The sequence below is a fragment of the Cannabis sativa genome, chromosome 9 (genome assembly GCF_029168945.1).
Source record: "Cannabis sativa cultivar Pink pepper isolate KNU-18-1 chromosome 9, ASM2916894v1, whole genome shotgun sequence".
NCBI lineage: Eukaryota > Viridiplantae > Streptophyta > Magnoliopsida > Rosales > Cannabaceae > Cannabis > Cannabis sativa.
The window spans coordinates 9,067,252-9,122,235 of record NC_083609.1 but is presented as its reverse complement, the minus strand read 5'-3'; the positions used below and the strand labels follow the sequence as shown (position 1 = coordinate 9,122,235).

The window sequence follows — 54,984 nt, the reverse complement described above, 5'->3', positions numbered from 1 at the left end:
ATGATATTTTCCGCCCATTCCATTCTTGTTGCTGCCTACTTTGATTTGTTGCCTTATCATGTTGCATTGTTGGATATTATGGATGTTTCCCTTAGTCTCTCCTCACTAGTTTATACTTGCATTTTTCCACCATGCTTTGCATTTCTCATACGATTATTTCACATGTACTTTTAGCATCTAGAATTGGTTAGTGCATCTCCTTGAGGCGAAATCCTAGCTAGACTTGTCCCTTAGAGATGATTTAGGCCATCCTTGGACGTTTGAGCCTTTCTAACCTTCCCTATAAAATGAATTTTTCCCTAGTCACCCAAGTTTGAGCCGTTTAGCCTATTCTTGTTGTGCAACCCTATCATACATATCCCGTCAATCCTAATTTGCATTTCCACATATGTCCTAACTTAATTGCTCACTTGTCAAGAGCCAAGTTTCACATTAAGTTTGGGGTGAGTGCGGTGAGTGTAATTTGTGGCGAGCTAATTCAAGATTATACTTTTAGCCACATTGGGGACAATGTTGGGTTGTAAGTTTGGGGTGGGGGAATTAGCTCACAAGGTATATTAGTATGCATTTTTAATAACTTTCTCTTGCTATATATAAGTATAATGTAGTACTAAATTCCTTTTTAGTTTTAAAAAAAAAAAAATTCAGCAAAGAAAAAAAAAAAATAAGTACATATATATATTCTTGCAACTAAGTTTGGGGTGTTCCACCCATTTGAAGTAAAAAAAAAAATAAATAAAAAAAAGAGAATAAACATAGCAAGAGAAGTTAATTTTAATATCAAGTACTTGTGAGTATTGAATTAGGGGAGTGAGTTAAAAAAAAAAAAATATCATTAGGAAGAGGCTCGGTTTTTGACAAGTGAAGTGGTTAGGTGTTGAGCTAGCTAAAATACATCCTTTACCATACCCTAACCCAAGCCTGGCATTACAAGCCTAATAAAGTCCTATTGATCAGGGGGATAAGTTTAGACTACATTAGTGGAGAGGAGTGCACTAATCCAACTTATGGAGCTGAAATGAATAAAAAAAAAAAAAGTTTAAGGTAGTTGGAGAGGAGTGCAAAGTTTAGGTGGGATATACTTGTATAAATTGTTAATTAGGTGACTGTTGGGAAATATTAATGTTATCCAATGACAAAAAACGTTAAAGGGGCAGCATATAAAGTTATGGCAAGCAATTTCATTTTCCATTCAATTCCATTTTTTCTGAGAGCGTCAATGTTCGCTAGGCCAACTTGATTTTCTATGAAATCTCTCACTTGTCTTGTGTGTGAATCTTTGTGTAAAATGTGTTGTTGTGTTTTACTTTGTTTATTTTTTGTTGTCATTGCTCGAGGACGAGCAAGATTCTAAGTTTGGGGTGTTGATAACTCTAAGATTTAGAGTTATTATCATATCTTTAAGCTTGAATTTAATGTGAATTGTGGATCAATTAATGTTTATATTGTGTAATTGTGTCTAGTTTGTTGTGTCTTTGTAATAAATGGAAGTGTGTGTGTTAGTAAGTGTTAAATAGACTCATGTTATTGTTTTTATGTGTTTTAAGCAAAAAAAATACAAGAATAGGTATTTGAAAATTTTTGGGACAAGGGGAAAAAGGAGCAGGAAAATGATTATTGCTGACTGGCATTGCTGTAGCATTCATCGCGTAGCAATCTGTCAGCCCAGTAAGTTCATTTTGGCAGAATGTCCAGCTGGCTTTAATGAAAAGAAAAACGAGCTGAGGTGGCGGAATTTGGCTAGTGACTCAACAAACATGTGGAAAATGAAGGACAAGTGGGTGATGATTGGGATTTCCAATTAGGGTAAACTTTGGTACCCTAATTGGGGAACAAAAAGAGAAGGAGAGGATGAATTAAAAAAAGGTGGCTGCACTTGAATAGGGTACGAAATATACAGCAGAGAAAAGAAAGTTTCAGAGTACTAAGAAGGAAGAAGAGTACAAAGAAGAAGAAGATTGAGAAGAAGGAGAAGAAGGCAACATTCAAAGAAGGATTTGAGCTCAATACTCATCTCTCTTGCTCTCCACTTCGTTTTGTATCATTTTCTTCTCCTTAAGCTTCTCTTTAACTTCATGAACAATACATTTTCTGGTTTTGAGTTTTTAATTTCAGTTATGAACTAAACTTTTTGAGATTTGGGTGGTTATAAACCCTTGTATGGACTAGTGTTTTGACTTTGCAATGATGAAGTAATCTTGTCTTTGTTCAATTAGATGTGATGAAAAGTTGAATGAATGTTAATTTTTGGCCATTTTTAACATTTAGCAAGCTAGATCTTACTTGGAAAAGTAAGACCTAGTTGAACCCTTCTAATTGATGCATGATTTTTACCTTTACTTTTAGGTATTAATTAGTAGTGAAATAGGAATATTTTGCTACCATGTATAACTAAGGATTTGATGCTTTATTGGGCTATTTGTGATCTAAACTGATGTAGGAATGCATTGTGAGATTATGAATGGTTAGTTGCAAGTTTTGGAAAAAGCTTGCTGGTTTTTGTTGAAATTTGTTAACTCTGCCAGGATTGCTGAATCATTGCTGGGTCATTGCTGTATCAACTGGGACATACAAGTGGAAATTAATCACCCAAGTCTATTTTCCAACTCTGAAATTACTACCACTTTAATCACTTTTAGTTTCTTATTTGTAGTTTATTTAGTTTAAAAAATTAGTTCTCAAGTTTAGATTCAAGGCTATAAATTTTTCTTGTGAATTGATGTGTGATTTTATTTTATTTTTCTTTGAAATTCTTGGAATTGCTCTTAGTTGATTTAGCATTATTTAGTAAAAAGTCCCTGTGGAGACGAACTTTGATTTACTTATCATTGTATTACTTGTTTGTGATTGTGTACACTTGCGCAATTATAAAGCAATATAATTTTCACAACAGAATTCCTAAAACAAAAGAGGCGTCATTAATTTCTTTTATCTCAAAATGCTTAGATACATATATCTTGGTTTCGTACAATAAGATTATATCATTAATGGCAAACAATATTTCATTGACATGTAGACCCAAAAATATGTACTTACTCTAGTTACTCGCACTGAACTTATGATATGCACAATCATCAATAATATTCATCTCAAAACTAAATGAGACAATTACTTGATGAAGCTCGTGATATCATTGACGAGAAGCTGGCGTGAGTCCATAGATTGTTTTTTTTTTTAATTTACAAGCCATATTCTTTGGGTCACCTCACGCAAAGTTTTCTAGTTGCTCCATATAAATTGTCTCATCAATGTCACCATTAAAAATGTTATTTTATTGTCCATATGATGTAACACAAGATCAAAAGGAGAAATAAGTGCCATTATTATCCTAAAAGAGTATTTCGATAAAACTAAAGAGAAAGTCTCTTTATAATCAATGTCTTGTTTCTGAGTATAACATTTTGCTACAAGACTTGTCTTATATCTCACCACATTACTATTTTCATCCCTCTTGGTTTTAAATATCTATCTACAACCAATTGGTTTTACACCTAGTAATGGGACAACTTCCCAAACCTTATTGTCTTTCATAGACTTATTCTCTTCATTCATGACATCATTCCACTTTTGAGAGTCAGAACTTTTCATGGCCTGATGAAAGTTGATTGGATCCATCTTCCATCATTCCAAATATCATCCTCATGTTCTTGAAGAAATACAAAATAATCATTTGAAATAATATTTTTTCTTTCAATTATGGACCTCCTTCATGGCTCTAGTTCTTGAGGGTGTTGATTTTTTTTTTCTTCTAGAAGAATTACCTCATCATGATTTGGGAGTTGTTCAATATTGTCTTGTTGAGGTTTAAGATTCATTTCTTGATTAATGACAGGTGTGAAAGCCTGAACATTATCGAAAATGATAGTAGGAAATGAATTTAAATTCACTTTCCTCCACAAAAGCAATGCCTCTAACCTTATTTCTCCCCCAAATTCAACGTCCTTAAAAAATATTGCATTTCCCATCTCAAAAATATTTCTAAATGTGGGATCATCAAACTTATAGCCCATAGATCACTCAGATTAACCAATAAAGTAGTTGCTAACTATGTTAGAGTCTAATTTTTTTTTTCATGTGGCATATAAGACCTTGCCATAGCTGGACATCCTCAAATTAAGAAATTCTTTAGACTAGGCTTTCCACCTTAAATATCATAAGGTGTTTTTACAACTGCTTTAGCTGGTACTCTATTTAAAATGTAAGTTATTGTCTTTAATGCTTCTCCCCAGAGAGACTTAGGTTAGCTATAATGAGCAATCATCCTCCTTACCATATCCTTAAGAGTCCTATATTATTTTTTAGGAAAATCATTCATGCTAGGTGATCCAGACATGGTGTACTGTGGGATAGTACTACATTCCTCTAGGAATTTAGCAAACAGTCCTGGAAGTTGTTCACTTGAGCCGTCATATCTACCATAGTACTCACCACCATGATCAGATTTGACTTTTTTTAAACCTTTTGTTGAGTTGATTCTTAGCTCAGCTTTGTAAGCTTTGAACACATCCACAACAGAAATGTTTAATGAATGAGATGTTCCCATAACGTGAGTAATTGTCTATGAATGATGATATAAGATATTTTTGATCATTCCAAGATACCGTAGGGAATGACCCACAAATATCTGTATGAAATAATTTTAAGACCTTTGAAGCTCTATTAACACCTAATCTCTTAATTTTGGTTTGTTTTCCCTTGATACAATCTACACAGACATTAAAATCTTTAAAGTCACAAAACTCTAAAATGTCATCAGACACAAGACGTTCAATTCTACCTTCTGAGATATGACCTAAGTGTTTATGCCATAATGATGGTAAATTTTCTTTATTTAATTTGCATTTAGTACCTCGTGATTCCACATACAAGGTTTCATTATAGAATGCACTTGTTTCTAGTGAATAAAAATTATCATAAGCATTCAAATAACTAGCTCCAATAACATTTGAATTTAAAGAAAAATTAAATTAATTGTTTTCAAATGAACAACAATATCTAAATTTGTCCAACAAAAAAATAGAAACTAAATTCCCTCTAAAATACGGCACAACAAAAGTGTCTTTCAAATCCAAAAAAGAACCAGTTCCCATTAACAAACTAAAATGCCCAATTCTTCCTTTTCTACCTATTGTCCATCGCCCACAAAGATGGTTCTTTCACCATCACTTGGCTTTCGGTAGCTCAGGCAACCCTTCATAGAAACACTTATGTGAGTAGTAGCATCAGAATCTATCCACCAAGTGTTTCTAGGTACTGAAGGTAAATTGACCTCAAAACAGAACAAAGAAAGATTAATACATTTCTTTACATGTCATGCCTGATATTTGGCACAATCTTTCTTCACAAGTCCAAGTTAGCTACAAAAGAAACAACCCTTAGAATTCTATTGTTGTTTCTTTTGAACTATACCCTTAGCAGCTTCATTCTCAAATTTTCTTTTCTTTCCCTTATCCTTAGGGGCAGTAGCCAAGTCAGCACTTTCAATTTTGTCATTTTTCAACCTTTCTTCCTCTTGCACACAATGAGAAATGAGCTCCTTAAGAGTCTATTTCTCCTTTTGACAATTGTAACTAATTTAAAATTGGTTAAACTGTGGAAGAAACATTAACAAAACTATGAGTACAAGCACATCATCAGAAACCTCAATCTTAAGTGTCCTTAGTCTTTAGACAATATGATGCATTTTCATAATGTACTCCCTTATATTTCTTTGACCTTTATACTTCATGTTCATTAAAGAACCAAGAAGTGTTGTCATTTCAACCTTATCGTTTTTAGCAAAACGTTCCTTAATTTATTCGAGGAAATTCTTGGCCATAGTAACCCCTTCAGATTTTGTGACCCAAAAAGCTTCTAAAATGTTGTGTTTCATAATCATTAGACTCATGTAATTTGAACGATCACACATCTCAAATTCTGTTTTATCATCACTGGTACTTTTCCTAGTGAGAGGTGCAGGTTATTCATCCCTTAGTGCATAATCTAAATCCATACATCCCAGAACTATAAATAAGTTTATTTTTCAATCCTTGGAATTGGTCTCATTAAGCATAAGAATAGAATTATTATTAGTCGATATTGTGACAGTATTAGATGAAATAGCTAAATATAGAATAAATAAAATAAGTTCACATTACTATACATAATTAAAAAATTAGTTAATCACATCTCAAGACAACAAACACACATTAATATCAAGTTTTTAGACAATAATATTAACTGTAAGCAGTACATTTGGTGTAGCAATCAAACATTAACAATAATATTGTGCTCAAAAATAGATTAAACTTTGGACGAACGTATTGCTCATACAAAATATCTTATAATTGTCACATATTTATCGCCACAGGTGTGGATAAAATCTAGCAAAATAATCATTTACCATTGGATTAGTCAATATATGCATCAATTGTAAACACACAATCATCTTGATATTTTGAATAAATTAATCTACACAAAAGAGGTCACTTTGGTGACGTATTACTTCAATTAATTTATTTAAAATATTAGACATAAACTAACACCAAAATTTAAATTTAATTTTTTGAACTAAAATCTATAATATTAACGAAATAAACGGTATACATTCTGTTAAGAAGAAAATAAATACACTGATACTGTATATATATAATAAACTAAATAAAAATTAAATAAATTATATACAATAAGATGTATCATAAATATTAAATTTATTGAAGCCAAATTGTGAAAAATAGTATGAATTCAAAATTAAACCACACTAAAATAACTTTATGACAAATTAATATATGCCAAAGAAATCAATTAGTTGAATCAAATACATATATGGCCATTGACTTCCCTAAAAATTGAACTACATATTACAATGACATAAAATTCTGAATAATATATAGACAATAATCTATGAATAAATTACGACAATAACCAAATTATACGAGTGAAATATATATACACTGAATAATATTTGTAAGGACTCGATTGGTCAAAATTGAGTCAAAAAAAGAAAAAGTTATACAGTAGAACCTCTATCCAAGAATACACTTGGGACTAACAAAATTATATTCTAATTAAAAGGTTATAACTATATAGAGGTACACTAGGAAAAAAAAATTAAAACACCAAATATCAATGTAACAATAATAACATTATAATACTATATAATAATAGAATTATTTTTGAGTAAATATAATATTTATACATGTATTACAATTTAGAATAAAATTATTAATTCTACGTAAATAATTTTAAAAAATATATGTATATATTTTATTAATATGTAATTATTCTTATATAGAGGTATACTTTGTTAATACGGGACTTAAAAAATGTATAACTAATTACAATTTAGAGGTTATTCTTATTTATAATTGGCCCAATTTGGGACTTGATTTTTTTATAACAAATTAGAGGTTATTCTTAAATAGAGTCTTTTTAGATAGAGGTTCTACTGTACATAATAATATGTGATAAAGGAAGCCCAATCTTAGTCACTCTCTTTCTCTCTCTCTCATCAAAACACGAAAGAAAAACTCACAAGTACCACCTTCGGTGATCCTACTTCGGCCACCACTAAACTCACGCGCTGGAGCATTGGAATCCCCACCCAACGATGACCTCAACCCCAAGCAGCGCCGCCCCTTTCATAGCCATTAGCCCATGATCGCAAATCAAATTTTGGAGGTTCAAAATTTGAACGGATTTTTTGACCACTCTCAATGTCCGTTTGACGAGTCATCTTCACCTTTAGACTTAGCTCGTTAAGAAAAACAACCTATACTAAGACATTTTACTCATCCCGCTACTTTTTTTAGTGACGTTTTTGTAGCTCTGTCCCTTTTTGGCAACTTTTTGCCGATATCGTGTATTATTTTGATAAATAGTTGGTATGGGTGTGACCTACTAGTCGAGGTAGTTGTTTTGATATATGTCACTCATATTTTCGATGATGTTTATAGTATGTCAATTTCTACCGCCACACTACTACAATGTTAGCCTTTAGAGGCAGTTTTTTCAACCCCATTTATAAAAAGGGAAGCTAAAGGGTGTGAAAATACCCGCTATGTTCGAAATTGACATTTAGAGGCGGTTTTTTGATAAAAACCGTAGGTATAAAATTGCATTATACCATTTAGAGGCGGTTGGAAATTAATTTTTATTTTTTTTTTTCTGAATTACCCTATGCCGTCGGTTCCTTCATAGGAACCGACGGCATAGGTACACGAGATCAGGACACGTGTACCCTATGCCGTCGGTTCCTATGAAGGAACCGACGGCATAGGGTCGATCAGAGTATATACTCTTCGACCTTTCTTCTTCCTTCCCACTTCACTCAGCAACCAAACCAGAGAGCTTCGACCAAACCCAGAAAAACCCTCGCCGCAGCCCCCTTCTCCCCACCCTATCTCCCCCATTTCTTAACCTTTTTAGCCCATTTTTTTTTAAAATCCTCCATTTTCGATACTTAATAACATACACCTAAAAAGTTTTAATTTTTTAGCCTCTTTAAGTGTCATCCGAACCCAAATAGTAAACTTTGGGTGTGAAATCCGGCCACCCATTTTTGTTGAGAAATTGTTCAATCTCAACCTCGTTTAAGGTATAAATATTGCTTCTATTCTTATTGTATTATGTATATTGTTTTATTTTATGTTTTTGTAAATTATTATTTGAGTTTTTTTATTTTATTAGTAATATTATTGTGTTTTATGTGTATAGTGTCGGGATTTTTTACGGTGGTCGTCGGATTGCGGTTATTAGGTAATAATTTATACCACAATGTATAGTATATATATGTATTTGTATATTTTATTGAATATTTGTATATAATGTGTGTATATATTGTGTGTGTATATAGTGTGTGTATATTTTTTATGAAAATAAATTTTGTAATTGTATTTTATATATTTTTTGCAATATATATTTATTGTGAATAAAATGACATTGGAGGGATTTTATTAGTTTCAAAAAAAAAATTAGTTTAGAAATAAAAATTTTAAAATGGAATTAGTGTGTGATATAATTTTATTTTTTTGAGATAATAGTGTGAGATATAATTGATTATATATATGTATGTATAATTTAGTAACTAAGTAACTTGTTACAATTTTTTATAACTAGTTATAAGTTATGAAATAATTAATTTTGTAATTTCGTTGTATTTCTTTATATTATAGGGGTTCGGCATAATTTTGTGTGTAGCGTATTTGGGCTTGCAATTATAGGTATATACTTTTACTAACTTTTTCTTAATATATAATTAATTATCAATGCATGTTAGTTGAGTTTGAATATCTTAAATATTCATCCGTAGTGAAGTAGGTTCTGCGAATACATGTACTGCGGTCGGATGGGTGGATTAATTTTGTATTGTTTATCTGTTTTGTTTGTTATTTTAGGCACTTGTAAAATTTTTGGGAACGTCCAATTACAGTTGTTATGCTGCCGAAATTTCAGTAGAATTAGGATAAATCTTACTAAAACCATTCATAATACAGTTAATTATAACATAGTAATAAGAAGTTAGGTCACATAAAAAATAATAATATTCACATTTATGAAAACTTTTTAATTTTACCAACATTATAATCAACTAAACAACCTAATAACATGAACTAATGTAAAACGAAAATTTGAGTAATTTTTAGATTAATATGAATAAATTGTGTGAGAGACTTAGTTAGTTACATTGTGTAATTAGTAACTAGATATAATTAGTTACTAAATAAATTAACAAAATAAACATATAAAATCCTTCTTTTTTTATTTTTTTTTTCTTTCATTTGAGAGGTTCAATGTGGATTTTTATTTTTCAAAGAAAATAAAGAGCAAAAGTTAATTAAAAGGGGAAAATATTAGTTAATACCTTTATTGCTTTACCAAAAAATTTTCCCCTCAATTTTATTTATTAAAAATATTTAACATTTTAATAACATTCTAATCAACAAAACAACCTAATAATATGAACTAATCTAAAACGAGAATTTAAATAATTTATAAATTAATATGAATAAATTGTGAGAAACTTAGTTAGTTACATTGTGTAATTAGTAACTAGCTATAAGTAGTTACTAAATACTGAATTTTTTTGGATAGGATTTTTGTTATGGATAAATCATGGATGCGTGAGGAGAGAGACACACCGCGATTTCAAGTAGGGTTCGATGCATTTTTAGAGTTTGCCTTAAAGAATTCTACAAATCACGATCGTATTCATTGTCCGTGTGTAGATTGTTGTAATGTATCTAAAGGGAATATTACAATGATTAAGGACCATGTGTATTTACGAGGTTTCAATAGAAGTTATACTAATTGGTATTACCATGGCGAACATTTACCTAATGATCCATATCCATTAGGAAAGCGGGGGGTAGATGATATCGAGGGTAATGATTTCGATGATTATCCATTGGACTTGCTTAACGAAGCACAGGAGGAATTTCTTAATGATCCTGAGAAATTCGATAATTTTCTTAGTGATGCTGATAAACCTCTGTTCGATGGTTGTAAAAAACTAAGATTACCAACAATGGTAAAGTTTTACAACATAAAAGCAGAAAATAGAGTGAGCGATAAATGTTTTACTCAATTTTTAGCTGCTTTTAAAGATATCTTACCATTTGCCAACTGCTTTCCGGAATCTACTTATGAAGTGAAAAAAACGTTAAATTCTATAGGATTGAAGTATGAAAAAATTCATGCATGTCCGAACGATTGCATTTTATATCGTAAGGAATATGCAGACATGAATTATTGCCCGACTTGCGGTTTATCCCGCCATAAAGTAAACAAGAGTAAGGAGAATAGGAAACTTATCCCCCAAAAAGTGATGTGGTACATGCCTTTGATTTGGCATGAGACCAAGAGAGTGAAAGATGGAAAACTTAGACATCCTGCAGATTCCCAAGCTTGGAAAAAAGTAAACTACATAAATCCTGAATTCAAATCTGAATCAAGACACATTCGTCTCGGTACGTACGCGGATGGAGTAAATCCACATAGATCTCTAAGTAGTCGTCATAGTTCATGGCATGTCTTCCTAGTTATGTACAATCTTCCTCCCTGGTTAGTGATGAAGAGGAAATTTAACATGCTTTCTTTAATGATATCAGGCCCGCAACAACCTGGACATAATATCGATGTATATTTGGAACCATTGATTGACGATTTAATAGAATTGTATGAGAACGGGGTTCAGGTCTATGATGGTTTTAAAAAAGAATTTTTTAATCCGAAAGATGTGTTGTTGTGGACTGTCAGTGATTTCCCTGCTTATAGTAATTTATCAAGCTTAAGCACAAAAGGTTACGAAGGTTGTCCGATTTGTTGCACTAACACATCGGCTCGTTGCTTGGAAAATGGACACAAGATGTGTTATATGGGTCACAGACGGTACTTGCCTGCAAATCATCCTGATAGACGGAAGAAGAAAGCATTCGATGGTACTGAAGAGGGTGATATGGCTCCTTTGCCACTGTCTGGGGAACAAATTCTCCAACAAGTTCAACTTGTAGATTTTAAGTATGGAAAGACGCAAAAAAATAAAAAAACTAATGGTTGTTTTCAAAGAAAGTCAATCTTCTTTCGTCTTCCATATTGGAAAAGTCTACTAGTTCGACATTGTTTGGATGTCATGCATATTGAAAAAAATGTGTGTGAGAGTATTATTGGTACCTTACTTGATATTCCCGGCAAAACTAAGGACGGTCTAAATAGTCGTTTAGATCTCGTTGAAATGGGTATACGACAATCTCTCGGCACCCGAGAAGAAAGGTGAACGTTTATATTTGCCTCCACCGCTTGTTTCACTTTATCCAAAAAAGAGAAACAAACAGTTTGCAAATCACTTGCAAATATGAAAGTACCTGATGGTTACTCGTCTAACATCAAAAACTTGGTGAATGAGACTGAATTGAAACTAATGGGTCTGAAATCACATGATTGTCATGCGTTAATGCAACATCTACTTCCAATTGCCATTAGATCAGTCTTGCCAAAAAATGTTCGAGAGTGTTTGACACATGTTTGCATTTTCTTTAATAGGCTGTGCGGGAAGGAATTAGAATTGGATAAGTTAGATGCATTACATGAACATGTAGTCAAAACATTGTGCAACCTGGAAAAGTTTTTTCCGCCATCTTTTTTCGACATCATGATCCATTTAATGGTTCATCTAGTGAGAGAAGCAAGGCTGTGTGGGCCGGTGTGGGCGAGATGGATGTATCCATTTGAAAGAAATATGAAGGTACTTAAAAGTTATGTGCGTAACCACTATCGGCCAGAAGCATGTATGGTTGAGTGCTACATATCTGAAGAGGCTGTGGAATTTTGTTCAGAGTACATGGCTGGAGTTGAGGCAATAGGAATTAGCAAACCAAGAACTGACCCAGATGATGTTGATAGAGGATTAAGGGGCAAAGGGACAATGGTCACAGTGTCCAAGCTTGAACTAGATCAAGCTCAATTAGTCGTGATGAACAATAACGCAGAGGTTCAACCATATATAACGTAAGTACCTTTTGTTTGATTAACATTACTTAAGTCACGATGAACAACAACTTGATTTATCTTACTTGTTTTACAGTGACCATATGGAGCTGTTACAATCAATGGTTCCAAGAAATCAAAAAAATAAACAAAAATGGGTTGCAGACCAACATCGTCAAACTTTCATTGGGTGGTTAAGGAATACCATTATAGCAAAGTTGAACGAACCGAATCATGGAGTATCTGATGTGTTGAGTAAAACATTATAACCGAATCATTGGGTGGTTAAGGAATACCATTATAGCAAAGTTTATCGACACCAGAGAGGAGGTTCTTAGAGACTGAAGAGGATGAGGAGAATGCTGACTTATGTTACGATGACTTCATTGTTGGACAACCAATTCATGAGCAACTCATGGGAATTGATCGTAACATTGAGGAAGACGACGCTGAATACATTAGAAACGATATCAATGAGGGAATATGGGTCAATTGTGATTCAGGCAAACATAAACAAAAAAAGAAAAGAAAACGTGTCTAATTGGTAACTTGATATCTTCATTACTTTATATTGTGGTTGTGAATGGTCCTGAATACTTAACAATTTGTTTATGCTTTTAATATTTCATATACACTACTTGTTATATATGTAGCTAACTTTGATGTTTGTTTGTTAATGGTGTAGACATGGCGAACTCAGAATCAGGATCTGATTCGGGAGCAGAAAATGAGTGTCCAACCACAATACCTACACGAGGGCCGACGCAAATGAATGAAATATCCAAACTAATGGATCAGGGCAAAAGAGTGGCCCTCGAAGTTAATGATAAAGGTCAATACTGTGGAAAAAGCTACGCGAAGCTCGTATCCACTCTGGGAGTCAGATGTCGGCAGACAATAGGGTTGGCTTATAAAAATTGGAAAGAAGTCAACCAGACTCTGAAAAATAAAGTTTGGAAAGACATTCAGGTAAGCTATTATTTGTTAGAATTTTGATTTGTTTTTCTATTACTCCAAATGTTGACTCTAACCGTGTTTGTTTTCCTTCAAAATAGACGGGGTTCATTGTGCCGGACACCTTCAAACATGATTGTCTCATCCTAGCTGGGAAGTTAATGAAAGACTTCAAGAATAGGATGACAAAAGACATCATAATGCCCGCGTTGAAAGAGAATGATCTGGGACGACTGGCACAAGTCCCTGAAAAGCACCCGGAGATCGACGCTGCTGATTGGTGCAAATTTGTTGAAAGTAGACTAACTCCCGAATTTCTGGTACGCTAATTATATTAACACTAAGATAAACTCTTAAATACAAGTACATGTATCTAATGTATTTTTTTGGCATTGTAGGAATTGAGTAAGGTGCAACGTGAACGTTCCTCAAAAATTCAATCCAGACATCGAAGTGGTCGGAGTGGAATGGTGAACGTACGGGAAGCTGTGGTAAGTAACACTAAAAATTTAATGTGCTATAATGTGCTATACAATTTAATTGGTACTCATTTCATTGTTATAACGTTATGTAGAAAAAGGACCTCGAAGTTGCAGATCCTCCCCGCCACCGTGTTTGGATTAAATCTCGCACCAAGAGTAGAAAACTTGTCACTGATTACGACAAGGAAATTGCCGAGAAGATAGTAAGTATATATTAATCCTTAATTGAGTTCTACTCATGAGTTAGTGTATATAATTCATATACTAATTGCTTGAATATATGCGTGCATTAGGCTCAATTAGAGGAGAAGCTTAGTCAGGGACAAATTCAGGTCCAGGGCCAAAACGATATCCTCACGCAGGCGCTCGGGACACCGCAGCATCCCGGACGTGTCGAAATGGCTGCTGGGTATGCTATTACTTCAAATGTTATTTATTTAGTTACACAAATGAAATCGTTGCTAATTTGCATTTTATGATTTGTAGGTTCCCGACCGGGGCATCTCAACTGTTCGGCAGGAAGAAAAGGGAAGTGTCTGATGTTGTGGCTCGGCAAGCGAAGGAGATTGAACAATTAAAAGCCGAAGTCCAATCCCTTAAGCAGCAGAGGAACGCTGCCGAACAAGAGGAAGAAGGAGAGGTGGCTGGTGAGGCGTATGTTCCACAACCATACGCTCCTCAGGATGAGGTACAACCACAAATTATGCTGAGGAGTTCATTTCCCTCAACGACCAAGGTCTCCTATACAATTTTGATGACCATGCGGCCCTTAATCAGCAAGTACATCTCTGCTCTGACAACATCGACAATATTGTGGCCCGAGGGTATTTGTACGAGCATGTGGGTAAGATCAAAGTTCACTGCCAGGATTACGATGATTCACATGCTCGGATCATGGTTTCGGAAATCCTGCAAGAGGACGCTGAAATCCCAGTCCCACTTGAAGAGTTCAAATATGTTAGGGACGTGTACCAGATGTTCCTCCCTTGGCCTAAACACTTAATTTTAACAACCCAGGTAATTTCTCAACTGAAATTAATTATTAATGATTAGTGGAGTTTGAATATCTTCAATATTCATCCGTAGTGAAGTAGGTTCTGCGAATATATGTGCTGCGGTGGGATGGATGAACAAACTACTGTTATATATGTGTTATTTGTCGTTATACAGCCATGTTCAAAATTTTTGGGGTCATTCAATTACAACCGTTATGCTGCCGAAATTTCGGTAGAATTTAGATAAAATTTGATATATATATATATATTATGTTCTGTTTTGTTTAGGGTCCACTCGCTCAACCGCCCTCAAGACGTGATGCGTCAAAGGGGAAAGCTCCGATGCTTTCTCCACAAAGCCGTGGTGCACGGGAAGATGAGTTGTTCACGGAAGAGAAGATGGCGTTGATCCCTAATTCACTAAAATGGATGATTCATGAATTCCTAAGGCTCAAAGATAAACGTGATATAATCACAATTTCTGTCCCCCGAGGATTCATTGCACCGCGTACCCAGATCATTTTATCTGGAGAGGATTTGCAGCAGGTTGCTACGTGTGACTACATCGGCAACCAGGGAATGCTGTTTGGAATGATGTATACTCTTCTTTAATCTAATTAACCTTATATCAAATTATAGTTAAATTATTATAAGGCACTAACACTTTTTTTGGCAGGCACATATGGGAGAGCATCAACGGTCTGAGAAAAATTTTCAAGTTTTACGACCCAGAGCTTCTAACAGTGCATGGGATCAGCGATGAAGAACAGAGTCAGTCTTTTGACGATGCGGCAAGACGATTGGCTAATTGGTTATCATTAATGAACAGCAACCACCAAATGTTCTTTATTCCTTGGAATATCGGGTAAACTTTATTAAATTCTTTAGTGCTAATTGTTCATTTCTATATTATGTCTTCAAATTATTTTTATACTATCTTACTTATATTCCAATATAATTTTCTAGGATGCATTGGACGCTAGTGGTGGTTGCGCCAAAGAAAATTATCCATTTAAACCCTCTAAAAGGCCGCCCAATTCCCGAAGAAATAGAACAAATGATCGGAAGGTAATTATTTAATGACTTCTTATGTAACGAATTTAAATTAACTAACGAATTGAAATGCTAATATAATTTTCCCAAACAGGGCATTCATGTATATAGGGGACGCACATCAGTATCTTGGCCCGTGGCAAGGAATTGCACAAGCAAACTGTCCAAGACAACCTAAAAGCCAAGAATGCGGTTTTTATGTTTTGAAATATATGACTGACATCGTCGCACGTGCCAACCCCAACCGTTACATAGAAGATCAAAAAGCTGTAAGTTTTAATTATTGATCATAGTATATAAATTTTATAATAACAAATATATAATATACATATACATAAACTAATATAAATTTTTAATTTTTTTAACAGTTTGGGGGTAAGAAGCAATACGATCCAAAAACAGAAATTTTACCACTACAGCGAAAGTGGATCGAACAATTGATGGCGGTGATTCACGGTGACGATTGAGGTTCAAAGGTCGAAGAATTTTTCTTCATTATGTAATTTTTATAGATTAACTTGTAATTAGATTTATTAACTTATTAATATTTTAAACTAATTTTACATGTTTGTGTAATATTTAATTATTTTTATGAAATCAAATTATGTTTTTACCCAAATTTAATTACTATTTAATTTAAAATGTAATTAATATATAATTAAATTAAATAAATATGTAATTTAAAATATAAATAAATATGTAATTTAAATTAAATAAAATAATATATAATTAAATTAAAATAAAATAATATATAAATTAATAAATAAAATAATATATAAATTAATAAATATAAAATTAAAATAATATAATTAAATTAAAAAAAATGAAAAAAACTGAAATCTGAGGAGTTTTGGCGTCGGTTCCTACGCCACATATGGCGTCGGTTATTGGCTAGGAACCGACGCCATATATACCCCTATGGCGTCGGTTATTAGCTAATAACCGACGCCATAGGGGTATATATGGCGTCGGTTCAAATAAACCCTTTAGCGTCGCCCTGATAGGCGTCGGTAGCGAATTTCGCGAAAACCGACGCCTAAAGGGCTTAAAAACCGCCTCTAAAGGGTGTTTTTGTAGTAGTGCCACCAATAGTTAATGTGCAGTGCTTATGCGAGGTTTTAAAATTCCAAACTTTAAATATAATCATGTTATATGTTGTTGGACTCGGTTTTGAATGTAGAATGTAATGATGATAATTATTACCATTTAACGGTATAGGTGGGAGTGATATCTAAGATTGGACTAAACAATTGGAGCTCAAGACTTGAGAACTTAGGATCGTCTTCTTGGACAAAATTTAACGACTTGAGAGAGGTAGGGGCTCAAATTGGTTATTGGACTTGATTTTATATGTGTTGAATAACACTAGAGTACATATTCCATTTTTTATGATTTATAAATTGTTTGAAAAATTGAAAATTTAATCTGCATATTTTTTTGGAGTGTTCTGAGGTACTAAGTGCCAACTATATTTTTGTACAAATATTTATATAGGTTATAAGTTTTGGGTTTATTCAAAATACAACCGTTATGCTGTCAGATTTTAAAAAATAAAAGTAAATATGTTCTTTTGTTATTTTTATTTACCTGATTTTTGGTTATATTGATTAGAGCCATATTTACTATGTCTTGTGCATATTGTTGTTTCACGACCTAGACTCTATGTTATCATAGGTAGATAAGGTGTACACTCACCTGTAGGTGTGTAAGGTGTACACTCACCTGTAGGTGTAAGACCTAGAATTTGTACAGGAAGTGAGTTAAATTTGAGCCCCAACATTTTGGTGGTTCACGACTACCTAGTTTAGAATGTCATTTTTTATGATTGGTATTGAGAGCTAAGGGTCTAGTAGACAGTGTGACATGCATTTGAAGCTTGATTTTGTGATTATTTGTGGTCTCTCTATTTTATTTATATATTTTTATAATGGTGGTGAGATGTTTTATTTTTAAAATCTAATCATGCATGAATTTTTATTAAACCAATTGTCCTTTGATATTAGTTATTTTCTTATTGGGCTTTATAAGCTCACCCCCTATTTTCTCTCATTCTAGGAACTCGTTTTAATGCTAGTGGATGAAGATGGTACCGTTGTGGAAGAAATTCATTATTAGTTTAGTCTTATTTTATTTATCAAACTTTTCATTGAAAACTGATTTTGTAATTAAACTTGAATGGATGGTCTAGATGACCTAAATTAGCTATGTCGTAGTTAGAAATAAAGAATGATGGATGCTAGATATTATTTAGGTATTTTATTGATTCATTAAATCTATCTATTCGGTGACTACATAGTCGTGGGAATATTATTATTCCTTTATATTGATGAGTAGTCATAATTTTGTCACTAATGTTTTCTTATAGACATAGGAGTTAATCTTTTATTTTTAAATAAGTATTTTGTAATATAAATTAAAGGGTCATTTATAAGTATTTTCTTCTTATAACGATCTATGTGTGGCATTTGACCACTCAAGTTATGGATATATTATATATTTGTCACGGCCTAAGGCTCGGGTTGTACAGTATTAATTAACTTAAATTGACATATATATAAATCACAGATAAAGCCAAACAAAAATAATATCAACGCCGACAATGATCAAAATCTTAATATTCAAAAATCAAATACCTATTCTTAAAAAATCTATAAAAATTCGTAAAAATAAATCATCAAATCTTCAATTAATCCAGCAAAAGTGGATCTGATACCTCTTGCTATTAGGATTTATAAAATATTCAAGAAATACAAATAATCACAAATTTAAATATATTTCAAAAAGTGCTTCAATATCAAAATCCTAGAGTATACTTATAGAATCTTTGCTAAATTAAAGAAGAATAAGATGAATACAGATGAGCGGAAACACTAACTTGAAGTCATTTGTTAGAGATTGCACAAAGGTTATGATCTTCTAAGAATATACTTTTTCTTTAAAGTATTCTTTTTCATGCGAAAGGAGAGAATACAAAAACCTTAGTGTTTCTTGGGGACCACTACATAGTTATAGGCTAATTATAGAATAAGTTTAGGATATTTATAATTTGGCCCCTCAACAAATTATAAATTAATTTATAGTATCTATACAATATTCTGTGATACCTTTTTGATACATATAACATAATTAGTAACTTAATTTTATATCACACTTTATAATAACATATATATACACGTAAGTGCCAATAAATAAGATTTTTTTTTCCTTTTTGTTTTTTATTTAACAGAAAACACTATTTTTTGAAGAATTTAATCAATAGATTAGAGTTGAATATATCTACAGTTGGAAAATTATTAGAAGAGAAAATAAAAATAAATGGTTGAGCAATATTGAAGAGATGAGCATGGCATGCATGATATGGTGATGAATTAAGAAGCAGATGAATGTTGCATTGGTTGGGAGAGAAATAAAGGAACAAAATAACTAGTAGTTATATTCCTTGCTCTAGCTAATTCACTCCTTTGGGCACGTAATTGAGCCTATATAATAAAAGTGAGACGTGTAGTTAGTATATGTAGGCAGAGAGAGAAGAAGAGAGAGAGAGAGAGAGAGAGAGAGAGAGAGAGAGAGAGAGAGAGAGAGAGAGAGAGAGAGTCATATATAGAGAGAGAAAGCAGAGTTAGCTAGAAGTACCTCACGAGAGTGACGCAAATAGCATTTAATATACATAAACCTAAGAGAGAAGTATATATATATAGTTTTGGTTCTTATAAATAAGGATAAGCTCAAGTACTATATATATAGATAGATTATTAGTTGGTGTATAAGAATTGAACTGGCACACGAACAAAGACGCTCAAATATCCTCTCTCTCTCTGTCTAGTCTAATCCAAGAAAAAATAAATATGTCTCACATCGCTGTAGAGAGAAATAGAAGAAAACAGATGAATGAACATCTCAAAGTTTTACGTTCCTTAACCCCATGTTTCTATATCAAAAGGGTATCAATTATATTATATATATATATATGTGTGTTATGACTAATTTCTATGAATATGAACTATATATTGATTTATTTATTTGTATAAATATACAGGGAGACCAAGCATCAATAATAGGGGGCGTGATTGAATTCATCAAGGAGATGCATCAAGTTCTTCAATCTTTGGAGTCAAAGAAACGAAGAAAGAGTATGAGCCCTAGCCCTGGTCAAAGCCCTAGACCATTACTACTATTACACAACACAAGTAGTCCTAGTACTAATACTACTACTAATCTTGAGAGTCCTTTGGGAATAGAAATAAATAATAATAATACTAATAATAAGGAGCTTGGAGCATGTTGCAACTCTCTGACGGCAGATGTTGAAGCAAAGATCTCAGGATCCAACGTGCTCATGAAGATAATTTCACGGCGAATTCCAGGTCAAATCACCAATATAATAAGTGTATTGGAGAGGCTATCCTTTGAGGTTCTTCATCTCAATGTCAGTAGCATGGAAGACACTGTTTTATACTCCTTTGTCATAAAGGTATATATATATATCAATATATTAATTATACGTAGAAATTAGTTTGATTGTCTCAATTCACCACTGAACAAAACTGTATAGTAGTACATAATTATACTATGCTCCAGCTATAGGAGAAATTAATTAAATTAATCAATTCGATGCAACTGTCTTAAAATTATTGAAGATATCAGTAAGGTAATATTATATTATTATCTTCGAAGTCAGGTAAAATTATAGGGTAATTCGAACAGCCAGTATATATATCTATATATATATATATATATTTTTATATATATGCGTAACTCAGGGTTTAAGTTGATCAGTTTCGACAGTATATATCAAGTCAGTGGACACATATACGAGTTCGAAGATATAACACCGATACCACCATTGATAACTAATATTATATATGTGTGCGAATATTACTTAGTTTGTTTATGTAAGTAATATATAGTACACTAATTTAATATTCTATATATATATATATATGAGAATTTCTATTTTATTGTAAATTAAATTATATATATTAAGTTATAATGAAAAAGAAAAAATCTAGCTTCAAGATATACTGATATACCTCTATATAGTAATAATTTTATATGTGATCATCAAAGAAGCGAAGGTATAGTAGCAAGACTTTACGTTCATTTAAATATATTTACGACAAGAAAATGATCACTAAACTATTAATTAATTGCAAGTTAAATTTAAAAGATATGTACGAAGATATAAGAAATATTGGTGGCTTAGCTATATTCTCACATTTTGATGCACTAGCCAGCCAGCCATATATATAAATGTATGATATACGGTGCCTCATATATATGGATAATCAACAATATGATTCTATCAAAAAAAAAAGTACAATATGATTATGTTTCCCTAAACATGATGATAATTTATAATGTGTACGTATGTGTATATATATTTATATTCTTGATGTATATTCTTACTTACAGATAGGGCTGGAATGTCAATTGAGCATGGAAGAATTGGTGCTTGAAGTTCAACAAAGTATCCGTTCATCAGAATCTTCATACACCCTTTATACACAAATATAGTACTTAATTATTAATACGTTTTCACGTTTCATCATAGCCAGTTATAATATTATTCTAGCCTTTTCTTTCTTATTTCAAAAAATATATATATGATAAATGTTTAGGATTAAATGTACGATCTGCTGTTGAGATGTTACATTTACAATAAACATGTGTTACGCGGGTACTATAATTACATTTAAATTTTTAATTAGATTTACAAATGATTGTATTAGATGCATGTGATTTTTATAATATTGAAGCATATATTATAACCCTTAGCACACATGAAATTGTATATATAGCATCCATTATGTAAACTCTTTACATTACTGACATATACGTGCTGATAATTTACTAACCATTGCATGGCATGCATATCAAGTCTCAATAATATTTATTTTGTTTTGTTTATCTAAATGTAGCAAAGGCTTTGTTGTGCAAATAGGAGTGTGTACGTAATGGATCTGGTCGAATCTGATTTAGCTATGATCTGAACCGCTTTAATGATTCGCTTTGCTCTACTATATATTCAGATCGAGTCTGATCGAACCCCTTTTTATATATATATAGTGTTTTTTTTCCTAAATCATTTTTTTTAAAAAAATAACTAATAATAAAAATAATAATTTTGCTTTGAGTGACATACATATATAAGTGGTCGCATCTAAGTTCGAAATAATAATTTCAGTATATATACCATGTATAATATGCAAAATGAAAGTACGAAAGGCCTTAAGTTCCTGTTCCTTATGATCGACTACTTAGGATGGAAATATATGGGATTAATATATACTAACATGATATGATCAGTATCTGTAATATATATATCAAGTTAGAGAATGTGTTTTGAAAAGAAGATTATGTATCAAATAACAGAGAATGAGTACATTAAAGAGACAAAGAGCTTGTATTGATGAATTATTATTTTCTTCTCAAATATCAGCCATAATATCAATAAAACCAGAAAATCGCATACACCCATCAGTTTAAACTATTCTGTAGTGAAACCATTTGTGATACTTCAGAAGAGATCGAGTCGAGATATCTCACTTCTTAGATTAGGCATTTGGGATTCAATATTTTTTTATAATATATTGAAATTGGATCTAATCAAATCTGATCCAGAAAAAAAATGATGCAGGCCGGGCAGACCAAAATCCGATAAATATTCAAATAGTTTGAATCAGAGCTCCAACCTAATTCAAATAAATTTTTTTGTCATATTTATGTGCAAAGTAATTGTCTGAGTTGATAGATCGATCTGATGCATATAGTAAAAAAAGCTCTATTAAACATATGTTAATAATAAGAATACTTTTTTTTCCATCAAATTAAATAAAATAATCAGAATACTTTAAGAATATCACTACAAAAATTTTTATTATTACTCACAACAAAACTTGTGACTAATTATAAATTATCATTTTTATTTGTAGCTAAATGTATTAGTCACAAAAATTACAATTTGTTGTGACTAAATATATTTTTAGTCACAATACTTGTTGTGACTAAAACTTAATTAATGAGAACTTATAACTAAACACTATATTTTAGTTACAAGTAATATTTTGTTAGTCACAAAAAAAATATATTACGACTAAAAAGTTGTCACTAAAAGTAACAATTTTTATAATAAATCATAATTTATGTATATGGATTCTAGAATTTAATGCAAACATCAATATTAAACTTGTATTTTTCCACTATATATGTATATGAGTAATGATATCTACACATATATAAAATATGCATTAAATGTGAGACACAATTATATAGTAAGTTACTTTTAATGAGTGAAATTCATCTTAAATAAAAAAAACTAACTGCTTGAAGTGACTTGTGATATAAGTTGTTATACGTACACCTATTATTACTATATATATTATATATATATATATATATATTAGAATAGTCCTTGTTGAAGGAAGAAGTTAGTTGTTTTCTGTTTGTATCTTGTGGAGTTAATTTGTCCCATTCTATCTTTGGGTGATCTCCCTCTATTTATAGGTATTGCAGGATGACAGTTATTCCCTTAGGATCTTATCTTCATAATCGTTCATGAAACATGGACAATTCTCATATTTCATATTTATAACACATGGGATAAAAATAAATAACCGCTATAATGACTTTTATCTTTATTTATATGCAGTTATACTGACTACGCTTCTTCACCTCGGAACACAAATGATCATCTTTTGATGCTTTACTTTGAAGATAACTTTTCATATGTCTAAGTATGATCTTGGGAAGTTCTTCTCACGTCCTTCTTCTGTAATATTGAGGAGGACTGAGTATATCTACGTGAGATGTTGTCATCATGTGATTATTCCGAGTGGACTTATATTTTATGTATATCCCTTAGTCTTTCAACATACTCACGAGTATGTGGGTTAATAAGTTGCAAGCTCTTAAAGAACTCATAATTACCTACTCTTTCCAACTTACTGTCTCTCTATTGTATACTCTGTGTATCTCGAGATGGACCTTTTGCGTTGATTGTTCACCTCGCTGGTCTTACAAAATGGTAGTTGTTATTCATGGCTCGCCCTTATCTTTGAAAAAATGAGTTCAAATATTTCTACCAATTGTATTCCGAGGCTAGTTTATTGAATGTATTTACTTTTTTACAATCGGAGCTAGTTTATTTTTTAGCTTCTCCATACATGTCATAACCATATTGATTGTTCAAAATATGGATATAACAATATATATAGGTGTATTGTGTAATTTTTTTTAATTTAATTCATTACAATTTACAAATATTATTAATATTTACAGGAAAATTATTTAAAATGACTTATTTTTTATCTAATTTTCAAAAATAATTTGGTTAAGTTTCAATAACATGCATTTTTATTTGTTTGGGTATGTTTCAATACCTTTATTTAAAGTTCTCTCTCTCTCTCTCCCTCCTCTTTAAGTTACTCTCTTTCTCTCCTTCTTCTTTCTCTCTTTCTTATTTTCTCTCTTCTCTCAAATTTTAAAAATAATTTCTGATGGCGTCACTCGGATGAGCTAAAAATATCATTGCGATCTACTCTTCAATGTGAAAATTTTAAAATGTAGGAAGCATATGTTTTTTTTGGCTATTTTCAGAAAAGAAACCATTTGGTTACTAATATAGTGATTAGTTACTGTTTTATAATTTTGTTTTCAAATCTTTGTTAACATTCATTTTATTGAATTATAGAATAATCAGTATATAACAATGATGCTTGTTATATTACATGACAACTCATTTTTGAAAATATTTTTTTAAAGTTACCTAAATGTATTTTAAATTATAATCTATCATAATATAACTTAGAAATACTAACTAGTTACTAAAATATATACAAATAAATTTTTAAGAGAGTAACCAAAATATATCTCAAATTATATGATATATAAATAAAGTTCTTTATATAAAGGTAGCTAATTGATTTCTTACACAAAAGTTATTTTTAACAATGCAGGAAAATAAAAAGAAAGTGTCAGAAACATCAGATTTGGCTGACGTTGCATGCACTTCAGTAATAACAGTAACGTTATTATTGTAAATTAGATAAAAAAAATGTATATTATTATAAACTTTCCATATTTAAGTGCTCATTTTTTTTTAAGAAGCACATATTCCCTTATTTTTCTAGCCATTAGTTTCCTTCATTCAGGTATGGTGGCAGGGAATACGAAGTTCGAGTAGGCTTCATCGGTTTGAGAAGGTGAACGACAAATTCGAGTGATCGAAGATTCAAGTACTGAGTGAATATTCAAACGTCTATTCATGTGAGAACTTCTTGCACCTTTGGTTGACACCACCTTAGCATTAGTCAGTAAGGGAGGGAAGTGACTATTAGATAGGGACTTTGAAAGTTCATGTGAAGAGGTTAGTGGAAGAGATCATTTTTCCGGGGTTGGATTCACCGAAGTGGACGATAGGCAAGAGAAGACTCAGGAGTGGACCTGACAAGCATAAGATACATTCAATAGCCAAGCCGAAGAGTCTGCATACACTCCGAAGTACTAATAACTAAGTTGAAGAGAGAGAGCGGGGCAAGCCATAGATGAAAGTGAACTATTAAGAGATTGGGGTTTTTACAAAAATACTGGATTTTGAGTAAAAGTTTACGATTTTACTCTCACACTGAATTTTTTACAAAAATACTATCTTTTTTTAGAAAACAACCGTAAAGCAACAAGACAGAAAAATTTAAAACAACAGTAGAACAACTAAAAAACAACCGTGAACAACAATGAAAACTTAACACAGTATACAGTATAAAACTTACACAGTATTTTTGAAAAAAAAAATACAGTATTTTTGAAAAAAATTCCACCCCACAGTAAAAAAAAAAGTTAAAAAATTTTAGTATATGGTATAAAAATTCCTAAGAAATTTCACTCTCATCATCATGGGTGTATGATATATATACCCATGTAACAGTGATGTATAGTTTTAAATAATGAAATTTTTTTTGAGATAATGAAAATTTAAGTATTACCCTTTAAAGTCATATTTTAGTAGAACTCTTATTTATTTGGTATTTACAAAAAAAAAAAAAAAAAAAAAAAAAAGAAAGATTAATATTTTTTTTATCGCGTATATTGTAGTTATGTAGGATCACTCGTAAATTTTTAGAAAACTCCAAGTAGTTTACAGTTTAAAAAATATGGTTTTAACAGTTACTTACCACGCGTATAAAAAAAATAAATTTACATATAACAAAATATTTAAACTTTATTTTTAGCATTGTAAATTACTTAAAATTTTCTAAAAATTTATTAAAAAAATTAAACTAAAAAACTCATAAATATCGAAGTAGATAAAAGTCTAATGAAACACCAAGAATTCACTGTAGTCTAACCCATGAATAATTAATTTCAATTAAAAAACAAAAAAAAAAATACTATTTTCTTCTTTTGAAAATAAATATATTTGACAGCAAAACACCATATAGCCGCAATTTGCAGCCCCTATTGAAAAATTGGCCATCGGAACAATGACAGCAGCCCATAAAACATTACTTTCATAATTAACTCAATTGGGCCCTCTCCTATTCTGCAAAAAAGAAAAAAAAAAATTGGGCCCTCTCCCTCTCTCCAAAAACAAAAACAAAAAAAACGTTTTCGTAACTTTACTTCTTTCGCGTTTAATTATACAGTCCTTACCAACTTTCAAAAAAAAAAAAATACAGTCCTTACGAAAAAAAAAAAGGTTTAATAAATATAGTTAGATCTGGGTCCATATAGTTTGAATGTATAAACTAGTGTTACCATCTTAATAATAAAAGCTTATTTATAATATGTGGTATGCAGCTGTATTTCCAATGGCCTGCCTTTTATTTTATTTTTCTAACTTCTCTGATCACTTAGAAAAACCATGATGAATAATGATTAGACGAGCTCAAGATCAATGAACTTGAGATAAAGAGTCCCTACACATGAAGAAAAATAAACATTAAAAGGTGGATTTGTACAAGTGTTTTTGACTTTTAAGCCTAAATTAAACATAGTTTTTTAGCTTATTTGAATTGTGTTTTTTTTTTGTCTGATAAGCCATATTTATTAGGCTTTGGCTCTATATTAGTAATTTAGTATTGTGTAAAAATATATATATTTTCAACCAAAAAAAAAAAGAAAAGAAAGATATTTAGCTTAAAAACAAAGATTATATGGACATGAATTGCACATTATTAGTTATATATTTGTTTATCCTTATTATTTGTATGTTTTATCAATAATGTGAAAAACACGTGAACAAAAACAGTGCCAAAATTAGGGTTTGGAAGCACATATAGAAAAATCCTAAAACACAACTGTAACTAGGGCACATGAAAACATTATCCCATGTCTTACAAAAAACTATGTCTCTTTCCACTTCCAGCGAAAATAATTGCTTCATTAATAATATTTTTGGGGTTTTTTCATTTTTACACTTTAAAATAATTTTTTTTTTGTATTTTTACGAAATTTTACATAAAAACTCTTACTGCAACTAGCGTTCCAACCTAAATTGTAATAAAAAATCATATAGAAACTCCTATTGCAACTAACGCTGCAATCACTTTAGAAACCCAAACCGTAAATTTGAAAAAAAAAAATAGTATATGAGGTAATTCTCCTAATATCTATATATATATATTATATTATATTAACGTGACTATCTAATAAAAATAAGGGCCTTTTTTATTTTTACCCTTCAAAATAATTTTTTTTTTTTTTTGTATTTTTACGGAATTCTACATAGAAATCTCTATTGCAACTAGCGCTGCAACCTAAATTGTAACAAAAAAACGTATAAAAATCCCTATTGCAACTAGCGCTGCAAACACTTTAGAAACCCAAACCGTAAATTTGAAAAAAGAAAAAAAAAGTTACAAAAATAGTATATAGGGTAATTTTCCTTTAACGGTTATTAATTTTTTACATTAAAGTTTATCGCTAAATCACTCAATTAAAAAAATAATTAATTTTAAATATTTAAATTTAATTTATTTATATTAAAATATAACTTAAATAATTATTTAAAAGTATCAATAAAATTAGATAATATTTTTTTATATAAATCTTAATTTAAATTTAAATTAGACTTTAGTTCAATTAATTAATCATACTTTAATAAATTAATCATTGGTTGTTTTAATTAGTCTTTCCAAGAAATTCTGCAACCAACTTGAATCTATGATGACTAATGTCTGATTGGGCTCTAACACTAATTAATAATAAGTCAAAGATTCATTGGAAGAAATAAAAACTTTTGTGTACTTCAAAAGCTAATGGCGATTGGGTTTTTGTTCTTTCATCCACTTTAATCAAGCTCCTCTTGCAAAGCAAGCTTGGAGAATTCTAGATGATCCTTCTTCCCTGTTGACAAGAGTTCTTAAAGCCCGATACTATAAGAATGGTGACGTTCTTAAGGCTCAAAAAGGAATCTTACATTCCCTCACTTGGCAAAGTATTTGTGATAGTAAAGAGCTTTTGTTGAAAGGACTTCCGTGGAAAATTGAAACAGGGTAGAATGTTCGATGTGCTATTGACCCATGGTTGTCGAGAAATACTACTTTCACCCCCTTTTCCTAATGTGGTGATCCCCATTTTACGGTGGCTCATTATATCTTTACTGATAGACAGGTGGGACACAAGGATATTGAAATATCACTTTGGTAATATTGACATTAGTCTTATTCCTAGAGAGGATAAGCTTATCTGGCACCACTCAAACATGGGCTTGTACACTCTGAAATCGGGCTACCACTTAGCTGAGAGTTTGGAAGCTATGAATATTAATTCCTCGTCAACTTCACAATGCCAATGGTGGAATCGATTTTGGTCTTTAAAGTTACCCAAAAAAAGTCAAAATTTTTGCTTGGCGATTTATTAATGATGCTCTCCCTACTTCGGTCAGCCTGGTGCATAGGAAGATCACTACTTCAACTGCTTGTTCTCTTCGTGTGTGTGCTTGGGAATCAGTCGAACGTGCTATATTTTGATGTGATCGTGCTAAAGTTGTGTGGAAAAGGACTCATTTTCAAGTGTTCATGCCCAATATCAATAATCTGAAAGGCTATGATATATTTTCTCATATTGTTGCAATCCTTAATGATGTTGATTTAGAGAAGATTGTTTGCTTGATGTGGTGTATTTGGTCTGAAAGAAACAAAGAATTGCATGGAACTAAGCCAAAACCAGCAGAAATAATCTGTTGTTTCTCTGCTTCACTCCTGGATCAATATCATAAGGCTACCCAGCCTACTACAATTAGACACAACAATGCTTCTCAACCTTCAAGTACCCATACTGTTATGCACACGACTTCTCTGCCTTAGTCAAGATGGTAGCCACCTGATGTTGGATTTTATAAAATGAATCTTGGTACTGCTTTAGATGTTGTTGGTGCAATTATAGGGATAGGAGCTATTATTCGCAATCATGATGGTGAAGTTGTAGCAAGTTACTCTAAACCGATTCATGGCTGCTATTGCCCAAAGGAGATGGAGGCTGCTGCTATGTTTCATAATGTGCAATGGGCCATGACACATCAATTGACAATTCACTTCATAGAGACAGATTCTCTTTTAGTTGCCAATGCAGTTAACAATTTATCCTCTACGAGACTTGTAACTCATTTTCATGACTTAGTAGATGATATCTCCTATCTTTTATTCTTTTTCCTAGAGCAAAAGTATTTCATGTTAAAATGGATGCTAATAAAGCTGCCCATGGTTTAGCTAAATCTACTTTTTAATTGGATGAAGATATTATGGATTCCTACCTTTAGTGATAACAGTTTTTTCTAAAAAAAAAAAAAGATTGAATTTATATGTGTAAAAAATATTATTAAATTGTATTAGATTAATTTTTATTATTATTATTATTTAAATTAATAATTAGGTAATAACAACTCTAAGGAAACATGCACTACATGTTACTAATACTTAGTGTGTATATATATTGGAGGAAGTTTCAATAATTACATCAAATATGTGACCATAATAGTTACATTTACTTTTAGTCATTAGATCATTATTAAAGGTGTTGACCGAGGTTTTCGGCAACCAATTAAATAATATATAAGAAAGGCTGTAAGAAGTTTCATGCATGAGATTTTTACGTGGTTGGGGTATCAACGAGCCTTAGTCCACGAGTCTTTGTTATTAATGAGAGTATTTATTACAGATAATGTTCTTGGTGTGTTTCTCTCCTATTTTCTCTCCTTGATTACTTTGAACCCAGAATCCTCGACCCCCTTTTCAGTCTGTACGTGGGGTATTTATAGTATTTTTTTGGGGTGATCCCTAGGAATGGATCACTTGTCTTTCTGTGTTAGCTTCATAGGGGCACATATTCCCAGAAAATACAAAATAGGAAATACATGACCTATACCGTAGGTATCTTAGGAGTTAGGTGGATATAATCTTTTATTCCCTCTTGATTGATGTGATTCCTCATAAAGTAGCCGTCACTAGGCTTATTGATCATAGTGTAGTAGCCGAAAAAAGGGGGGTTACACCATCTGTCATGTCGTTTATAGAGACTTCAATACGTCTTCCCCCATGCGGCATTAAATGCGAGGTGATTGTTCAATAGGTTTCGGTACCTCTCGGAACTGCCTTGGCATATCTTCGGCCTCCGGGAGTATAAAGATACTCTTTATATCTCCTCCGGGAGATACCTTCCCTGAGACACTCCTCTTTTGTCTAAGACTTAGTTAATTTCCATAAGCGCTGATCCTTTTGGCTCCACGTGTCACCCTTATCTAGGTCCACGTGTTTTAGGCAAAATTAAGGACAACAAAAGGGTTGTGATTAATTTAAAAAATTTATTAAAAATAATTAATAAATTACTTGTAACCTAATACTAGCCTCATTTTATTTAGTTTCTTAAAATAATAAAAAAAAACATATTAATATTAATTTTTGAAAAGATTTTATTAAATATTTTAATTAAAAAATTATTTATTTTAAGTATATAATTAATTTAAGTTTAAAAATAAAAAAAAAAATTCTAATTAGTGAAATACTTTAATAGACTATAAGAAAATTTAATTATTACTGTAACCATTGAATACATATTATCTTATTTTAAAAAAATAAGGTACTAAACCAAAGGAATAATACTGTACGTACTTACCCCTTAATATATAAACGGTTAAAACTATTTTGAAAAATAATCGGAATCAATATTTGTAATATGTAGTTTACTAATTTTTTTTTGGAGATGAAATAGTAGTGATTTATCTTATTTACTTTATTAGGAAACGTAATCGGAATGCTTAAATTGACTAAATTGCCTTTTTAAGTTAAACTATATTATATGGTAGTTATTTTGTAAGACATATTTTAAAGGACAAAATTATCATTATATATTTAATATTAAAAAATAAAATAAAAATAATTAGAATCTATTACCATTAATGACATTCCTTATAAAATTGGTAGGAGAAGTTCTCTTTTTTTTTTTCTCTTTTATTTAATTGAGTTCTCCCTTTCCTAATTTTAATAATGTAAGTTAACAAATATAAAGGAATGATTATTACATGAATATAATCTGGTTTTAAACCCATCAAATGAAATTATTAATTTCTTCAAAATAACTAATGAATGTAAATAAAATTTTATAGTGGGAGAATGTTTTGTAAAATAACTTTTATGAAATTTTTTATTATTAAAATAAATTTACAAAAAAAATTATTAGCAACATAATTTTATATAGTCACATCAATGATAATAAATTACATATTGTGCCACCACCATAAATAACTATTATAATCACAAAAGACTAAAAATTTACACTCACGTAAAGTTAATTATGTGAGTTTGACAAATTTCACTAAAAAAAATACTTGGACTATTATTCATGTCATATACATCCATTATATGGAGTATCAAAATCTTGTGTAGGTCTATGAGTATCAACATTAATGGTGGAAAGTAAGAAAAGTCTACCCTCACTACTGTCACATTTTGTTTCACTTGTATGCTATATTAGATAGATTTTGGCATTTTCTCATCGTGTTTGTCTTCTTCTTTTTCAACGTACCAATGACACGAAAAATAATAAAAAAACTTTATAATAATAACATTTAAATAACATTAAAACAACAACAAAAAATAACATACGAATAACAAAAAATTAACAACAAATTAACAAGAGTAAAATATAAAATAACCGTATTTTTTATAAATAAAATCAAAAAAATCGTAAAAATATTTAAAATTTCGTAAAACCGTATTTTTGTAATTTTTTTTTGTTGTTTTTGTGTATTTGTAAAATGATCTCATTTTTTAAAGCTACTTATTATCTATAAGATACAATAAAATATTTCTGAAGAGCCAAACTTATTATAATTTGAGAAATGTTATTTGTACCTTATAAAATAATAATTACACTTTAATATATATATTTTTTTAAAAAAATTAAATTTAAAATAATTTTTAAAAATTACTCTTAATACTTTTTTAAATAAAAATTATTATATTCTTTTGTGTTAATTTCAGTACTTATTTAAATTTTATTTTTGAATGTAACTTTTTAAATTATGTATAATTTTTTAATGAAATTTCACATAATTTTTCATTTTAATTTTTTTGTTATAATATTTGAAATATAATTTATTTTTGTTTGATAGATATATTTTTTTTTAAGAATATGAATTGAAAGAAAATAATTGAAAAAAACTAATATAATTAAAAATATATATTTCATGTAAAATGAAAATTATTAAAATGGGATATATATTTATAATTTTTTGAAGTATAAATAATACTCTTCTTACAATTATATATGAAGGAAAAAAAAATAGAGTTTTACTTTTGTATCTATATAGATAGGGGCATTAATGTTTTTGGCATATGAAGAAATTAGTTTTTTTTTTTTTTTCAAATTTATTGAATATTTACTATGCCAAAGCAAAAGCTTAAAATATTCTGTTACAGGCATAAAAAAAATTAAACAAAACAAAGTATTTAACTCATGTACCTTAAATTATTTAAAATCTCTTAGACTCTAACTATATAAAATTAATTATATAGTTTGTTTATGTAATAGTATCGTGTAAATATTATGTAAAAAAAGCTGTGAAAAATATAATTATCTCTACCCAAAATAAAATAATAATAATAATAATAACGCATCCTAGTATAGATTAAACTCACTACACCAAAAATCAGGTTTAGTGACATTTTTATTAGTGGCATTTTTTTAAAAAATGTCACAATAATGATATTTTAATGACATTTGTTAAAAAATGTAACTATAATGAGAATAAATGACATTTTAATTAGTGACATTTTTTTTAAAGTGTAACTATTGATATATTTTAGTGACATTTTGTAAAAAGTGTCATTAATTGTCAATATTTAAATTTAGTGTAACATTTTTAAAAATGTAACAAGAATAAATTAATAGTGGCATTTATAAAAATGACACCAAATATTAGATTTAGTGACATTTTGAAGTGCCATCTAATTAAGTACTTTTAGTGACATTTCAAAAGTGTTACTAGTAAAAAAAATTAGTGGAATTTTTAATTTTAATTTATTTTTTGAAATTATATTATTATACAAATTTATTAAGAAAAAAGTTTAAATTTAATTAATTTTGTAGACGTAGATGAAAAATAACTTAATAAATATAAATATTGTATCATAATAAAAGCTTTTAAATAAATAAAATTGATTTTCATAACAAAAGAATTAAGATAAATAAAATTTATAAATAAAGTACCCATAATACTACTACTACTACTAATAATAATAATAATAAAATACCTACATCACTAAGCTTCTTCATCCATATCATTTGCATCAAATGACACGGATATATCAACAGTTATATCTGGAATATCTTTCCTAACCAAACTAATATCTTCACTGTCAACATCGAGAGATGCACCGCAAACTTCAGTTTGCAAATAAGACTCCACATTCTCGTTATGTGATTGGACGCTCATATTATAATAATCTCTAGGATTTATTTTTAAAGCAACATGCCATCCTTCGTGTTTGAGATCTTCCACATACATTACTTGTTCTGCTTGAGAAGCTAGTATAAATGGCTCATCTTCACGCATCAATTTTGTAAGGTTGACTCTTGTGCAATCTTTCTCTTTTTTAATACCACTACTCGAAATCCAATCACACTTAAATAACACAACACGATTCCCTGAACAATAATCTAGTTCGATAATATCTGTTAATATCCCAAAAAATGTAACATCTCCAAAAATAGGATTCGAATCTCTACTACTTGAAAAACTTTGAGTCTTGGCAGTCACAATAACTCCACTATTTTGAGTTTTTAATTTCTCTTCGATTTTTTTTATATGAAACCGAAAACCATTTATTAAATATCTTTTAAATCGATTGAAAATATTGTTTGGTCCTTTAGCCAGATAATATAGATCTTCAGAAAGTCGATTATCTTGATTATCATATAATTCTTCTGCCTAATTTGTCAAAAAAAAAAATTGTAATAAATAAATTAATACACTCAATATGTTTGTGAACTCCTTAAGTTAATACAAAAAATTAAGAATTGAAAATAAGCTTACCTTTGTCAGGCAAACCAAACAAAGGAAATGTCTCGCTATGAATCCGATCTAAGGTCATTACTCTTTGACGAGGATTTTGTTGTGCAATGATATTGCGATGATCCCTACAAAATTAATAAGCATTAGACATGCTTACTTAATGCTTCAATATTTTTTATTATTAGAGATATAATAAATAATACTTACTCAATAAATGAGTCTACGACATTACAATTAAATAATACATATCGATGTGCCTTAGTTTTGGTATCCTCGTCTAAAGTCTCAGAAACTATTTTTCCCAAATTTCGACCCGTCGTTTGGAAAATAGGCAGCCTTTCTCTATCTGGATTTGGATTACTATAATTTCTAGGCTTACGATTAATTTTTGTCTCTACACCTTCCATATATCGTGAGCAAAATGTCAAGCATTCATTAGCTAAATATCCTTCACTATACAACCTTCGGCTTACTTTTGTTTCGAACGTATGACTTCAACTTAGATAAGTACCCGCAATTATTCATATGAACATTAAAAGCAATATTGAAACTTTTCACAATTAAATAAAATAAAAATCAATATATATTACCTTTCAACAAAGGGTACATGCAACGATAAACCGATGGTCCACAATTCTCGCCTCATATGCTAAGTGTATCACCAAATGAACCATAATATCAAAAAATGACGGGGAAACAATTTTTCAAGATTACAAAGAGTAATTGATATTTGCCGCTCAAGTTGCATAAAATTCTTGTGGTCGAGCAACTTTTGAATACATCATTCGAAAATAGTTGCTTAAAGTAGTTATATGTTGACGAACATGCACACTTGACATTCCCCTCAATGCTAGCGTAATAATTGAGTCATAATAATATGAAAATCGTGACTCTGAGACCATGAATTTTTCGTTGATTTACATCAACACATCTTGAAATATTGGCAAGATATCCATCCGGAACCTTAACTGTCTTTAGAAATCGACAAAAGATAGTTTTTTCTTTTTTGGTTAATGTAAACAAGCAAGGTGTGGTATGATGCTTCTCTTAGATTCGTTCTCTTTTGGATGAAGTTCAGATCTGATACCCATAAACTTTAAATCAAGACGTGAATTCAAATTGTCTTTATTTTTTGTATCTAAACTCAATAATGTCCCAACTAAACTTTCACATACATTTTTTTCAATATGCATCACATCGAGATTGTGTCGTAATAAGTTATCCTTCCAGTCAGGCAATTCAAAAAATATACTCCTTTTCTTCCAACTATATGGCAACCGAGGATTAACAACCTGCCTTTCCAAATTTAATTTGGTAGCCTTCTAACTTATCTAGTATCATTGAACCACTTAATGGTATTGGAGCTAATCTTTTCTCTTTTGTACCGTCGAAAGACTTTCCATCATTTCTAAATGAGTGGTTATTTTCTAACCAACGACGATGACCCATATAACAATGTTTTTTGCTATGCTTCAACCACAAAGAATAAGTATTCGATGACAAGACTAGGTGCATATTTTCCTTAAGGCTCCATCCTGATAAGTTTGCATATGCTGGAAAATCACTAATAGTCCATAATAGTGATGCTCGTAACATAAAGTTTTTTCTTGTAGACGCATCAAAAGTTTCAACTCCAACTTCCCATAAAATTTTTAATTCTTCAATCAATGGCTCCAAATATATATCAATATTATTTCCGTGTGCTTCGGACCAGTATGAGCAAGGACATAATAAAGTTAGGTTGTTTCATACACAACCATGGAGGGAGATTATATGGTATCATAATAACTGGCCATGTACTGTGACTTACACTTAATGTCTTGAACGGATTCATTCCATCAGAAGCTAACCCAAGTCTAACATTTCGAGGATCTGCCGCAAAATCCTTATATTTGTGATCAAAAGTCATCCATGCTGGAGAATCTCTTGGATGTCTCATACAACCATCATTCACATAATCTTTTTGATGATGCCAAGTCATAAAATCAGATGTTTTTGATGACATAAATAATCTTTGTAATCTTGGTATTAATGGAAAGTGGCGCAAGACTTTTGCTTCACTCATATTTTTATTAAAAAGAAAAAAAAAAGGTAATATTATATTAATCTAAACAGCATATCTAAACTAAAAAAAAAACAGAAGAAAAAAGTGTTATAATTAATAGTGTACCTTGGTGTAGAGCATACTTGACATTCTGTGTCATTTACATGATCCTTTCTATACAACATGCAATCATTTTTACATGCATCAATTTTTTCATAATTAAGTCCAAGTGCGTTGATTAACTTTTTTGTCTCATAAAAAGAATCGGTAAGGTTTCACCTTTTGGTAAAGTGCTCTTTAAATAATTCAAGTACCTTGCCAAATGAATTATCACTCCATCCACACATACACTTAATATGAAATAATTCAATGACGAATGAGAGCTTTGTAAAACTTGTACAACCTGGGTAAAGTTCTGTCTCTACATCTTTTATCAAATCATAAAATTCTTTTGCCTTCGTATTTGGTTCGTCTTCCTCACCTTGACGATTATCATCATTTTCAATTTCACATTCATCATCTCTACTATTTTCTCCAAAAACATCATGTATAACTCCTTGCATATCAATAGTAGGAGTATCAACTAACAAGACTCTCAATGTTCTGTGGAGCATGTGAAGAAGTTTCACCGTGTAATATCCATTTAGTGTATCCCTCCATAAATCCATTGCATATCGATGATCAAATGCAATTGATCGAGTGACAGACTAATAAGACAACACTTAACACAAGGACATACAATTTTTCTTTCATGGCTTCCATTTTTAAATGCGAAATCAAGAAATAAATTAACTCCTTGTTGATATGAATCACTCAATCTAGATTGCTTCATCCAACTCTTATCCATAACTTTAGCTTTTGAAAATTTTTATCAATACCTATTTAAAATCCAAAAAATTAGTTTGTTTGGAAAAATAAAAAACAAACATATGTATATATACTAAGTCAAACATAAGTATTTTAAAAAGAATAAAAAAATCAAGTAATTTACACTTTGAATACTTATTCATAGTAACTTAAACCCATTCACTTTCATAATTAAGTCCAATATAATTATTAGACAATTCAATATAGATAATACTTATTCCTTTCAATAATTATTATGGCAAGTTTTTTTGAAAAAGTCAATATAAAATACACTTTAGAGCATTATCTGTTAAGCATCTATCCCGAATTTTCATAATCAACATTGTTGCCTAATATGTAAGATCAGTCTTCATTACTCTTTTTTTTTTAGATTAGTTAACAAATTGAGCTAAATGTACTAAAAATATCAGTTAGTAGCTCAGATTTGTAAATATCTTAATTAGTAGCTCAGATTTGTAAATGTACTTAAAATATCAATTAGCAGCTCGAATTTGTGATTTTGGAAAGTTACAATGTGGAAGTCAATGAAAATTTTAGCTTAAATTAAAAAAATTAACAAAAAAAATGTTTAGTAGCTTGGTAAATTAATTTTGTAAATTTGCACTATTAAATAACTATTGGTCTCAACTAATTTAATAAAAAAAAATCAAAAATAAGATTTTAAAGAATTTAGAGTAAATAAAACCCAAAATCATTAAACTAATAAAGAAAAAAGAGATTAAACCTGATGCGGATGATGGTGGGGAGGAATAAGTATTTTAGCGTTGTATAATTTGTTTATTTGGAAGAAATAATGCCACCTTTGTAAAGGTAAGATATGACTTCTCTCCACGCTGTTTTTAAATTTCTTTTCCCTTTAGTAGTAGTCTTTCAATCACTTTGGAATATTCTATATAAAAAAAAATCACTATTTAAGAAGTCATATATGCGTGGTGCGAGTATCACAGATATTCTTAAGTATATTCAGAGAAACAAATTAAATTATCATATTCTTAAGTATATTATAAATAGATAAAACAAAAAAACAAACTATTGTATTGGTAATACAATGCCGTTAATTCCATTATCTCTCAAATTCTTAAGCCTAAGCCACATTTCAAGACCAAGACTTTATTATCTCTCAAACTTCTGTATTTGTTTTACCCATTTATAATATACCAGTTAAATCCAATGCCGAGATAATTCCATTATTAAAAGCAATAATACTAAATAGTCATATAAACCATCAATATAACTCAATTCATAATAAAGACCCACATTCTTTTTTTTTTTTTTTTATGAAGGGGGTGTCCAAGGACACCGATTTATTAAAAGGCATAAAAAACCCAAGAGTCTAAACAGAGTAGAAAACGGAACAAGCTAAAAAACAGAGTGAACAACTCGAATACAAACGGAAAAAAACGAACAACAAAGAACGCAACAACTCAATTACATTACACTTGAGTATAGAGGTCCCGGATCCCATTCCCTTAATTCTTAGTATCATAAAATATATATGGAAGTTATAAGAAAATGCAATCTTGATACCATCAAATAATTCTTATTTTTCTTTTCCCCTTTTGACCGAAGACTCCAAAAGATACATATACACTTGTATGTTCTATATACAAGCTTTGTATATATTAGCTTACATGCATTCATTTAGTACTTCACCACTTATTTCCTTTAATTAGGGGGCATCAATCTAAATCAATCAAAAATAAATATAAATATATAAATACAAATCAAGTCATCTTTTTCCAAAAGATACAGAATTTTGTTTTTCATACAATGTAAACTTCAAACTTTTAATTCATTCAATGACAAAGGCATTATTGCGGTCTTGAAGTATCAGGAAAGAAAAAAAAAGATCATACTTACTTGTGGTCTTGGTGATAGTGTAGTTTCTTTGTATATATTTTATTTTGCAACAGTGAAGATTGTTTTCTTCGACATCTGTGAAAACACCATATCAAAGAACATTAGTAGTTGAAAAGAAACATTAAGTCACTTGTTACATAAGAAACATGGATGTGGTCATACGTTGATCTCCATTTACGGTGTTAAAATCATCAAGAAAGTAGAAACTCCAATCGATGACTCTAATAACAATCCAGAACAGCAGCTGAAACTCCAATAGACAACTCAAATTATAATCAAATTATAATCGAGATCGATTTTATATACAGACTCGATTTCTTAGGAGAATTAGTCTCATTCGGATCAAAATTACAATTTTTTTTTTTGGGAATTAGCTTACCATCGTAAACTTTTATTTTTTGTTTATTCTTTTTAGAGTTAACCTGAGAGTTTTTTTAGGAGGATTAGTTTCATAAGGTTTTATTTTTATATATATATTTCATTTAGGAGTTAACGTGTAGGTTTTAGTTTTTATATATTTTATTTTGGGAGTTAACGGTAGATATGTTTAATTTTATTAAATATATAAATATATATGTATTTCAAATAAGATACCAAATATAAAAAATCTAATAATAGCATAAAAATAGGAATAGGAAGCGTTCAAAAACACATAATTTTTTTTTAAAAAAAAAACCAAAATGAAAATGGAAAAGAAGTGGGATTCTACCCGCCCAAATATTTCAATTTTTCTTTTTCACCAAAACTATCATTCTCATAAATTTGAGAACTGTCTCTCTCTCACACACAAATTGGCTCCTCTCATCATAGGTAATATTTTCAATCTTTGATTTTGATTTTTGTTTTCATTATTTTCGTGAGATTCACATTTTGAAATCTAACCATTTGATTTGAATTTTCTTTTTTCTAGCTTTTGAAGCTGAACATCACTGATTTTTCTTTTGATTTGCAATTGTGGGTCTTGTGGATAACCTCTGAATTTGATATCAAACTCTGAATACAGCAAATCCAAAAAAAAAAAAGGTTTAGACTCTTTTATAGTTATTACTATATTAATATTATTCCTTTTATCAGATTACTACTAAGAATACATATGTATATATACATAATTTCATCTCTGGTAAAATTAATATTATTCCTTTTTATTTATTATATGATATGAACAAGGAAAAGAAAATAAAAACTTGTTTTGTTTTGATTTGATTTGCACAGAAGAACTCTTTCTTGAGATCAATTGTAGTTAAGCCACATTTCTATGTTTTCATATTTTTTTTACTTGTTAATAGCAATTTTTTATTATCGACTGTATAGTGTGGCTCACTATCTTTGCTTATGGATTAAAGTCATTTATTTTACATATATTCATTATTTTTATGTTTATTTTGTTGAGTCTTTAATTTTATAAAAACACAACATTGATTCTTTGTGATGAGTTAATTATCAAGTTAAAAGTAATATAAATTAATATTTCTTATGAGGGAAGTTTTAAGTAATTTTTGTTTAGCATCCTTTTTGTAATTACTTTTTTTTTTATGATTTTGCTATGGAAGACTTAATTTTTTTTTTTTTCATTTCAGTGAGCATTAAAGAATTTTATGATTTTAAAAGTAGTAGAAAGAATTTTATTGTTTATTTGAATAATTATGAAAGATTTATAACTATTCTACTTTTTTTTTATTATTGTTACAAATGTCTGCAGGTATGGATAGATATATGCAATATAGATTGGCTGAACAAGATGAAGATTGTGTAGATTCATTTACAGATTTGTTGACAAATAATAATGGTAAAAAGAATGGTAGAGGTCCAACACAAATGCGTGACATTTGGGGTAATCATGATGGTACAAAGATGAAAATCACATGTAATGAATTTGGGCAACCACATGATAAAAACGCAAGTAAGCTTACAAATTTTATTGGGACATTAGTACGAGATGGAAAAAATGCTCCAATTAACTACAAAAGTTGGCATAAGGTACCTGACAAATACAAAGATAGAATGTGGAAAATCATACAGGTAAAAAATTATTGTTTTTTCAAATGATTTTTTTAGCATTTTAGATCAGTAGTTGAATTAATTTTGAAATTTCTATTTAGTACATTTAAGATTGCTAATGCATGCTTTAAAACTTCTAGGAAAAATTTGATATTCCTCCTCTGGCAGAAAATTGGACTATGCGGTCTTGTGGTAAGGAACTTAAAAATTGGAAAGCTTATCTTAAGAGAACTTACTATTCGGAAACTTTATCTTTTGAGGAGCAAAAAAAATATAAGGATAAAAGAGTATATGCTGGACAATGGGAGGAATTAATAAAATATTGGGCAACAGACGATGCAAAGGTATTTTTTCTTTTAATATTTAATTGAGTATATTATTTTTTCATATTTCACTAATTTAATATTTATTAAATGCAATTTTATATATTGTTTTAGAAAATAAGTGCTACAAACAAAGCTAGTCGTGGTCAAAAGAAATACAACCATACAACTGGCACAAAAAGTTTTGCACAAATTAGAGCAGCACAGGTAAACTACAAAATTATTTGAGCATATAGATTGAACATTGCTTCGTAAGTATGCATACTTTGATTAATATTTAATTACAACTAAATATTCATTTGTAGAAAGAGAATGGTGGAAGTACACCAACACGTGCTGCTATGTTTAACGTCTGCTATACAAAAAAAGATAAGAGTGTAACTGATACAACGAAAGAAGTAATGGTATGATCGAATATTTTTTAATTTATGCCTAGCTTGTTGTTTTATTACTTCTTAATTTATATTAATGATAGGTACAATTACAAGAGAAACAAGAGTTGAATGAAGATGTATCAAAGGAAAAGGGTATGAATGACACTTTCTCTGAAGTAATGGGTAAAGAAAAATACGGATCAGTCCGTATGTACGGTTTTGGTGTTTGCCCATCTGACGTATGGGAAAACAAATCCACCAAGAAAGGAAACCAAAAGAAGTATATACAGACTCTAGAAGCTGAATTGAAAGAATTAAGATCTCAAGTTCAAGCCAACAAGCAAAATTACAATGCAAATGACACATCTATTATACCTGACATGGTTAGAGCTTTAATCTCTCTATTTTTTTTTTTAATAATATCTCTTTAGTTTTTATTATTATTCCATATTTTTCAATACTTAAAACTGAACATATTATGTGCAGGCTCTTAATTACAATGACAATGCCACTTCTTCACAACTGGTTACGTTTTAATTTTTCAATTGATTCAAAAAAATTATTAACCAATAAATTATGTTACTGATATGTTGTTATATATGTAGGCCAAAAAGCCTTGTATGTCACATAACAAGGAATCTCGACGTCAGTTGTGGTTTTCATCTTCAGCATATGATATTCCAATTGTTGAGGTAAATATTATTATTATTATATAGTTTAGTTATTACTTAAATATTAATATTTTTTATTAATGAATTTATTAATTTTTGTGTAGGTTGGTGAAATGGTTAATCTTAAGAGTGTTACTGCTGATCCTGAAACAATTGCTATTGGTCTAGTTGTTAGTAAAGATTCATCAAAAGAAGTTGGAGGAAAAGAGCTCGGAGATCATTATTCTGAAGTTGTTGTTCAAGTTTGTATCAACCCCGACGAGGAATTAATTAGACCATATGGACAATGCAAGACAATTGGTGAAGTTGTTGGAGCATCTATTGCATGGCCAACAACATTTCTGGTAACAATTAAATACATATTTAAAGTTTTCATTATATATGTATATGGATGATTATTTATTTGTTATTTATTGTGCTAAAAATTATGCAGGTTTCACGAAAATCAGATAAACAACTTCATGATTCAATGATGTGACTTTACTAACATAGAAAAATAGACTAAATTGTAAATATTTTTTTATTTTTATTGATGTTGTATAGATAGTTTGTATACAATTTTTATTATTATTGTTCATGTTTGTTGTAAGAATACAAAATTATTATGTATTATATTTTTATATTGTTGAAATATATATGTAACAAACTTATTTTAGTTTGAATGTTAATATAAAATTATATTTATTCCCCTTTTATGTTTAGAGTTTTTTTTATATATTATTGACTTTTATGGTTTAGAGTTTTTTTTAATACATATATAAATTAAATAAGGAATAAAAAATGAGTAAAAATTAGAAAATTACGATCTGATTTATATATATATATATAAAATTCTATTATTTTAATTAAAAATAAATAATACATTATATATAATTTTCAGTGGCCTTTTAGAAAAATGTCACTAGTATAATTTTTTTACATTTTCAAAATGTCACTATATTATTTTTTAAACATTAAATATATAAATAATAAATATTATGGTGACATTTGAAATTGCCACAATTCATATTTAGGTGACATTTTCAAATGTGACTAGAAAACTAATTAGTGACATTTGAATTTTTAGTCACATTAGTATAGCTTACATTTTATAAAAATGCTACTAAAATATAAAATGTCACTAAATATTAGTAACAGTGACATTTTAAAAATGACACTAATTAGAGTTTTTGGTGTAGTGACTATAATTGTATATAAAAATTATAACTTAATACCAATGAGGTATGAAATATATTTATTTTCAACAATAACAATAATGACTAGCGAAAAAACAATAACAAGAATGTTTATTCATAGAAATAAAAATGTTTTGATATGTCGCACATTAATTATGACTACTAACAGGATTCAAGATTTGGTGAAACTTGTGTGTGTTTCTTCTGCATTGCTCATGCTGTTTATATTACTCTTAGTAGCTAATAATAGTTTTAATCTTATTTTTTTGTTAATTAGATAAATGGTATATTTGATGTGATATTATCAAAATAAATTCAAGATTTGGTGATAACTCTCAGAAAGGTAATAAAAACATTTTTATATATCTATGTTTTTTTATCTTAAATGTGGCTTTAAATTAATATTTTTGTTTTTTTTTTAATATTACAATTCAAATTTAAATTTACCATACATATTTCTTTTATCTTTTATCTTTATATTAAGTGTGGCTATATTTTTTTTTTATTTTAGAAATTACCCCATATACTATTTTTTTAATTTTTTTTTTCAAATTTACGGTTTGAGTTTCTAAAGTAGTTTCTCCGGTGGTTTCTATGAGAGTTGTTATACGATTTTTTGTAGCGATTTAGGTTGCTCCGCTAGTTGCAATAGAAATTTTTATGTAGAATTCTGTAAAAATGCAAAAAAAAAAAAAAAAGTTTTGAAGTGTAAAAATAAAAAAGCCATTTTTTTAAACATTGCGATTCAAATTAAAATCCATTGCACATATTTAAAAAAAAAATATCTTTTTATTATCTTTTTTTACCCAATCCATATATTTAAAAAAAAATATTTTTCTATTATTGTTTTCTTTTAAAACAATAAAATAGAAAAAAAAAATATTTATATTTTAAAAATTACTATTGTAATGTCGTTATCTATTACAGTCATTAAAAAATTATTGTTTTATTATTGTTTAAAAAAATAAAAACAAAGTGTATGATATTTCTAAAAATATGAAAGTATTATAAAATTAAAACTATAACGGTTAAACTATAATTATTATTAACTATAAATTTTGAATATTATTATACATTTTTTTATAAATAGCACTTAAATTAAATATTTTTTTAATGAAAATAATATTTTATTAAATAACAAACAAAAAATTAATTATACAACTAAAAATATATATTATTAAAATAAAAACTATAAATATAATTAAGTATACATTTATATAGTTCAAATTCAACATGATACTTTTTTATTTTATTTTTTTTATTAATTACAATATTATAAATTAAATGAAATTAAATTAATTTTAAATGAATTTTCTCAATTATTTATTAAAGAAAGAAAATAGATCATATATATACCAACTACAATACATTATTTGAACATTTGTTCCAAATAAAATAGAATGCTTTATTTTTTTTTATTACAGAGTATATAATTTTTATAATTTATAACTTATTATAAAAAATATGTTTTTCAGACTTATTTAAAATTAATTTAAATTTTATATAAGATTTCTTTCTTCCTAATTATATGAATTTATTATAATATAAATAATTTTAATAGAAATTTCACTGTAATATTTTCTTATAAAAATTATAATTTTTTTAGAATTTTTTTATTTTTACACTTTAAAATTATTTTTATTTTTTTTATTTTTACGAAATTCTACATAAAAACTCTTATTGCAACTAGCTGCAACTTAAATTGCAACAAAAAATCGTACAGAAACTCCTATTGGAACTAGCACTGCAACCAGTTTAAAAACCCAAACCGTAAATTTGAAAAAAAAAATTAAAAAAAATAGTATATATAGTAATTTTTTTTTTTTTTTGGTTAGTTTGTTGCAATATAAATTATAATATTAATTAGAGTAATTATATTATTAAAAATAAATGGTATAACTCATGGAAAACGACAGTGTCCTGACTATCATCTCTCTCTGACTCTGATAAAAACGACCTCACATAGACGCAATCTCCGCAAGCGCGTGACGCCACCACCGTCAATTTCTTTAAACAATCACACACCACTCCTTCCTATTGCATCATGCCACGTGTACGGTCCATATAAATCCATCAACGGGTTGAGTTGAGTTGTTGCGCGGCGCGGCGTAGGGGATGAAGAGGAAGAGAGAGGAGAGTTTTTTTTTGTAACGGAGTTAGTAGTAGTGGTGATAATAATGAGGGAGCGTGGGACCCACCACATAGGGGATAGGGTGAAGTGAAGAGTGTGTGGGACCCATTTCTGCTATTTAGATTACTTAAATCCCTCCGTACAAATTCATTAAAAAGATTCCGTCACTTCAGAGGGACTCCACTCGACTCGACTATAACGGCCCATTTTCATTTTACGCCGTTGTTAAGTTTCCGTCATCTTAACTCCTTTTTTACCTTTTCACCCTTTTTTTTCTTTGCGTTTTAACAGTTTACCGTTATTCTTCTCGCGGCTCCGCTGTCAGCTCGGCTCTTTGGCTACCTAGTTAACTACCTAATCTCCGGTAGCCTCTACATCATTACTAAGCTTTATTTTGTTATGTTTTTTTTTTTTTCTTTTGAGAAATGCTAAAGGGCAGCGGTGGTGTCTAGTACCCTCTTATGTGTTAATATCGCTATTGGTCCAACTAAGTATCGAGTCTCATATAATTTAATATAATAACTTTTAGAGAGTATCGTTAACCAATCGCAACGCGACATGTTGTAAAAGTACTTTACACTATTAGTGACTTATAGCAATGCTCTTTCTTTTCTTGATGAAGAGATAATACTGTTAAAAATAATGGGTGTGAATATCTTTGTGAGGATTTTTGATCAGAAGGAAAGAAACCTTTCAATTTGTCAAAAAATAAGGGAAAAACCCTTTTTACCCTCTATTTTCTTTCTTCTTTTTTTCCAAGGGTTTCGAAAATGGCAATTTAGATTGTTATATGAATATGTGCTATTTAAGGCATAGTTTTGGAATGAATGTGCAATTCATCTCCCACAGCCACACGAATCAATTAATTAAGCAGACTGAGCAGTAGTACAGTGTCACAGTGTATTGCCAATGGGCAATGACTTATATATATATATAAATATATATATATAAGTATATTGCATGTTTTGTTCGCAAGTTTCAATAACTGTTGGACCCTACTTATGCTACATGCTACTACTTTTAGCTGCGTATATGAACACATATATATGCTCCTAATATTGTCTTCTAGTTCTTCTTCTTTTCAAATATATAACAATAGTACTGCAATATTAATTGTAGCTTCAATGAGAAATAGCAATATTAAAAAAACATTAATTGTAATAATATTAAAGATTAATTAGTGAGTACTAGGTTTAAAGAGAAAAAGCATAGTGAATTAATCTTTATAATATATATGTTTGTTTGGGACTATGTGACTTTCTAATTGGTTGGAAACATTATCGAGTATAACTAATTTTTATAAGCTGCGTTCACTAATTGAAAAAATTGTTATGTGAGTTAGTACAACTCTTTACATTGGCTAGTACTTTTATTAATAATTTATTTTGGGAGAAATTATAAATAAAAGGGTAAATGGCGGCAAAACTCCCTAATATTTTCGTTTTGGTTTCATTAAACCCTCACAACCCAAATTTCTGCGCGTAAACCCCCAAAACCACTATTCTGTTAGCAATTTACCCTTCCCGTCCAAATTTAGCTGTTAAATGCCAGGTTGGCTTGTCCACGTGGACACAATATACACGTGTCACAATTTTATTGGTCCACGTAAATAATTATATTAAAAAATTAAAAAAAATAAAATTAAATTAATTTAAAATTAAAAAAATTTAAATAAATTTTTTTTTCTCTTTTTTTATTTTTCTTTTCTTTCTTTTTTCTCTCTCTCTCTCTCTCTCTCTCTCTCTCTCTCTCTCTCTCTCTCTCTCTCTCTCTCTCTCTCTCTCTCTCTCTCTCTCTCTCTCTCTCTCTCCTTCATCTCTTTCTCTATCTCACCACCACCATTACTCCTCTTCAAAAGTATCATCACCACCACCACCATCATCCACCACAAATGCCCACCACCACTACTACCATTCACAGCCACCGAAACCACCACCCACCATCTCTAAAATCACCACAACCTACTAGTGCCAAAACCACCACCACCACCGCCTATTTTCAAATCCATATCACAAAAAAAAAATAATCAAAACAAAGCACCACCCCGATATACACATATATACACAAAACAAACCAATTTAAATAAATCCAAATCCAACAAATAAACAAACACACATATATACACAAAATTTTAGTCCAAAAACACAAACCTTAAAACCCTAAATTTATTTCTCCACAACCATTATTTTTCTACAGATCTGAAAAATAAAAATCACAATAATACCCAAAAAATTTATACACAGATCTATTGCAAAAAAAAATTATGAAAAACCCTAAATGAGAGAGAGAGAGAGGTATCGGTGATCGATACCTAGGTTGGGGTCCTCGTGGCCGGCTCGGTGGTCCTCGTCAACGGACGGCTCGGTGGTCCTCGTCGACGGCAACTGGACTATTCTGCATCATCATCATCGAGAGAGAGAGAAGAGGGATGAGAGAGAGACAGAGAGAGACAGAGAAGAGGGCTGGGAGAGAAAGAAAGAGAAGAGGGCTCGGGGTTACCTGGGTCGGGGAAGCTTCAGCATGCCGTGCGCCTGGCAGGTGGTCATCGGCGACGGCGCCGGCCGCGGGTCTGTACCTGAGAGAGAGAGAGAGAGAGAGAGAGAGAGAGAGAGAGAGAGAGAGAGAGAGAGAGAGAGAGAGAGAGAGAGAGAGAGAGAGAGAGAGAGAGAGAGAGAGAGAGAGAGAGCCAACCTGGCATTTAACAGCTAAATTTGGACGGGAAGGGTAATTTGCTAACAGAATAGTGGTTTTGGGAGTTTACCCGCAGAAATTTGGGTTGTGGGGGTTTAATGAAACCAAAACGAAAGTATTGGGGGTTTTGCCGCCATTTACCCTAAATAAAATACCTTAAAAGAGTGAGTTGGACTAGTAGACCTCATACTTATTTTTGACATTGTTATCCTAATTTTTGCACTCTAACGTGGCATCACACGATGGTGACACGTGGAATTAACTCTATGTATCTGCTAGCAAGAAATATGCCGAACATGGCACCACATATATTCGCTCAGACGAAGCCCTCTCAGCCGAGTAGCGAGCAATCCGCGCAGTATGCCAACATTTATCAATTTCTGATCAGATCACAGAGATATGGCAAGTTGTTCAAATCCCTTGATTAGTGTATTTTGTATTTACTATGCAATCTTTCCACTTATATCAATTGTAATCAGAAGGGAAATACTTCCCTCCCAAGCTTATAGCCCTATAAATAGTGATTCATACTCACTGGGCAAGAGGTCGAAAAAACTTATCTAAGAATTCATCTTCAGAGATACTATTGTAAGAGCTTTAAGAAAGGGGATCATTTTCCTTGTTCTTAAGTCAATACAAGCTAAGAGAATTAGGCTATTACCGAACTATTCTGGACCGAACCTCTATAAAATTCTCGTGTCTTTATTTGATTTATTATATTACATACATATTATACTACTTATCGCTTACAAATTAGACTCACTGTCATTGGCTAAAAGAGAGGTCAATATTTTGGTGCTTTCATTGAGAGCTGAACAAAATGATCGCTCTTTATCCCAAATCTAATCGCAAATACAATGGTGGTGCAGACTCGTAGAGGCGTGGTTGACCTAGAAAATCCACAAGCGGTGGATCCTGCACTGCAGAACCCGGGGAACACGAGGGTTTCGCCAACCACAAATTCCGAATAACCCTCTATCGTAGGTCACGATGTGACGACTCCTGTGAGTGGAATCGCGCCTGGTGTGCAAGAGACTGAGAATACTAGTTCAGCAACCAACCAGGGCATTCCTAACACTGTCGTTTCGCCCGCAACCAATGTTCGAACAACCATCGGAGATGACACTGAAATCCAAAACCTTCGTGCTGCTCTCGGAGTCATGCAAGGTCATACCAACACCCTGCATCATGATCAGGAGGAACTCCGTGCTGCAGTAAATCTCGCATTCGAAGAGCAAAGGCGCATGTTCGTTGAATGGAGAGACAAGGAGATAGAAACGTTAAGGGCTCAGCAAGCAGCCATTGACGACCGAACCCGACAGGCCACTGTGTTAATACGAAAAGCCTATCAAGCTACCAGACAACAGCTTATAACTGTCATCCCCTTGGGCGAGACAGACGAAGATCCAGCGGTGAACACCTCTTAGACTATAAATGGTCAGCTGTACAATCCCCGGTCACAAGTTCCACCTGTGGGCCAAACGGTAGGCGGACAGACCCTGTCTAGCAATTCATCAGGAGAAGTCATACCTAACAATTCCAACCAGGTTAATGGTGGCGGCCAGCTGATGGGCCAAACCAGCCGGGTGTTTTTGTATTTAATCGTTTGGGGACAGTTCATGATCTCTGAGATGATCTAAACAGAAGGAGAGGGGTGGCCGACCAACATGATGCACCAGTCGTTCAGCCCGAAACTCGCGCTCAAAATTCCACTCAAAGAGATGCTGACGTGACTCAGGTCGGCCAAAAGGCTGAACAAGTTAGTCCAGCCGTGCAGGCACAGTTGGACGAACTAAAGAATATGTTCCAAGGCCTGGCCGGTCAGAGGAACAATGATCTCGAGTTGGACCGTGCACGCGGATCCCCTTTCTCACAAGTGTTGAATTTACTTTTACCTGACGGGAACTAGGACACACTTAAGCTCCATAACCTTTTTGACCAGGAAACAAATAGTAACATCTTAAGGGGCAGAACTCCGAGCAGCCAGGGAAGGGATAAATGGGTCTGGATAAAAGAACCAAAGAGTCTGTTTTCAACCAAGTCTGCCTATCTTATTCAAGCCCTTGATCGGGCTCCTTTGTGCAACATTGCTCTGGCACTATGGAAAAAACTTTGGAACTCAAAAATTTTGGAGCGTCACAAAGTCCTTTGGTGGAGTATCCTCTCCAATACTCTACCCTTAAGAGCCCTTCTTGCTAAGAGAATGGGATTTGAGGAGGTTTTCTGCCCTATTTGTGGGGAGGCTGAGGAGACCACAGAGCACTTGTTCTTGTACTGCAACTTTGCCTTCCACCTTTCGGTCATCACCTTGGGGTTATGCCTGTTCTAGATTCAGGAGCCCGCATGTGGGACCTGGGTTACTTTTTGATGGAATCTTAAATTCAGAGGAGTTGATACTGATGAACTGTTCCTCTATGCCTCAATTGTGGTTGATACGATTTGGAGGGCCCGCAACGACAAGGTACATAATAAATCAATGGGTAACATTAAACACTATATTGACTCTATTTTTTTTTGTTACGTGATTATGGCTCCAGCCTTCTTTCCCCTCCACAGTCTGTTAGGACTCCTGCGTGCTCTCCACCGCCGGAAGATTGGGTTAAAATCAACTACGATGTCAAAGTTGGTGTTGACACTATGTGTGCTGTGGCGATTGCGAGGGATCATAAGGAATCAGTTCTGTGGGTGGCGACTCAAAGGCTACACTTCTTTGACCCTCTCACCGGAGAAGCTGCGACCTATCTTTTAGCCATGGAGACGGCTGTCTCATTGCATAATCCTTTTATTTTGGTGGAGAGTGATTCAGAGCTTGTTATCAAGAACCTAAAGGAGGATGACTCTATTTGGGGGATTGAGAACTATGTGCGACATTGCAAGCTCCTCTCTACTTTTATGACTAGCTAATTGTAATTTTTCTTGTATTCCTAGAAACTGTAACTACGCGGCCCATAATATGGCCAAATGGGCGTTTGCCAATAATGTTACGGGTATGGTAGAGTTATCTACTATACCAGATAATATCTTTTGTAATGACCATGATGTCTTACTTCAATTCTATTTATAAACGCACTTTTTCAAAAAAAAAAAAAAAAGATGCATTTATTAATACAGGGGAGATGCATATTAATGTATATCGAGAGACTGATATATATGTAGAGAGAGAAAGTGATAGTAATAATAATATGAGAAATGCGAAAAGACAGGTATATAATTTTATCATTCTCTTTTTTGTCATATTGTTATAATTAAGTATTAAATCTCATATAATTTAAAAAATATCGTTAATCAATTGGTGTTTAATAACGATGCTCCAATAATATATATGAAATATTATTAGTAGTAGAAATCCATGTGATCGATGATCAAGATGAAGTCACATATCACCATATACGTGTTTTAATTAGTATAGTAATTCAACATTGTTTCGGCTTAGTATTCAGTGATGAATAGTTTGTCTAATGGTGTAGACTATGAATTTAAGTACTATGTTTCCACTTATCAATAATTATGATCATGTTAGTAAACTAAACTATATAATTAATCTTTGGTTAATGTGTAAAACGATGACTTTATGGACGTTCAAGACTTGTAGTTGGTCAAAAGTTGCTTTTATATATTTTCTAAGTTGGGATCAATACAAATGCTTCTTAATATAATAATATTGATTAATTTATTGGTTACCAAAATTTTTACTTATTGTAGCTAGTTGTATATAGTAGTACTGCCTAATTTTATTGGTAGTATATATATATATATATATATATATATATATATATATATATAGGGCAAGACTATGGTAGGACTTAGCATAAGTTCCCTATCGGTAGGGAACTTTTTTTGACCATTAATTTTAGATCATGTGGTTATTAAAATGTAAGGCTTATATTTTTATGATAGAACTGTATGTATACAATTAAAACTTTATACATATTATAATAATATTTAATTATATTTATCTAAAAATAAAATAATATTAATAATTAAAAATTTTATTAATTTTTAATTTGAATTATTATTATTTATTAGAAGAGCTAATTTAAATTATTTTTATATAGGTACTGTCTATTATTTTTTTTAGCTATGTAAAAATCTCAATTTTTTTTATCTCCTACATAAATAGTTTTTATTTTTGCTAAGTCTCCAAAAAATCTTTGATGCTAGTTAAAATATGACAATATATATAAAAAGAAATTAATTGTCTAAATTTTTATACATCTCTAACCCATATGAATAAATTTTGAAATTTTATTTTTAACAAAAATATTGTATAAATGAAGCATAAATTTCACAACTCTATCTCGTTAATAATTTTTCTATTTGCCTCGTGGTATATTTCGCCATGGCAGCCATTTTCTAAGAGAGTGGGTGTGAAACTAAATTGTGAGTGGTTTCAAACAAAAAAAAAATAGCTTCGATTATGGTGTAGGTTTTCATGATAGATACTCATTTGCTTGATTTTTTAATATAGAAAGCTTAACTAGTTTAGTTTACAGTATTAGTAAGGGGATAATGTTGTGAAACTTTTGCTTCATTCAACACAATATGTTTTTGTTAAAATAAAATTTTAGAAATTATAACAAAATTTATTTAGAAATAACTTTGGTATAAAAAAATAAATAATAATAATAAAACTTTAACATACGGTATATATTTGCATATATTCAATAATAAAAAATACTCAACAAATAAATTTTCAAAAAAAAAAATACTCAACAGCTATTATTTTTTAAAAAAAAAAAAAAAATGAGTAAAGTATTAATTAAATTAATAAAGTAATAAATAAATCTCCTACAACCTAGTCTAACATAACATCAATGCAACCTATTTTTTTAAATTTTTATTGGTTCAATTTACTTCCCTATAGCATAGGGTAAGAACACATGTACCTACTATAGATTTACCCTATATATATATATTAATGTATAAATTAATCCAATTTTGCATGGAATTGGTAGCCTAGCATGGTTAGAGTTTCAATATTGGACAAGCAGCCTCCATCTTTCGGCATGCCACTAAGGCTAAAAAAATGTACAATTTATGCTTATAGTTAAAAGCTAATTAAGTACTACAATATATATAGGTGTATCTAATTTGGGAATGAGAATAATTGAGATTGAGAGCCATTCTCCTCCATTGATTTTTCACATGAAAATTCCACTCAATTAGATTTCTTTACTTGGATGATAGATGATGATGCTTAAATGAAATACTAATATTGGGATATTAAAATAATAAATAATAATATAGTACTCATATCACCGCCTATTATTATAATAATAAAGTGTGCATTGCTTTGTGTAGAAGATAAACAATTAAAGTTAATTGATTTAATCTTAAATTTCGTGCAATATAAGTCCTTTAGGAGACAACTGAGTAATAATATGTCTTTAGACATTGTTAACATGTCACATGATAGTATCTTAGTCAATATATGTTGAAATATGTAATGTAGTAGTACCCAGTTGGTCATAATAATAATAATCCTAATCTAATGAATGATATTGTATGACAAATAATAACATACATATATATTATTATTATTATTATTCTTTAAAAGGATCAAAGGGTTCTAATTATAATCTTGACCTTCTTCTGATGATAAATATATTTAAAATAAATAATAATAATAATAATAGGAAGAAGAAGGTGGTTTTTCACCAATTCTAACATATCCACTGATGAGGAAAATATTCTTACTATATGAAATTCGTCCACATGAAAGGGTCAGTAAGAACATGTAGAAGGGAGTGTAGTCTATTTCTTGGGAAATTAATCACACAGAGAACATTGTCCTAACACATAGGAACATGGGGTATTAAATTTAAAACCCTATTATATATATTATATATACATATCCAAACTAATATAGTAAAATAAAAAACAAAAGGAGTAGATGTACATGAGAGAAATTGAGATCAACGGCCTACATTTTTGGGTAGGGTGCACCGGTGTTGTTAGGCAGTGGCCAATATGGCCCCCATGTGATTTTACTGGTAAATTTTTCTTGAACTATGAGCTTTGAATGAAGAATTCTTAGCTTTGACTTTTGAACTATTTGTTTACTATATTTTTATTAATTATTCAAATACTTGTTGTTGTATAAAGGAATATCTTTTTGGGCTTTCCTAAATATTAGTTGTTATAATTAGGAAGAACTAGGCTGCTGCAGCTAACCTGTCTGCACAAAAACTTTGTACAAAGTCCAAGAGCCACTTACATAGCTGCTGTCTTAGCAGGTTTATAAATATACATTCTGCCACATTCACAATGTCTACTCTTTTCAAGGCCAGAATAATTTCCCTTATAATAATTCTTAAATTAAAATTACATGTAGAGCTGTTTCAAAGAATATTACAATCATATCATAGCCATAACATATATTGTTTATTAGTACAT

General features: G+C 30.5%; 5 protein-coding genes across 6 annotated transcripts; all 5 read left to right on the top strand.

The window, feature by feature from the left end:
* The first annotated feature begins 8,253 nt into the window (after positions 1-8,253).
* On the top strand, positions 8,254-13,922 carry LOC133030883 (uncharacterized). 2 transcript variants are annotated; one of them, XM_061103848.1, is made up of 5 exons: positions 8,257-8,575; positions 8,695-8,736; positions 9,153-9,200; positions 13,148-13,431; positions 13,518-13,920. In XM_061103848.1, the coding sequence occupies exons 4-5, from the start codon at positions 13,150-13,152 to the stop codon at positions 13,743-13,745; spliced, it is 510 nt and encodes a 169-aa protein (XP_060959831.1). In that variant the 5' UTR covers positions 8,257-8,575; positions 8,695-8,736; positions 9,153-9,200; positions 13,148-13,149; the 3' UTR covers positions 13,746-13,920. The 2 variants fall into 2 exon arrangements, with proteins under 2 accessions (XP_060959830.1, XP_060959831.1); XM_061103847.1 differs by having other exon boundaries at positions 8,254-8,736; positions 13,518-13,922.
* On the top strand, positions 11,798-13,151 carry LOC133030882 (uncharacterized). Its single transcript, XM_061103846.1, has 2 exons — positions 11,798-12,483; positions 12,560-13,151. The coding sequence occupies exons 1-2, from the start codon at positions 11,831-11,833 to the stop codon at positions 12,729-12,731; spliced, it is 825 nt and encodes a 274-aa protein (XP_060959829.1). The 5' UTR covers positions 11,798-11,830; the 3' UTR covers positions 12,732-13,151.
* A 1,690-nt stretch (positions 13,923-15,612) lies between the features above and the next one.
* Positions 15,613-16,476, top strand: LOC133030960 (uncharacterized). The gene is made up of 4 exons (XM_061104084.1): positions 15,613-15,758; positions 15,860-15,961; positions 16,041-16,215; positions 16,315-16,476. The coding sequence occupies exons 1-4, from the start codon at positions 15,715-15,717 to the stop codon at positions 16,411-16,413; spliced, it is 420 nt and encodes a 139-aa protein (XP_060960067.1). The 5' UTR covers positions 15,613-15,714; the 3' UTR covers positions 16,414-16,476.
* Positions 16,477-19,299: 2,823 nt separating this feature from the next.
* LOC115723465 (transcription factor MUTE) lies at positions 19,300-21,573 on the top strand. The gene is made up of 3 exons (XM_030652955.2): positions 19,300-19,887; positions 19,983-20,417; positions 21,359-21,573. Exons 1-3 carry the CDS (start codon positions 19,792-19,794, stop codon positions 21,458-21,460), a joined length of 633 nt encoding a protein of 210 aa, XP_030508815.1. The 5' UTR covers positions 19,300-19,791; the 3' UTR covers positions 21,461-21,573.
* Positions 21,574-40,914: 19,341 nt separating this feature from the next.
* On the top strand, positions 40,915-43,069 carry LOC133031218 (uncharacterized). Its single transcript, XM_061104665.1, has 9 exons — positions 40,915-41,244; positions 41,364-41,567; positions 41,661-41,753; positions 41,852-41,950; positions 42,022-42,303; positions 42,407-42,445; positions 42,526-42,612; positions 42,696-42,935; positions 43,025-43,069. Exons 1-9 carry the CDS (start codon positions 40,915-40,917, stop codon positions 43,067-43,069), a joined length of 1,419 nt encoding a protein of 472 aa, XP_060960648.1.
* The last annotated feature ends 11,915 nt before the right edge of the window (positions 43,070-54,984 follow it).

Excerpts from the sequence above, each read along its gene's own strand:
- LOC133030883 (XM_061103847.1), top strand. The coding sequence starts at position 8,607 with ATGTATATTGTTTTATTTTATGTTTTTGTAAATTATTATTTGAGTTTT. Across the intron at positions 8,737-9,152 it reads CGTCGGATTGCGGTTATTAG|GGGTTCGGCATAATTTTGTG; the intron begins GTAATAATTTAT and ends TTTATATTATAG. Across the intron at positions 13,432-13,517 it reads AAGTTTGGAAAGACATTCAG|ACGGGGTTCATTGTGCCGGA; the intron begins GTAAGCTATTAT and ends CCTTCAAAATAG.
- LOC133031218 (XM_061104665.1), top strand. The coding sequence starts at position 40,915 with ATGTCTGCAGGTATGGATAGATATATGCAATATAGATTGGCTGAACAA. Across the intron at positions 42,446-42,525 it reads ATGCCACTTCTTCACAACTG|GCCAAAAAGCCTTGTATGTC; the intron begins GTTACGTTTTAA and ends TTATATATGTAG. Across the intron at positions 42,936-43,024 it reads CATGGCCAACAACATTTCTG|GTTTCACGAAAATCAGATAA; the intron begins GTAACAATTAAA and ends AAAATTATGCAG.
- LOC133030882 (XM_061103846.1), top strand. The coding sequence starts at position 11,831 with ATGAAAGTACCTGATGGTTACTCGTCTAACATCAAAAACTTGGTGAAT. Across the intron at positions 12,484-12,559 it reads GAGGTTCAACCATATATAAC|TGACCATATGGAGCTGTTAC; the intron begins GTAAGTACCTTT and ends CTTGTTTTACAG.
- LOC115723465 (XM_030652955.2), top strand. The coding sequence starts at position 19,792 with ATGTCTCACATCGCTGTAGAGAGAAATAGAAGAAAACAGATGAATGAA. Across the intron at positions 19,888-19,982 it reads CATGTTTCTATATCAAAAGG|GGAGACCAAGCATCAATAAT; the intron begins GTATCAATTATA and ends ATAAATATACAG. Across the intron at positions 20,418-21,358 it reads TATACTCCTTTGTCATAAAG|ATAGGGCTGGAATGTCAATT; the intron begins GTATATATATAT and ends TCTTACTTACAG.
- LOC133030960 (XM_061104084.1), top strand. The coding sequence starts at position 15,715 with ATGAACAGCAACCACCAAATGTTCTTTATTCCTTGGAATATCGG. Across the intron at positions 15,759-15,859 it reads TTTATTCCTTGGAATATCGG|GATGCATTGGACGCTAGTGG; the intron begins GTAAACTTTATT and ends ATAATTTTCTAG. Across the intron at positions 15,962-16,040 it reads ATAGAACAAATGATCGGAAG|GGCATTCATGTATATAGGGG; the intron begins GTAATTATTTAA and ends TTTCCCAAACAG.